General features: G+C 42.3%; 6 protein-coding genes across 16 annotated transcripts; 4 read left to right on the top strand and 2 right to left on the bottom strand.

Moving 5' to 3' along the window:
* The first annotated feature begins 1153 nt into the window (after positions 1-1153).
* LOC115622962 lies at positions 1154-4511 on the top strand. 2 transcript variants are annotated; one of them, XM_030517110.1, is made up of 3 exons: positions 1154-1444; positions 3646-3926; positions 3995-4511. In XM_030517110.1, exons 1-2 carry the CDS (start codon positions 1238-1240, stop codon positions 3910-3912), a joined length of 474 nt encoding a protein of 157 aa, XP_030372970.1. In that variant the 5' UTR covers positions 1154-1237; the 3' UTR covers positions 3913-3926; positions 3995-4511. The 2 variants fall into 2 exon arrangements, with proteins under 2 accessions (XP_030372970.1, XP_030372969.1); XM_030517109.1 differs by having other exon boundaries at positions 3646-4511.
* A 5606-nt stretch (positions 4512-10117) lies between these two features.
* Positions 10118-14112, top strand: LOC115622554. Its single transcript, XM_030516523.1, has 2 exons — positions 10118-10146; positions 10194-14112. Exons 1-2 carry the CDS (start codon positions 10118-10120, stop codon positions 14110-14112), a joined length of 3948 nt encoding a protein of 1315 aa, XP_030372383.1.
* A 342-nt stretch (positions 14113-14454) lies between these two features.
* On the bottom strand, positions 14455-18037 carry LOC115622650 (probable leucine--tRNA ligase, mitochondrial). The gene is made up of 4 exons (XM_030516658.1): positions 17898-18037; positions 16058-17843; positions 15439-15680; positions 14455-15376 (listed from the first exon to the last, which is right to left on the bottom strand). The coding sequence occupies exons 1-4, from the start codon at positions 17985-17987 to the stop codon at positions 14891-14893; spliced, it is 2604 nt and encodes an 867-aa protein (XP_030372518.1). The 5' UTR covers positions 17988-18037; the 3' UTR covers positions 14455-14890.
* A 269-nt stretch (positions 18038-18306) lies between these two features.
* On the top strand, positions 18307-36661 carry LOC115622519 (dynein heavy chain, cytoplasmic). 9 transcript variants are annotated; one of them, XM_030516475.1, is made up of 18 exons: positions 18307-18599; positions 19388-19959; positions 20027-20861; positions 21371-21974; positions 22036-22141; positions 22453-22491; positions 22653-22808; positions 22871-25750; positions 25816-26133; positions 26206-27063; positions 27153-27179; positions 27244-28396; positions 28463-30571; positions 31760-31958; positions 32402-32519; positions 32587-35919; positions 35978-36246; positions 36308-36661. In XM_030516475.1, the coding sequence occupies exons 1-18, from the start codon at positions 18356-18358 to the stop codon at positions 36471-36473; spliced, it is 13986 nt and encodes a 4661-aa protein (XP_030372335.1). In that variant the 5' UTR covers positions 18307-18355; the 3' UTR covers positions 36474-36661. The 9 variants fall into 9 exon arrangements, with proteins under 9 accessions (XP_030372335.1, XP_030372334.1, XP_030372336.1 ...); XM_030516474.1 differs by having other exon boundaries at positions 19385-19959; XM_030516476.1 differs by lacking the exon at positions 31760-31958 and adding an exon at positions 30765-30960 and having other exon boundaries at positions 19385-19959.
* A 38-nt stretch (positions 36662-36699) lies between these two features.
* On the top strand, positions 36700-37917 carry LOC115622748 (uncharacterized oxidoreductase YjmC). Its single transcript, XM_030516799.1, has one exon. The coding sequence runs from the start codon at positions 36717-36719 to the stop codon at positions 37899-37901; it is 1185 nt and encodes a 394-aa protein (XP_030372659.1). The 5' UTR covers positions 36700-36716; the 3' UTR covers positions 37902-37917.
* Positions 37918-37949: 32 nt separating this feature from the next.
* LOC115622749 (TAR DNA-binding protein 43-like) lies at positions 37950-39865 on the bottom strand. 2 transcript variants are annotated; one of them, XM_030516802.1, is made up of 5 exons: positions 39638-39865; positions 39153-39575; positions 38779-39089; positions 38524-38722; positions 37950-38468 (listed from the first exon to the last, which is right to left on the bottom strand). In XM_030516802.1, exons 2-5 carry the CDS (start codon positions 39559-39561, stop codon positions 38371-38373), a joined length of 1017 nt encoding a protein of 338 aa, XP_030372662.1. In that variant the 5' UTR covers positions 39562-39575; positions 39638-39865; the 3' UTR covers positions 37950-38370. The 2 variants fall into 2 exon arrangements, with proteins under 2 accessions (XP_030372662.1, XP_030372660.1); XM_030516800.1 differs by having other exon boundaries at positions 39642-39865.
* Between the last annotated feature and the right edge of the window lie 15278 nt (positions 39866-55143).

Here is a 55143-nt window from a genome sequence, read left to right as displayed (position 1 = left end):
CAAGGCAGCAGCACAAATGGTGCACAAAATTAAAATTTTAATGGCCAGCAGCTGACGTTGGTCCATCAATGGCAAAACAAAAGCCCTTCTCGTCTAAAGCCCGAGGCTTTGCACATTGAAGGTGCATTTAAGGAAGGGCGCGAGCGTCGCCCAAAAAACGTTGCATGCTTTTAGGATGCACGAGCTAATTGAAAGAACCCTGCGAGAATGTTGAAAGAAAATTGAAGTTATAGTTTCAATTATGTCTTATATGTTAAATATACTTTTGTATTCCCAAAACATTGCAGATTTATAATGACACAAAATTTAACAAATTTAATTTCGAATGTATTTTGTAGGGAGACAGAATGTGGAAAAGAGCGGGCAGGAGATCGTTCAAAGTTTTTATTCTATTTATAATAACACTGATCAACAACTAAAAGGTAAAGGGTAAGGGTTGGCAACTGCTTACGTATATTAACTAAATAATTTCATATGCATTGAAAAAACTATTCTAATAACCCAAAGCATAAAATTATTTTAGAAATATTATTAACTTTGTTGCAGTTGTAGTGAGGTCTAATAGCCTTTCAGTCAAATTGATTTCCATAAAATTTCATATATCTGTATCAGGATAGACTCGTGTGATATGAAAAAATTTAAAACTTTTTTTTACGTTAAATGGTTGTCTAATGATAGACGTCTATAAATAAATTGCAATAAATATGTTTGGTGAGTAAAAAAACAAAAATTCTTCTACACAAACTGATTTCCTATTATTTTACTTATTTAAAAACATTTTTGAAAATTTATTTACTGAAATATTGAAGATAATTGTGTCTCTTTATTTACGTACATTACTAAATTAATTGTGGATCCAATTATTTGGATTCTCTTTGTTGTATACTATTATACATATGTACAAGTATGTAGAACCGGCTTGCAAATACTTGTTTAATTTTGTAGACCAGTGTAAGTAGGGGGACTGGGCTCTCGTCGCGTGAGTCTACTACTGACGCACGTAAACAAAACGTCCGCTAAGTGCCGTAAACTTGCATACATATGAGTATAGAGACGGACTGTCAGTCGACGCTGAGCGCTGCGCTTGAGCAGCCGCGAAAACGAATCGACGACAAAGAATATAAAACAAGGCCGGGCCGTTGTATACTATACTATAGTATTAAAAGAAACAAAAACTGTAATAATCAGCGCTATGTAAGACGTCAGTGTCAAATATTTAGAAAAGTGTTGCCAATGGATGGTCCACTATAAAAATATACTCGACGCCATGACATCACAAACGAGAGCAGTCCCGCCCCCTCCTATAGCGGCACCGACACCATCGCCCACAGTAATTAGTGCGGCCATGGAAAGGCGTCGACGTCTGCTGTGCACAGTCGAAAATTTGCGCGGTCGCGTGCGTCAAGTGCTAAAATGTGTTATTAATTTGCATATTGAGTTTTTGGTAATTGAACCAACAAGTTGAAATAATTATGTGTTTCAAAGCTCTGGTAAAATGATTTAACACCGCAATCGAGTGCAAAACAATTTAGGTCTCAAGAGTGAGGCGATAGAGATAAACAGAAATAGAGAAAGAGAGAGAGAGAGAGAGAGTCAGTAGACAGTCGGTCAACAATAATTGACATTTCCAGTTGTCGTTGAAAGTCCGCGCTCAAACACAGAAATATGACAAACGTTGCTCACTCGTCACATTCTCGCTGTGGGGACATCACCCATACGCCATGTGTATACGAGTATGTAGTTAAACCTTTTGGGCAATTGCATTGTTTGCTCTACACCACATATTATTTTGAACAATACATATTGGCGTCCCTAGCTAACAATGAATAAGTTTCTTTGTCTACGATTTTATAGTGATATAAACATGATTACAAAAAACTGTCAAAGTCAAGATACAAATTGTTTCTTGATCTCAGTCTTTTTAAAATCACTATCACTTTTAAAGGTGTGGAATAAATGAATGAATTCAACAAAACATCGAACATTTATCACTATAAACCAATGAAGAAGCTATATTTTTTTGCGTCTATGCTAGATACCCTTCACCGTGCCTTATAGCCTTATTCTTTCATGGTCATAGGCCGCAAACAAATGTGTCTATATCATCTAATTTATGTCTTTCTTTTAAATCTTAAATTTTTTTAAGATCTGTCGCAAGTAGACTTGGCTATTATTAAATTTTATCATAACTTTGAGATTTGTTAATTATGCTTCTGTCATAATGGTGCGACGTGGTTCGAACCGAGTGCCAACTCAGGAACAAACCCACGTTGTGGTATTGCTGGTATATTTAAAAAGCAAAACAGAGTGTAGAAGTAGGAATAGACAAGCAGGCGCTATGATTGACATCGCAATTCGGATGCGTCTCGTCATGCTTATCATATATGTATGTACATGGGGTCTACCATTCTTCTTTCTGTGTATTACAAACTTGGAAAAAATCATTCACTTGTTGCTTCCTCAACGAGAGCTCTTAACATCACGTCTGTTTACGTTTGTGGCACAAATTTTTACATTTTAATGCAATTATAGCCTTCTATTGAGGACATGCGTGCAAACAATCTATACAGCGGTGCAGTGGCTACTTCTTGGGCCACTAATTAGTGCAGTCGGGTGCGCTTTCATTTTGTACGCTATACTTATTTACATGGCTTAGCATGCGCGGTTCAGGGCATATTTCAGACTTGAACGGCTAATTGACCAGCCACTGTTCATATACTATACATTATGACGACAATAGCGACGTACGGGTACGTGTTTGAAATCTGAGCCTGCAGCGCCGTCAACGCTTGCTGAACATATCAACCTCAAACGGAAAGACAATGACTGAATAACTGACAGTCGCCTATCAATAACTGATACATCGCCTCTGTCGCAGCTTTGGCCATCCGACACCTGTCGCACAAATCGAGCAAAATAAGCTATTTTCAGTAAGCTATGCTAATGTGCGCTTAATCTATTTCCACCTTCGCACTACGTTTTACCCTGCAGTAAAAGGGAATATTGATTTTGGCAAGCTGTCAGGTAATGACACCAAACTATTTTCGATATTACGAATTTTTAGAATTTTGTTGATTTCTCTACTGATTTAAAAAATCAACTACTTCATAAAGAAATAACTTTTAATATTCGTATAGTATTATAGCGTTTCTGTTCGTTATTTTCTGTTTACTTTGGATGGATATGATCTTATTCTGAAGGACATTTTACTGAGCAAATAATAGTTTATTCAACAAACAAATAAACATCACAATCACAACATCACCATTTAATGTACAATATACATGTATATACCTAATAAGATTAAGAGGCGATTTCTGATACCTACCAAAAACTAATCGCTGATCCTTAAAGCGTTTTCTCACAAATTAATTTTTATATTTACTTTATTATGTTGCGAATCGGACTGCAGTTTTGGCCCTAGCACGACAGTTTTGATATTTCTTTATATGAGACCACTAAAACAGAATATTTTATGACTTAAATAATTTTTTAAATCATGCTTTTATGCGATAATGGTAGCGCTATGATTCGAACTGAATCATACTCAGGAAAAGATTTCACACTATGGGATTCCCTTTAGCTCGCTGACCTATGCCAGGCCCCTTTTCACACCTTTACTATTCTCACATTTGCATTTTTCAGGTTCTCGAGTCCAATGTCGCCGCATTGCTGGATGATGTGAGAGCTCTCAATGCGGACTGTATTGAAAGGGAGCGCCTGGACAGACTAATAGAGACATTACGTAACTACAATGGTCCCACAATATGCCATGAATGGCCATACCCCTTGATATTCAAGGGCACAATTGACGAAGCACATGTAGCACAAGTTCTCAATGCCGCGGAGCCGGTGGCGGGGGTCCTGCTCAGTGGATCGGAGCTGATGCTGCCAGAAGAACCAGCGTCATAATTACAAATGTATATGTATGTGTGTGAACAAATGTTTCTAGGTATAGTATCATAAAACTGCACTTTCTTGTCATGTCGTGTAGTCCTAACCCTCAATCCAAACCAAAAATATGTTTAAACCTCAAGACGTCTGGTGTGAGCCATGTGCAACCAAACAAATAGCTCCCCAGACAAATTTGCTGCGGTCGGGTGCCTTTGTCGCCATTGCCAAGGTATTAGCAGCGACCGCAGTTGCATTCGCAATCTTTGTGGTCACTTGCCGCTACGGACATTGATTTTGACATGCCGCCTCAATGGGTCTGCTCTGAATGTGAGTACTGCCTGCACATAATGACTGACAAAATGGCTGAAAGTGACAGAAGAGTAGGCCGCGGTTGCCACAAGTTACTCGCCACTCAACCAAGCAGGCCCAGTTAATCCTCAATAAGTGTACGATTGGGGTTATTTTTGACCCCCCTCCTTCAGGAAAATGTTACTAAATAATAATAAATAGTGCATATTCGCAAAACGCTTCCAACGAATACAAATACAAATTATTTAGAACCATTATGCTAAATGTAATTAAATATGTTTTTATGTTTTTAATTAACGATCAATTTTTAATGCAAGTAATAAATATCTCTGATGGTTTCTAAGTATTTTTATTTTAATAATAATACTAAGTAGATTGGCTTTGAACACAAGATGTACAAGAATGTTGGGCAATATTGCATGGGATCTCCTTCATCAGTAAGTTTTATTCTTGATATGTCTCATAACTGACACTCTGAGAAGATGTGTCAAAGATACATGCCATTTTCTTTTATACTAGTATGTACATATATAAAGAGATATAGGGGGAAAAATTGGTTATACGAAGAATCCAGTGTACTTGAGTTATGAAAAATAGTAAGCGCACCTATTACTGAGTGTTTATTATAAAAAAAAAAGCTTTTATTGTTGATGAAGATGCTTCTTCTAAGAGCAATTTTGATAACAAAATGTTCAATTTTACTTTATTGCGTAAAAAAAATACAAATAACACACAATAGAAGAAGACAAATCTACTGATAACATGAAGTTGATAAACAGAAAATTTTTGAATATTTACATATTTCATAGTAATACGTGTTTGTTGATATTTTACCTCCGACTTTAATACATACATACTTAAAAAAAATTTATTTTGAGTTCCTATTACACTTTTTACATACTAATGTGGATCAATTTTTTGGGAGGATAATTTTTCGATCGGCAAGCTTACCTTTTTTCCAATACACCCACACTCTTTGAATTTCTCAAAATATGTCAGGTTAATCAATTATATACATACATATGTATATGTATAAATTATAGAAACTGTAAAATTGAATAAACTGGTATTTTTAATTTGGAAGATGTATGTTTATTATTTAACGCAAACGGCTGACGAAAATGTTCATTAATTTAGCAAACACACAAACAAGTTTTTCGCTTTCTAAATTATTTAAATCATTTTCAGCTTATGGGCCAGATAATTAAAAAAGTAGTTAGAATAATTTGTTTTTCGTCTTCGAAGAAAATTGACTTCCGACTCTAAGCTCGGTGCCACAAATAGTCGTCAGAATAGCACGTAACATGTTCTCCAGCCGAAATAAAAAGGCTAACAGGATCACATGCAGACTTCCAAAAGGGCGTAAAGAGCAACAACAACCACAAATACCGATGCCAAAAGTGAAAACAATAAAAGCGCAAATATATTCTTCTTGTTAATGGTGCTGCCACTGCGATATTAATTATAAATAAAGCCAGAAACAGAAAAAAAACAAACAGCGACAACAATGCGCGCTTTATGTGTGTGCTGTAAATTATTCATAACGGTATTATCAGCTTGTCTGCGCACTGCCAGGCTGATTAAATTGCTGTATGGGGGGTGGAGGCCAAGGCGGCCAGCAAAAGCTAATGATGACACATGCACACTTGTGTGCACCATCATCGCAGAGTTGTTGTTGTTGTTGCTGTTGTGTGGGTGGGGTGGGGTGGGGAAGGGGAGTGGATGCTTCTGGGCGCGTAATAAGCGCGTTTTTCTGCTATGCGCGCAATTTATCAACGTGTCTCTCTGTCTGTCTCTCTGTCTGCCCGTCTGTCTGTCGGCTTTTGTAAACGCCTTTGTATGTATTTGTACGTCTGTGTGTGTGTGTGTGTGTTGCGGTCAGGGACAATTGCAGGCACTATGCAATTATTTAAAAGTAAACAACAACAACCACCGACAATCGGCCAGCAGCTAGCAACAACAATTGAGATAATGAGCACAAGCTCAAGAGCAACAACAAAAGCGAAAGTGTTGCGAATGAATGTTCGCAATCGCAGACTCATGTGTGAGCTACATAGCTCGCGATTGCTTAACGCTGACGTCGCCTCATCACAGCGACTGTTAAAAGTGGCCTATAAATAAAAGACCAGCCCATGCAAATTTCCGCAAAATTAATGGCCCACAATACCAATATCAGTAGCAACAACCACAGCCACAGCCACAAGAATATCGGAGCCATTCATCATCAATGCATAAAATGCATGACGAACGCGAGCTGCATTTTAAACGCTTTTGACTTTAAACTTGAAACTCTTCATGAACTTTAAGTGGCTCTGCTGGGGGCGCTGCCTGTTGGCATTCTGTTGTTGTTGGTTGTTAGTGGTGTTTGAATTGGGCAGAATTGCGTAAGGTTGCGGCCCGTTCGGGCTGCCATGGCAACCACAACGAAGCTTTACTTTGGCCACACTTGTTGAAGACGACAAGTTCATTGAACGCAGCAATAAATGTGTCCAGGCCATAGGGATGAGATGCACCTCTGCTGAGCCGCATTGCCGGTTGCCAATCAAGAGCTGAGTTATTGGCCTGTCAGACGAGCCTGGCATAAAACTGGCAATTAAAAGCTCAGGCCGGGCTACTCGAGCTGCCCCTTTCAAAAAGACAGTAGCAGTGGAACCTCATGCAGCAACCTCGTTCAGAAAATCAGTTAAAGGAACCAAGGGAATATCAAAAAATACAGATTTAATCAGTTTTTTCTATTTTATATTGTACATCATAACGCAGGTTCAAGGTTTCATTTTAATTCTATTTCTTATTAATAATTTTGTTAAAAATATTGAGTTTTTGTTTACATACATATATAATAATTTATGTATAATAATTTACGTCATTATTTTAAGTGCTTTTTTGTTTCTAGTGTTTATTGATATATTTGGTCAAATAATAATAATTTTGTCATTGTTTATGGTGGATAACGGCTTAAATTAACAATTTAAAAATTTTTCAACATAATCTCCATCATAGTCAACACACTTGACTATGTTTGTCTACTAGAAAGTCTGCCCCCCAAGCGCAATTTTGAGCTTAGGATATCTCACAAACTTTGAATCGGCGGTCGTCAAAAAACATTTGAAGATTTTGGACAGCCTTCGTATACTTTATTGAAATACAAATATTTGCACAGAAGTAGGATTGTCTAATCCCTCAAAATATATGTATATATTATTGATTAGTATGACAAATCGAGGACCTCCCGGTTCGTGAACACAAGTCCAAATGCAAATTGATAAAAGGGTATGTCAATAAATGCATGTATGAGTATGTATGTATGTACATATGAGCATTATTTGTTTAACTTTGTGCAATTTAATGTCAACAAATTAAATACAAATTCAAAATTGCTTAGTGGATTTTTAGGAACACATCTATTATTCTTCAAATTTCAAAGTGTGGTTTGAAAGAGTTCCCAAAGAATATTTCAATTTGCATTTAAATTTATTACTTGCCGATTCGAATTTTGCCTGTACTGACGTGCAAAAAATACCGACGAAGGTTTTTTTTCTGTGTGGGGACAATTAAATTTGAATTGTTGCATTGGCTTTGATTTGCATGCTGTCTTGACGCAACCAACACCCACATACATATGTACAATATACATACATATGTATATACAATTCCACTCACTACACAGTTCCAGACATGCCACAGACAGTTGGTAAGTCGATGAGCAGAGGCGTTTTCATGTTCTCGCTTCGTAGACTTGACTACGCTGTGGCGTGTGCTAATTGTTTAGGCGTGTATGAGTTTGTCCTGATGGTGTTTGTGACTTTTGCAACAACCTTACAACCACACTCACTCAAAGTCGGCGTCACCTGCAACCGTTATGACAGCAGACAATTTTGTGCGTGTCTTGCACTGCGTGCGATTATCAAATTGTTTCGACCAACAACAACACCATCAACAACAACAACTAAGTAGTAGTGGAACAGGCAGCCACGGAATGTATTTCCAATGTAAATGACTTTTGTTATAGTTGGACGGCCAAGGTGAACGCTGAGCTCACTTACCCAAAAGGGTTTAAAGTCGAATGAAAACAAGTTAACAGATAACAATTGTTATATATACGTTTATGAGCATTTTAATGAGGCCGAGCTATGAAATCTTGTTTATACTCCTCAAAATAATGATATAATCTGTGCTAAAAAGCGCACTTTGAGGAATTCGCATTACATTTTGATAATCTCTTTAGAATAAATTCTAATTACAAAAAATGTATAAAATATATAATTACAATAAATGTATATAACCACAATTCAGAAAGTTTATGCATTATAATTTCAACTAACGAGCTCAGTTATAATAACATTTAAAAACAAATGCCCTCATTTACAGGAAAAATAATTAAATACAAATTTATTAAGGTATTGTTTACATCTGGACTATTTTCGAATAGTTCCCAGTTGATCGCCAAGTTACATAACAGTCCATATGACCAGAGAGGGCACAACTTTTTAAATTTTTTCTGGGTTTTTTTTTGATACATTTTTATTTTAATGTTTATTTTAAATTTAATACATATTTTAAAACCCCGATATAAACAACGTATTTTTATTTCACATGATTTAATTCAAATTTCAAATTATTCCATAAGGCCTACCGAACCCATTGAAGTGCTCTACAGGAGGTCGATCTATCAATGTTTTGTTTGGTATGTTTAGTAACACAACGAATAGACAACAACAATAATAACAATGGGAGCTAAATGTGTAGAAGAAGGTGGATTGTCTGCTTACTGAGAGGCTTTAAATAAACAAACTAATAACAAAAAATTGCTCTGAGTACAGCCAAGGGAAAATCGTAATTGGTGGGAGCGGGATGGACGCAAAGAAGGGAACGAGATAGCAGCTAGTGAGCCAGCTAGTCAGTCGGTTAGCTGTCTGAACTGAACGTCTATAGCAACGGCCCATGCATGCATATATACATATGCATAACCCGAATAAACAAACTAATAAAACATGCCCGTAGACCAAACAGCCAATAACGTACGAAATATTCGAAAAATACCTCAAAAGACTGAAAACCACGAGCGACACGGACACGGACACGGACTGGAACAAGTGTTTTTTATACCGTAACATATGAGCTCTTCAAGTGGAGGTGCAGTCGTGCTGAGCCCGAATTGACTAATCCATAATCCATAAGGCCAGGCAAGGTTGTCGCAGTTCCTGCTTCCGTTGTTTTTGTTGTTGGGATGGTTGCCGCTGCTGGCACAGCTCGCAATGCCAAATTAGATAACCAAACAAAGCGCAAATCGAGTAAGCAACATTCCTCGGCAAGGTGGTAAAAGGTTGTGGGTGAGTATTAAATGTGTCGCCAATGACAAATGCGAATTGAAATGCATTTGCAGGCAAGAGGCACAAGGACGCCAACACACCAATCCGATATTATGCAATGCTAAGCACCTTGATTTGAAGAGCCACCATTATTTGGAGTTGCATTTGGAAAGCTTTATACGGTGTTTAAGAAGAGTGAGTTCCTATTGTTCGTAAAGGGCAAAAAAAAAAAAACTCAGTCCAGCTCGGACTTATCAATAACCAAGAAAATACTTACAAATAACATCCATTTAGAATTGGAGTAAAATGAGTTTGAATTGAGAAAATTCGGTAAACAATTAATGTGCCTAACACTTGCATTTCAGGTTCCTTTAAGCACAGAATGTGTCCCGCTTGCAAAATGTGTAAGAGCCCCGCTGAGTTGTGTTCGGATTTATTATTACTATGAAACATAAAAGTGGAAGAAATACAGGCAGAAAGCCAAGTCAAGGAAGCAGCGGCAGGGGCTACATTAGCAACAACAACACCATCAGTAGCAACAACAAATGCAACGCGCCGCCCTCACATGTCCATGGCAAAATGTCGCGACAAGTCGATGCTAAACAATGAGCACGAGGCAACTAATACAAAAACAGTAACAACAACAGCAACACCAACTACAACAACAACAGCCACAACTAGCACTGCGCTACAACAACAGACCTATTTACCTCAAACATCTTTGCTGAAAATCGAACCATTTGTTCCTAGTTTTAATCAAAGGTTACGCCGGCGTCCTATTGGTCGCTCTTACAGCACCCTAAGCCACAATGTCATACACAAGCGTAGCGCCAGTCCAGCCCCGACTCCAGGTCTGGCCCAGGAGCTGGTGGTGGGCTCTGTGCTGGAATGTTCGCCCACTCCTCAGCCACAGCAGCAGCAGCAGCAGCAACAACAACAACAACAGCAACTGAGGCGAAGTTATGCTGCAGCCGCCCAGTTACGACAGCAACGTCTACCTCCGCGCACCCGCCCTGCCATCATCACACGTCAGCGCTCAAAATCCACAAGTTCGTCGGCTACATCCAATTCCTGTCGCCCACAAACTGCTGCAGCTGTCACATCCAATGGGGGGCCGCCCACGCCGGCCACTTGTGTGGGAAGTACAGGTGGGACGTTGGTAAGTGGGGCGATTGTCACGCCCCAAGCAAACGGGATTTGTCGCATACAACGTCTGATCAAGGAACGCGAGGAGCTTCCTGATCGCATTAATTACGACCGGAGGGGACTAACAGCCATTCCCATATTCGAGCAGGAGCCAAATTTACGTCTCTTATCTCTACAACATAATCTCATTAATATCTTTCACATACCCAAGGAGTTGCCACCGCCACCGGCGCCACCACCACAGCGTCCAGTTTCCACGAACAGCAATATTGAGAGCAACAGCAACAGTAATGGCAGAAATCATGCGGATCACAATGACCACCAGCGAGGATCGACTTCGAATGGCCGCCTGACACGTGCCACCTCCCAATGTCACAACAACAACAATGGCAGTCGACTCTCACCCAAGTCCAACAGCCCCATTGCTAGTCCCTTCACCACTCAATCCCTGGCCATTAATGGTGGCAGTTCCAGTCGTCCCAAGCTGATGAAACGTAGTAGCCTGCTGCAGAGAGGCTATAACTTTACCCAAGCACAGCTGACGCCTTCTGCCCCGAATCAGCTACGCATGCGCATTGGCCTCGAGAAATCCAGGAGCTTCGTTTCCAATTACGGCCCGGCCCCTCGTAGCCTCATGGCCATGAAGCAACAGCATCAGTTAATGCAACGACGCGCCCTTCTAAAGGCCACCGCTGGAGTGGCGGCCATCAACTTACAGAGCTGCGATTCCAGTGCCGATTCCGTGGCCAGTCATATGTACAATGAAATGGGCGGGGGAGGCGAGGAGGAGGAGGAGCCACCATCTGTGGGAAGTCAACTTGAACAGCTAAGCATTAAGAACAAGCAGCTGAGCCTAAGTGCTTGCTATGGCAACATTTTCCAGCACCTCGTCTTTCTCGATCTCTACGACAATCAGATTGAACGAATTGCCAACCTGGATGGATTGCCTTCACTGACAGTTTTGCTGCTCGGAAAGAACCGTATAACAGATATTGGTGGTCTGAACTCGTTGCGGGGCACATTACGTGTCCTCGATCTCCATGGGAACAAGCTGACCAGTATTAGCAATCGCATCAATTGCCTGCATCAGCTTAAGTCCCTCAATCTAGCGGGCAATCAAATACGGCAAATCAATCAGCAGGACTTCAACGGATTGCGCTGCCTCAAGGAACTGAATCTCAAGCGCAACAAAATCAAGCGCATCAATGGCTTTCAGCACTTGGTTGCACTGGAGCGTCTCTGGCTGTGTCATAACGAGCTGCACAAGGTCGACGACATGGCAAGCATTGCTAGGGCCAGCAAGTTGCTTGAGGTGACTATCGAGAACAACCCGGTCTCGCTGGCCGGCGACTGCGTGTCCTTTCTGGTTAGTTACCTGCCGCTTCTGCAGTCGCTCAGTCAGATGCCGATTACGGATCAAGTGCGTCGAGCGGCTTTAAGTTGGCGACAGCATAAGGAGCACGCCGAAGCACAGTCGGTGCATGGGACATCAGAGGCGTATCACAGCATTCGGCGTGAGGAGGTCATCTCGAACGCGCGCACCAATTGGGAGCTGCTAAGATCACAGCAGTCGGTGCAGTCAGCGATACAACGTGGCACAATGCGCAGTCCAAAGAAACTAAAAAGCGAACTGGCCAAGATTAACGAGTCTAATGAGGGAGCAGGCAGCAACAGCGATGAGCAAACAACGACGAGCGCGACGGTAGAGCAATCGCACAATGGTGAACTCCATGCCTTCACCAAACTCCCACCCATAGCCACCAAGAAACCTGATGAAGATGCCTCTTCCGACGCATCAAGTTTGGGGCCCAATGTGGACTCTTGTTCCAGCTGTTACAGCACAGACAACGAAGACGCCTCCGTCAGCATAGCAGGCAAGCGTAGCTCAGCCAAGCAGTCGCCGCACATAGATGAGAATTCCAACAAATTGATGGCAGAGGCAACACCGGAGGCTCAATTGGATCCACAGCTAACAGTTGCAATTCCTAGCCCTTCACCACCCGCCTTAACACTGACGCCTCCAGCAGCTGGGCAGCAACTCGAGCAGCCGAGCACGCCAACGAAACCAATTACGACATCGCCAACGTCGCCTGCAGTGACGCCCACGGCTACTCTGATGCTGCCCCTGCCCTCTGCCCCGGGCAGTGCACGGCCATCGAGCAGCAAAAATCGCGGTGCCCGGTCTGGCTCGAATGCACCTATCACACAAATGGGATTGCACTTGAATAGCGGGAGCAAGACCGGTACCGTCTGCAGGCGCTATATGCCGGGCAGTTTGGTGCGCTCACAAACAGTTGTGGGAGGCGGCGGCGGGAGCAGCAATAACAGCAACAGCAGCTCCAATAGTGGACGGGGCAACAAACAAGCCTCCAATCACTCCTCAAATAATGTTGTTTCGCAAGCGACGCCGCAAACTGTCTCTACTAATAATGGGCCATCTACGAACTCAAGTTCCTCCAATGGCGTGCAAGCTAAGACGTCAGCTGGAGGGAGTGCGGGCGTAGGTAGTGCAGGCTCCGCGCAGTCCACAGCCAGTGCCGCCATCAGTGTGACCAAAAGCAGTGCAGCTGAACGTGAGCGGGAACAGGGAGGTGATTATCTCATTGAGATCTGTGGCCGCTACCTGAACATCTATGGTCAAGGCGCCCTGCGCTTTATTGATAAGCAATGGAATCCCGCCAAGGCCAATGATGTACACACACTGAACTTCAGTTACATTAACTTCAACAACATTGTGGGTGTCCTGGGGAGGATAAAGGTCCGTTTTCCGCATGCTGAAAATTTTGTTTTTCGCGAGACAAACATCAGTTGTCTGGGCCAGTTAAATGCGTTCGCAGAACTGCAAGGGATTAGCACACTACTGATCGATAAGGAGGGGAATGCCATTACCACAAAAGAACTTTGGCGTCCCTATGCTATCTATCGCCTTTCACACTGGGGTCTCAAGCAGCTCAATGGTCAAGACGTTGCAGAGGCGGAAGTGGAGGCTGCCAATACCATGTACGCCGGGCTTTCGGACCTGGTACTCTGGTCCATGCCGGAAGTAATGTTGCAGCCGCTGCTGGCACGTCTGCGTCTGGATGAAACCTGCACAGCCAGCAAGATGTCACCGAAGGAGTGGCTTCAACGGCCAGACAACAAATCGCTGCGCCTTGTCGTGGGCAAAGAAGCTTTGCAATGGAAGAAAACAACGGCCACCAACCAGCAGCAATTACACTTAGCTCCTGATGGCGGTGCCACATCCCTAGCGCCTAGTGCAGCGCTCAGCGCACGTGATCGTGGTCGCCAACATTTCTCATTGATGCTAGAGAACACTTGCAATGCCGTCGAAAAGCTTCACAAGCTGGAGACTTTGTGGCCCAGCATGCTGTTGGATATTGTGCGGAATACGCTACTGGATTATACCCAACTGGAAGTCTACTTGCGTAACCTGATGTGTGAGCTTATGAATTGATTTAAACTAAATGAGTTGGAGGAAGGAAGATACTATGGGAAACAGTCGCTATTTTTTAGACTTCATCGCTTTTAGCTGACCAACATACTGCACCAAGCAAACCGTTTTTCGTGCGATTCTAGGCATTTACATTTAACGAACCCTAATGGTAACCTCTCTTGTAAAGCAACATGTATAAGCAACTAAGTAGTTCAATTTTTATATATATTTAACATTAACATACAAAATAAATAGCATTTTAAAACTAATGAACATTTTAATCCCGATTTTAAACAAGTCCGCCTTCTTCTTACTGAAAGAAATGCTATTCGCAAAGAGCATAATGAAATAGCGTTTGACCCGTAATTTAAACGACTTTTTATCTTTTAACCCAGGATATGTTTTAGCTATACAACATTAAAACCGTGAGCACAAAAATATGAAAAATGTCCGATTTAAAATGCATCCAATCCAGTTGGGTCATTCATCATACAAGTACGTTTGTTAGGGCGTCATAACTAATTCACAATATTATGGCTTACATAAATTTATTTAACATTAGGCTTATAGTACAAATACAATTAAACTAATAAATAAATTGCCATAAGTTCCTTTTTACCAATGACTTTTCAGACATTTTTTTATGGAGTTAGTCTAAAATTTTTAAAATTTCAATAGCACTAATTTGAACGATTAATTATTAAAATCATTCATAGTCTGAAAGTATAACAATTAAGTGGAGTTCCTAATATACCAATGTATGTTTGTTCATTGTCAGGTATAATGATTTTCAAAACCCCTACTCTACCAACAATTTGTCTGCATCATTGCTATTTACTGGCTTTTGCGACTTCTTCACTTTCTCAACGTATATATTGAGAATGGCCTCTATACCGGGATAGAGCACAAAATTGGTAGTGCGAATCTTCTTGTCTATCAGATATGAGGTGACAGATTGTGTATTAAAGGCTATGTCCAGAGCATCACTGTGGCTAACTTTGTCCAGCTGAGTGCGCGACACTTTGATCACACAATTCTCGAATCCGTTCACCTTTATGCTCAGATCTAGCTGGTAAGCAGCGTCTATGTCAGGCCAACGCTGGGCCAGCACATCCTGTTCCCACTGCAACTCGCTACTAGAGGCGTTCAGGCGACCAGGTACGGCCACAAACTTCGACCAAAGTTCGGAAGCAAAATGGGGTGCCATGGGTGCCAGCATTATAATTTGAGCAGCCAGCGCCCGTTCGAATTGCTTTCCGTAGCGTTGCACATGTTTTGGTGTCCGCTAGAAAAAAAAAAGACGAGTAATCAAAATATCGTCTATAGTGAAAAATTAGGAATGCTTACCCGCAAAGAATTGGTTAGACCCTGCATCTTCGATATGGCTACGCTCAATTGATGTGCATGGCGATAATTAAACGTCGTTCCCTTAATGTAGAAATTGCGCGCATCGAAAAGTTTCGCATCTTCCGCCAAAAAAGCCTCACTGCCAATGTCCACAGTTTCCTGCAAAGTTTCTGACCGCGCTGCATGAAAGTCCTGCAGCGTTAACCACAGCCGTTTTTGCCAGTTGAGAATTCCCGGGAAGGCTGCAAGAAATGTAATGTTTTAATTCAGAAATTAATTAAAACCTAAGACAATTTAAAGTCGTTAATGCTAAATTGAAGAATGCTATCCAATATAAATAACCACTCAGAGAAAAGATATTGTTAAAATTAGTACAAAGTATATACATTCTTGTACGGTTGGAACTACCAGAGTTAGAATGGCTCCGATGGAGCTAGAATAGGTTTCTTGAATCCCTAGTCATCAAGAAGGTTTGTTTTTCTGATGCTGGGGTCGCATAATAATTGTGATTTTCCGTAGCTCCTGTAATTCTTGCATATTTTTTGTAATCAAATTTAGTATTTAGGATTGGTTAGTGCTTTGTATGCAGTCACATTACCTCATAAAAGACAATACTTACTTGCACTGGACCAATTGCGATGCGAAGTGGGCGCCACATCTCCAAGAATGATCAAGCGGGTCGTATCTGTGCCGTACTCGTTGAACATGTCGTCAGGTTCCACGCCATTTAACTTAGATTTCGACATCTTTTCCCAACTTATCACCACTGATTCTTTGGTATCCTTAAGCAGTGCCTGGTTTTTCTTGGCATTCACAATTTCCACTTCGTGCTCGCGCACATAGCGACCGCTGCCTTTAACACGATATGAGCGTCCCATGACCATGCCCTGAACCAGTAACCGAGAGAATGGTTCGCTCGTGGGCGACAATCCACAGCTATGCAGAAAGTGATTTATAAAGCGGGCATAATACAAATGCAGCACGGCATGTTCTTTGCCACCTATGTAGAGATCTACGGGCATGCATTCAGCAACCAGATTTTTGTCAAAAATGCGTTCGTCATTGTGTGCGTCCAAGAAACGCAAATAATACCATGAGCTATCCACAAAAGTGTCCATGGTATCTGTTTCTCGCTTTGCCTGCGCATGTCCACACTTCGGACACGCGCAATTAAGGGCATCCTTTCCAGCTTGGCGAGGCGGCAATTGAACAGGCAAGTGATCCTCAGGCACGGGAACAGCCCCACACTTAGGGCAATGCACTATAGGTATGGGAGTGCCCCAGTAGCGTTGACGCGATATCAGCCAATCCTGCAGCTTCGAAGAGACACGGTAGCCGCCAATATTGAGGCGTGCCGCTGACTGAACAACATCCCTGCGCATCTCCTCCCAGTTTCCGGGATTAAAAGCCGTCTCCGAGTTATTCAAGAATGACAAACAAAACATATCCCATAGCTCCTTGTCCTGGGTACGAAAACTGGGAGCTGCGAGGTAAACATCACAGTTTGAAGGAAAAGAAGGTTCGTTACTAAACACAACAGGCAATGCGGTGCCGGAAAAAGGATTCTCAACACTTAGAACATCTGCATTGGGCACCTTTGAAAGATAGTGATTGCTACGTAGCACAATAAACGCGTCCGGATCTTTTAAATGTTCCGGATTTGTTGTCCAAACTCGCAGCAAATTTCCTGCAGATGTTAACAATGTGAAGGCATAACCATCGCAGTCGCCAATCCAGTGACGCTGTAGATTTATAATGTCGCGCCAGTCACGCAGCGTTGGATCTTCAAGCCCGTCGAGCAGCTGCTTGGCAAAGGCGCTTGTTCGTATGAACCACTGCTTCAGCAACTTTTTCTCCACTTTGGCGCCGGAACGCCACGAACAGCCATTGTCATCGACCTGTTCATCGGCCAATACAGTCTTATCTACCGGATCCCAGTTTACCAGCGCTTCATTCTGATACGCCAGCCCTTGCTTGTAAAGCATAAGGAACAAATACTGCGTCCACTTGTAGTACTTGGGACTACAAGTCGACAGCTCGTGCTTCCAGTCGAAGGAACAGCCCAGACGTTGCAGTTGCTTTTTCATTTGGGCAATATTTTGTTCCGTCCAGGCGGCGGGCTCTACACCGCGTTGATTGGCCGCATTTTCTGCAGGCAAGCCAAACGAATCCCACCCAATGGGCTGAAATACATTCTTGCCACACATACGTTGGAAACGCGCCACTGCATCACTTATGGTGTAAACACGCACGTGGCCCATGTGCAGATTTCCCGACGGATATGGAAACATGGAAAGCACGTAGTATTTATTCGACGGCTGCGTTACACTGAACTGTCCACCACTCAGGCTATCCCGCCAATGGGCCTCTATGCGATGTTTTACATCGTTTGTCAGCTCCGTGACCTACAAAAAAAACCTTTACTTTATAATGGATCTACAACTGTATTTTCCACCTACCTCTTGGCCTGTGCAGCTTTGCGTCAGCAGCCGGCTGCTGATGCTAAAACGATACGCCCGCAAATGGAGCGTCTGCCTCAGCACATGCATTTCAATTATTTTGATTGACTAATTAAATGGACCGCGCATCTATTAAATAACAAACACGAAACAAAATGTGCAGTCGTAATAGCAGTGCTGCCACAGCGACGGCAGCACAGCTGATTGCCGGTAAAATTTTTGGCGGGAAGCACTTTCCATCAACTGGCAGCGCTATCAAAATGTAAACACAGAGCTGCGTTCTAAATATCTATCGCCGTGTGGCATCATTTTGCTTCTTTTGCCACTTTTCGACCGAAATGGCATCACCGCCGATGCATTTTCGCGAAAACTGCAGACGTAATCACATCTGCATTTTGAGAAAAACTCTAATTGGAAACTATTGATTGTGTATTTTTGTGCGAAAATCGTGCAAAAGCATGGGAGATTCACTGGAGAACGCCGATACGTCGGTGGATCCGGTGGTGAATGTATCCATCGTCAACTACGACTCTTTTGCTAATTATATTCGCAAGGCAGTGACCATTCTACTGCCCGAGGAGGATGTTGTCCCACCTTCCTTAAACAGGGCGCTGGACGATCCTATAAACCAGGAGACAGTGAAGAAGTTTCTGTCTGACCCGCAGGTGCAGGCTCTCTATATCCAACGCAACTGCATTAAAGGTAAGCAGCGACTAGGGCGACGCCCCAAATGCCAAATTGGGCCCATCTGCACAAGATGGCGGCCCAATTAGTGCAGAAAAAGAGGAAAATTGGGGAAACAACTTTAAAAAAATGAAAGCCATTGCTGTAACAGATTAAATTCTAAAGAAAAGTCCAAATTTTTAATTGAACAACATTTTTGTTAAAAATCAATAGAGTTTTAACTTTGCTTTTTTGCCTCTGCCTTTTCTTTAAAACTGGTTGTGCGCATGACGTCATGCCAGCTGACTCACCCAGTCACCAGTTGCTTTCGACGCTGGCAGCGCTTGCGTCGTTTCGCGTCTGTCCGCATGTAAACAAACATCGGAGCAGCCAATACCTCCAACCACTTGTTGATAAACGCAGCAGCTGTTGCCGCACGCCACGCCGGCTCGTTTGTTTACGGAAGCGACCTTGAGTTGCTTTACAGTTGCCGACTTGCCTTGCGACTTTGAACGTGACATTGCCCTGACGTGCGCGTCCAAGGCAAAGGCAGGCAGCCAGCCTCGCCTCAGGGTCGCGTGGGAGCAATGTACCGCACTCAAGGTTCAGCCTTGAATGAACGAAATTCGAAGGTTTTCACCTTGGCTGGCTAAAATTTCGAAGGCTGTTGCCTTGATAATGAAATGATGTCAGTGCCATTTGGCAGTGCGTTATTGAGTGCGCGATAATTTTCGTACAAGAGCGAAATGAGAGAGTGGTGGTGGGTGGGGGAGGTTCTGTAAACTTAATGGGAATTGACTCACTCCCGTTTCATTTGGTTTCAGAAGATGACAGCGAGCAACCAGCTGAGGGCGAGGAGGAAAAGGAGCAGGTGACCTACCAAATCAGCAATGATGTCCATTTCACTAACAGCCGCATGGCGTCGCTGGCCTGCATCAAACGCGGCGCTGTCGTTGAGGCAGACAAATCCATACATTCGCAGTTGCGGTTGATTAACTTCTCGGACGGTTCGCCATATGAGACGTTGCATGCATTCATTAGCAAGTCGTTGGCGCCGTACTTCAAATCGTACGTCAAGGAGTCAGGTCGCGCTGATCGCGATGGCGACAAGATGGCACCATCGGTTGAGAAGAAACTGGCGGAGCTGGAAATGGGTCTTTTGCATTTGCAGCAGAACATCGATATACCCGAGATTACACTGACAGCTCATCAGACTGTCAACACTGTCATACGGACATGCAATGCAGAAGGCCGCAAAGCTAAAGTAGCTGATTTCGGTGACAAAGTGCAAGACTCTTCATTCCTAAATCAGCTTCAAAATGGCGTAAATCGTTGGATTACCGAAATCAAGAAGGTAACCAAATTGAATCGTGACCCCGGATCGGGCACAGCCTTGCAGGTGAGTTAGACAAGTCCTTATTATTAGATTAAATTAATATACTATAAGTATCGGTTTGTATTTTTAGGAAATATCTTTCTGGCTCAACTTAGAGCGTGCTCTTTATCGCATTCAAGAAAAACGCGAGTCGCCAGAGGTAGCCCTTACCTTGGACATACTAAAGCATGGAAAACGCTTCCATGCCACTGTTTCCTTCGATACGGATACTGGCCTCAAGCAGGCGCTGGCCACAGTGGCCGACTACAATCCGCTTATGAAGGACTTCCCCATCAATGATTTACTTTCAGCCACAGAACTGGAGAAAATTCGGCCAGCAGTTCAGCAGATTTTTTCGCATTTGCGTAAGGTGCGCAATACAAAGTATCCCATTCAGCGCTGCCTGAAGCTCATTGAAGCCATCTCTAGGGACTTGTCCCAGCAGCTGCTGAAGGTGTTGGGCACACGACGCCTCATGCACATTCCTTTCGATGAATTCGAACGCGTGATGAGCCAGTGCTTTGAGATCTTTAGCTGCTGGGATGATGAATATGACAAGTTGCAAGGCTTATTGCGAGACATTGTCAAAAAGAAGCGTGATGAGCATCTGAAGATGGTCTGGCGTGTGTCACCCGCGCACAAAAAGCTGCAGACGCGCATGGAGCATATGAGAAAGTTTAGACGTCAGCACGAGCAGTTGCGGACTGTCATCTTGCGTGTGCTGCGGCCCACCAAGCAAGCGGTCACTGTCGACGGCAGTGTCGTGGAAACAAAGCAACCGTACAGCTTGGATGCTGCTGATGCTAATGCCATCGAGGAGGTCAATTTGGCGTATGAGAATGTCAAGGAGGTCGACTGTCTTGACATAACAAAGGAGGGGTCCGAGGCTTGGGAAGCTGCTGTCAAGCGATATGAAGAAAAAATTGGTAGGTCTCAATATCCACTCAAAAATGTTCATTTATATTCAAGAACTACAAATAGAAGCTTTTCTTACATTTTGTACTAGTCATAAAAAAGACTGAAAATAGACAAAATTCAAGTAACATTTAGTAATTCAAACAATATTTTACAAGTCCAAAATTTATAACAAAAATGGAACACATAAATCTACGAAGATGTTCACCCATTCTAATATCATTTTTAAAGGCATTTTTTAATCATTTTGTTTACATTAAAGTGCCGTCTGATATTGGTGGTAATAAATGATAAAGAAATCAATAAATCTATGTACAGGATAAAATAGTTAGGCATTAAATAGCATTAAAACGCTAAAAAAAACAAATCTTAGAAAATTAAGAATGACATTCGTACAACAAATCGCTAAGGGGTTACCCAAGTAATACATTTTAGATAAACATTTTTCATTCAAATATCTTTAATTGCCTTTACTTCACAATTAATTAATTTAATAATGTATCACTCCATTTATTCGTAGATCGTGTCGAGACTCGAATCACTGCACATTTGCGTGACCAACTCGGCACGGCAAAGAACGCTAACGAGATGTTCCGCATCTTCTCGCGATTCAATGCGTTGTTTGTACGTCCACATATTCGTGGGGCCATACGCGAGTACCAAACACAATTGATTCAGCGCGTCAAGGACGATATTGAGGCGCTGCACGAAAAGTTCAAGGTGCAGTATCCGCAGAGCAAAAGCTGCCGCTTGTCCTCAGTGCGTGATTTGCCGCCAGTAGCGGGTTCCATTATATGGGCACGACAAATCGACAATCAACTTACGATGTATCTGAAGCGTGTTGAGGATGTGCTGGGCAAAGGCTGGGAGACACACATTGAGGGCCAAAAACTGAAGGCCGATGGCGATAGCTTTCGGGCTAAGCTCTCCATATCAGACGTGTTCCATGAGTGGGCACGAAAGGTGCAGGAGCGCAACTTTGGCAGCACTGGGCGAATTTTCACCATTGAATCGACACGGTCGCGCATCGGGCGCGGCAATGTGCTACGTTTGAGGGTTAACTTTTTGCCTGAGATCATTACGCTAGCCAAGGAAGTTCGAAACATCAAGAACTTGGGCTTCAGGTAAGAGAAAGACCAACGCAGACTAAGCCGGGTGTAAACCATTCTATTTTATTTACTGCAGAGTTCCTCTGACTATTGTGAACAAGGCCCATCAGGCCAATCAGATCTATCCTTATGCTATTTCATTAATTGAAAGCGTTCGCACCTACGAACGCACATTGGAAAAGGTGAGTTACCGTGTCGGCTAAGTATTTTTGTCTACAATATTTTGCAAACACTCTAAAACTCACATACACCCAAAATCCACTATCGAAATCACAATTTTAAAGCAGTCGCTCCTGCTTTTATATATTTGCTGTGTTCTTTATATTGATAAGGCGTACAGCTTCAATTTATTAATTGTACTTGGCCCACACCATAAACCACTTGAATACATCCACATCCACACCGAGTATCAGCTTCAGAGAACACTCTTCATATGCTTATAATAAACAACCTTTAAATCAAACAACCAACCAACAAACTTTCTTTCATGCAGCTTAATAATAGGAGTCTAGCACAAAATTCAGTATTCAAGGTAGTGTCTTTGTTGTTTTCCTGTAACAGTTTTATTGCAACCTCTTTTGTTCGTGTTTTCTAGAGAATAGTTCATATCCTGCATGCATTACAATGTCCCTAAATATTGTTGTTCGAATCAAAGTGTTACTAATTGGTTTTGTTGATATATTTTTCATATAGATCGAAGATCGTGCCAGCATTGTGCCTCTGGTTGCAGGATTACGCAAGGAGGTCTTGAACTTAGTCTCGGAGGGTATTGGCTTGATCTGGGAATCATATAAACTCGATCCCTATGTCTTGCGCTTGTCGGAGTGCGTTACTCAGTTCCAAGAAAAGGTAACAGTAAAACATATAAATTGTATATTTTATTTTGTTATCTTTTGCAAACTTTTTTGCAGGTTGATGACTTACTGGTCGTCGAGGAGCAGCTGGATGTCGACGTACGTTCACTGGAAACCTGTCCCTATAGCGCTGCTACTTTTGTGGAAATCCTGTCAAAAATACAGCACGCTGTTGATGATTTGTCTCTGCGTCAATACTCCAACTTAAGCGTTTGGGTCTCACGTCTTGATGAAGAAGTTGAAAAGAAACTGGCTTTGCGACTGCAGGCCGGCATTCAGGCTTGGACTGAGGCCCTTACCGGCAATAAGAAGGAAGTGGACACCTCAATGGACACGGACGCGCCAGCTCAGCCAACTCACAAGCTTGGGGGAGAACCTCAAATACAGAACGCCGTACACGAGATACGCATTACCAACCAGCAAATGTATCTGTATCCCTCAATCGAAGAGGCACGTTTTCAAATAATGCAGCAATTCTTTGCCTGGCAGGCAATTGTCACCTCGCAAGTGCGTCTGCAGAGCACACGTTATCAAGTAGGCCTGGAAAAGCCAGTTTCGCAAACGTATCGCAATTTGTTGACGAAGCTACCAGAGGGCAAAATTTTGGAGAATGCTTACGGCGCCATCGAGCATAAAGTTAGCGAAGTGCGCAACTATGTGGATGAATGGCTGCGCTACCAAAGTCTGTGGGACTTGCAGGCAGATACGCTATACGGTCGTCTTGGCGAAGATGTAAATTTGTGGATAAAATGTCTTAACGATATCAAACAATCACGCACAACTTTCGACACCTCGGACACTCGTCGCGCCTTTGGCCCTCTTATAATTGACTATGCCAAGGTGCAAGCCAAGGTCACATTGAAGTATGATTCATGGCACAAGGAAGCGCTTGGAAAGTTTGGCACTTTGCTAGGAACCGAGATGACCACATTCCATTCAAAAGTTTCTAAATCGCGCACTGATCTGGAAATGCAAAGCATTGAGGCCGCCAGCACTTCGGATGCTGTCAGCTTCATTACTTATGTGCAGTCGCTGAAGAAGGACATGATTGCCTGGGACAAGCAAGTTGAGGTGTTCCGTGAGGCGCAGCGAATCTTGGAGCGACAGCGCTTCCAATTCCCCAACAATTGGCTACATGTCGACAATATCGAAGGTGAATGGTCTGCCTTCAATGAGATCATTAAGCGTAAGGACACCGCTATACAAACCCAAGTTGCCAGCTTGCAGGCCAAGATCGTGGCAGAGGACAAAGCCGTTGAGACTCGCACTGTCGACTTCCTAAATGATTGGGAGAAAACCAAACCAACTGGTGGCAAGATTCGTCCTGATGATGCATTGCAACAATTGCAGATTTTCGAAAGCAAATATTCACGTCTTAAAGAAGAACGCGATAATGTAGCAAAGGCAAAGGAAGCGCTCGAGCTGCAGGAGTCGGCGGTGCCCAACAACAGTGCAGAGCGCATGAATGTGGCTCTAGAGGAACTGCAGGATCTTCGTGGCGTTTGGAGCGAATTGTCCAAGGTGTGGACTCAGATCGATGAGACGCGTGAGAAGCCTTGGTTGTCGGTGCAGCCGCGTAAATTACGTCAGCAGCTGGAAGCTATGATGGCACAACTAAAGGAGTTGCCGGCCCGTCTGCGAATGTACGAATCCTACGAGTATGTTAAGAAGCTCATTCAAAGCTACATTAAGGTTAACATGCTAATTGTTGAGTTGAAATCGGACGCGCTGAAGGAACGCCATTGGAAACAGTTGACCAAGCAGCTGCGAGTAAATTGGGTTATATCCGATTTAACTTTGGGCCAGGTTTGGGATGTTAATTTGCAAAAGAACGAGGGCATTGTCAAGGATATTATACTGGTGGCTCAAGGTGAGATGGCTCTGGAAGAGTTCCTTAAGCAGGTTCGAGAGTCCTGGCAAAATTACGAGCTGGACTTAATCAACTACCAGAACAAATGCCGCATTATTCGTGGCTGGGACGATCTATTTAATAAAGTAAAGGAACATATCAACTCAGTGGCCGCCATGAAACTGTCGCCATACTACAAGGTATTTGAGGAAGAGGCCCTAACTTGGGAGGAGAAGCTCAACCGTATTAACGCCCTTTTCGATGTTTGGATTGATGTGCAACGTCGTTGGGTATATCTTGAAGGAATCTTCTCGGGAAGTGCCGATATTAAAACATTGTTGCCCGTGGAGACTTCGCGTTTTCAGAGCATTAGCTCAGAATTTTTAGGCCTAATGAAGAAAGTAACGAAATCCCCCAAGGTCATGGATGTCTTGAACATTCCAGCAGTACAGAGGTCATTGGAACGTCTTGCCGATTTGCTGGGCAAAATTCAAAAGGCTCTTGGCGAATATTTAGAACGTGAACGTACGTCTTTCCCGCGCTTCTACTTCGTGGGTGATGAGGATCTGCTGGAGATTATTGGTAACAGCAAAAATATTGCGCGCTTGCAAAAACATTTCAAGAAAATGTTCGCCGGTGTGGCGGCCATTCTGCTGAATGAGGAGAACAATGTCATTCTGGGAATATCGTCACGTGAAGGCGAAGAGGTGCACTTTATAAATCCCGTATCTACTGTGGACCATCCCAAGATAAATGAATGGCTTTCGCTCGTGGAGAAGCAAATGCGTTTTACACTTGCCTCCCTGTTGGCCCAAGCAGTGCAGGATATTAAACAGTTTCGCGATGGCAAAATTGATCCGCAAAAGTACATGGAATGGTGTGATAAATACCAGGCTCAAATTGTGGTGCTTGCTGCTCAAATTTTATGGTCCGAAGATGTTGAGGCGGCTTTACAACAGGCTTCAGAAAGTAATAACTCCAAACCCATGCAACGGGTTTTGGGCAATGTAGAGAGCACACTTAATGTTCTGGCTGATTCCGTACTTCAGGAGCAGCCGCCACTGCGCCGCCGCAAGCTGGAACATTTGGTAAGTTTACATATTTTTATTTACTTGCTTATAAATAATGGTATTAATCATTAATTTTTGTTCAGATTAATGAATTTGTGCACAAGCGGACTGTTACACGTCGTTTAATCACCAACGGCGTCACTTCGCCAAAATCTTTCTTGTGGCTGTGCGAGATGCGGTTCTACTTCGATCCCCGCCAGACGGAGGTGCTGCAGCAACTGACGATTCACATGGCTAATGCACGTTTCTTCTACGGCTTTGAATATCTGGGTGTACAGGACCGTCTTGTGCAAACACCCCTGACCGATCGTTGCTATCTGACCATGACACAGGCCCTGGAATCACGTTTGGGCGGATCGCCTTTCGGACCCGCTGGTACCGGCAAAACAGAGTCGGTGAAGGTCAGTCGATCAAATAACCCTTCTATTTAACATTTTAAATAATTGTTTATTAATATTTTTCTGCACATTTAGGCTCTAGGTAATCAGCTGGGTCGCTTCGTTCTGGTCTTCAATTGCGACGAAACCTTCGACTTCCAGGCCATGGGCCGCATCTTTGTGGGCCTGTGCCAAGTGGGCGCTTGGGGCTGCTTCGATGAGTTCAATCGCTTAGAGGAGCGTATGCTGTCCGCTTGTTCGCAACAAATTCAGACCATACAAGAGGCGCTCAAGTACGAAATGGATAGCAACAAAGAAAGCATTACTGTTGAGCTTGTTGGCAAGCAAGTACGCGTTTCGCCTGATATGGCAATTTTCATAACTATGAATCCGGGATATGCTGGTCGCTCCAATTTGCCCGACAATTTGAAGAAGCTTTTCCGCTCACTGGCCATGACAACACCAGATCGTCAGTTGATTGCAGAAGTAATGCTTTTCTCACAGGGCTTTCGCTCTGCCGAAAAACTTGCCTGCAAAATTGTGCCGTTCTTCAAGCTGTGCGATGAACAGCTCTCCAATCAAAGCCACTACGACTTCGGCTTGCGTGCTCTGAAATCTGTGCTCATCTCAGCTGGAAACGTAAAACGTGATCGCATTATGAAGATTAAGGAACAGATGCGTCAGCGTGGTGAAGAAAACATCGATGAGGCTTCGGTGGCAGAGAATTTGCCTGAACAGGAAATTCTTATTCAGTCGGTGTGCGAGACAATGGTGCCCAAGTTGGTAGCTGAGGATATTCCTCTGTTGTTCTCACTGCTAAGCGATGTGTTCCCGAATGTGGGTTACACACGCGCCGAAATGAAAGGCCTCAAGGAGGAGATACGCAAGGTGTGCCAGGAGGACTATCTGGTGTGCGGGGAAGGTGATGAGCAGGGCGCTGCTTGGATGGAAAAGGTTAGTGGGGAAAACGATTATTGGTAATTTCAAAATACATTTGTGCTGTGACTATTTATATTACACATGCTCACTACTTTTAAAAAAAGGGACTCGGATCTACTTGGGTCGACAAAGTAACAACAATTTTACTGTGAATTCCACGAAATTCTAAATAACGCAATTTTGCTTTCCGTTTAGGTGCTTCAACTATACCAAATTTCCAATCTCAATCATGGTCTCATGATGGTGGGACCCTCCGGTTCGGGAAAATCCACCGCATGGCGTACTCTGCTCAAGGCATTAGAACGCTTCGAAGGCGTCGAAGGTGTCGCTCATGTAATTGATCCAAAGGCCATCTCCAAAGAGGCTCTATATGGTGTGCTGGATCCAAATACTCGCGAATGGACTGACGGTCTTTTCACCCATATTTTGCGCAAGATCATTGACAACGTGCGTGGTGAAATCAACAAGCGGCAATGGATTATATTCGATGGCGACGTGGATCCTGAGTGGGTGGAGAATTTGAATTCAGTGCTTGATGACAACAAATTGCTGACCTTGCCAAATGGCGAGCGTCTCTCGTTGCCGCCCAACGTACGTGTTATGTTCGAAGTGCAAGATCTTAAGTTTGCCACTTTGGCAACGGTATCTCGTTGCGGAATGGTCTGGTTCTCTGAGGATGTTCTCTCCACCGAGATGATCTTTGAGAATTACTTGTCACGTTTGCGCAGCATTCCCTTGGAGGATGGTGACGATGACTTTGTGGGGGTTGTGAAACCAGCCAAGGATAAAGAAGAGGAGGTTTCGCCATCGTTGCAGGTGCAGCGCGATATTGCGCTGCTTTTGCAGCCATTCTTCTCGGCCGATGGCATTGTAGTGCGAACTCTCGAGTATGCCATGGATCAAGAGCACATCATGGACTTTACGCGCCTGCGGGCACTCAGTTCGCTCTTCTCAATGTTGAACCAGGCAGCCCGAAATGTTCTAAACTTTAATGCGCAACATCCGGACTTCCCCTGCTCGGCTGATCAGCTCGAGCACTATATACCTAAGGCTTTGGTTTATTGCGTGCTCTGGTCATTTGCTGGGGACGCTAAGCTCAAGGTGCGTACTGATCTGGGCGACTTTGTGCGCAGTGTGACGACCATTCCGCTGCCAGGAGCCGCTGGCGCTCCCATTATCGACTACGAGGTGAGCATGAATGGAGAATGGGTGCCGTGGTCAAACAAAGTGCCCGTTATTGAGGTGGAAACGCATAAGGTGGCGTCGCCTGATATTGTAGTGCCTACGTTGGACACAGTACGTCATGAATCGCTGCTCTACACATGGCTAGCTGAGCACAAGCCATTAGGTAAGTTCGACTAGCTGGACCTTTAATAAAATCTTTCCTGATAACAACGTCCTATTTTCTTTTCAGTGCTGTGCGGCCCACCAGGCTCTGGTAAGACAATGACACTATTTTCCGCTTTGCGTGCCCTGCCTGATATGGAGGTTGTGGGCTTGAACTTCTCTTCTGCAACCACTCCCGAGCTGTTGTTGAAAACATTCGATCATTATTGTGAGTACCGCAAGACCCCCAATGGTGTTGTGCTGTCACCTGTGCAGATTGGCAAATGGCTGGTGTTGTTCTGTGATGAAATTAACTTGCCTGATATGGACACCTATGGAACACAGCGTGTTATATCGTTCTTGCGTCAGCTCGTTGAGCACAAGGGATTCTTTAGAGCCAGTGATCAGGCTTGGGTATCGCTGGAGCGCATTCAGTTTGTTGGAGCGTGTAATCCACCTACGGATCCTGGCCGCAAACCACTCTCGCATCGTTTCCTGCGCCATGTGCCTATCATTTATGTGGACTATCCTGGAGAGACATCGCTTAAGCAAATCTATGGCACATTCTCGCGTGCTATGCTGCGGTTGATGCCGGCTTTGCGCGGCTATGCGGAACCGTTGACCAACGCCATGGTTGAATTCTACTTAGCATCACAGGATCGCTTCACCCAGGATATGCAGCCGCATTACGTTTACTCGCCGCGTGAAATGACTCGTTGGGTTCGTGGTATTTGCGAAGCCATTCGTCCCTTGGATTCGCTTCCAGTTGAAGGCTTGGTGCGTCTCTGGGCTCATGAGGCGCTTCGCCTTTTCCAAGATCGTTTGGTTGATGACACGGAGCGTCGTTGGACCAACGAGAACATTGATTTAGTCGCCCAAAAACACTTCCCAGGCATTCATCAGGAGGAGGCCCTTATGCGGCCAATTCTCTACAGCAATTGGCTGTCCAAGGATTATATGCCAGTAAATCGCGAAGAACTCCGCGACTACGTTCGAGCGCGCCTCAAGGTCTTCTATGAAGAAGAACTCGATGTGCCTCTCGTACTTTTCGATGAAGTGTTGGATCATGTGTTGCGCATTGATCGAATCTTCCGTCAACCGCAGGGTCATCTGCTGCTCATCGGTGTTTCAGGCGCTGGCAAGACCACACTTTCACGTTTTGTGGCCTGGATGAATGGGCTTTCGATTTTCCAAATCAAGGTGCACAACAAATACACAAGCGAGGACTTCGATGAAGATTTGCGCTGCGTTTTGCGTCGTTCAGGCTGTAAGGATGAGAAGATTGCCTTCATTCTGGACGAGTCCAATGTGCTAGACTCGGGCTTTTTAGAGCGCATGAACACGCTTTTGGCCAACGGCGAAGTACCCGGCCTCTTTGAGGGCGACGAATACACCACGTTGATGACACAATGCAAGGAGGGCGCACAGCGCGAGGGTCTTATGTTAGACTCTAGTGACGAACTATACAAGTGGTTTACTCAACAAGTCATGCGCAATCTGCACGTGGTCTTCACAATGAATCCATCGACGGATGGTCTTAAGGATCGGGCGGCCACATCGCCAGCATTGTTCAATCGTTGTGTGCTCAATTGGTTCGGCGACTGGTCGGATTCAGCACTGTTCCAGGTGGGCAAGGAGTTCACCACCCGTGTGGATCTGGAAAGGCCAAACTGGTCACCACCTGACTTCTTTCCCTCTGTGTGCCCGCTGGTACCTGCTAATCCCACGCATCGTGACGCTGTCATCAATTCGTGTGTCTACGTTCATCAGACGCTTCATCAAGCCAATGCTCGTCTGGCCAAACGGGGTGGTCGCACTATGGCTGTGACTCCCCGTCATTATCTCGATTTCATCCACCACTTTGTCAAGCTGTACAATGAGAAACGCAGTGATCTGGAAGAGCAACAGTTGCATTTGAATGTAGGCCTCAACAAAATTGCTGAGACTGTCGAACAGGTCGAGGAGATGCAAAAGTCGCTGGCCGTGAAGAAGCAGGAGCTGCAGGCTAAGAACGAGGCTGCCAATGCCAAGCTCAAGCAGATGTTCCAAGATCAGCAGGAGGCTGAGAAGAAGAAGATACAATCGCAGGAGATACAAATTCGATTGGCGGATCAGACAGTGAAAATCGAGGAGAAGCGCAAATATGTTATGGCTGATCTGGCACAAGTGGAACCGGCTGTTATTGAAGCACAACAAGGTGAGTTTCTCGGGCACCAGTTCAAAAGCGGGCGGGTATGCTTAAAGAGTTAGTTAGGAGCATAGCTATAAGTTGACAATTACCAACTATGAAAATGTACGATTTGATACGATATTTTTATGTAATTTCGACTACTACTATTTACACACGACACCCACACTACCTACCAACAACTATCAACCGCACCGAGCAGCCGTTAGCTCCATTAAAAAGAAACACTTGGCCGAGGTACGCTCTATGGCAAATCCACCGGCTGTGGTAAAATTAGCCCTGGAATCGGTCTGTGAGCTGCTCAATGAGAGTGCTACCGATTGGAAGGCCATACGCGGCATACTTGTCAAAGATAGTTTCATTTCGTCGATTGTTAATTTGGAAACTGATAAGATCACGTATGCAAATCTTTCTTTAAACAATATGATATATCATCATGCACTTCTAATACTCCACCACTCCATTCGTAACATGCCATTCATCAAACAATTCCATCACGTTCCGAATTGTGAACTAACTGGCTTCCACATATAATTGGAATCATCATGCATACATATATACTCGTAATTTATAACTCAGCAAGTCAAAGTATATTATTCACTGCTCGTATATAGAAAAACACACACCAAGAACACAACTGCATACGCAATGCACTGGCAAAGCTCAATCTACTTACGATAACTCAACTTATATCTACCTGTATACATATTTACGTACTATCTAGTATGTACTTGTATGTAACTACTGCTCTACATAACATGTGAATAGCTGTAAAAAGCCATATTGATCTCGGATAGAAAGGGCGATCAATAAACTGATTTCACATCCTTCCATAGATATTTAACATAATTTAAAGATCTCTTAATTTACTGATCCCTTTCCCTTTCTTTCCGAGACCTAAAAACCTATATGTATGTGTAATTAAAACGACGTAGGTCGGAATTGTAATTGTAATCAGTAACAAGGGGTCCAAAGCATTGAGAGGGAATATATACAATATACATATATATTTATTTATACTGCCCTAATAGACGTGAACGAGGTCGAAAATGTTCGTTTAGTTATTAACTCTAGCTGTTAAGATTAATCTAACTAATGTTACTAGTGTACACAAATATACGTAAGTACGTCGTTGTACTGTATAATAATTTTGATCCTTCATGTTAACCCACCAACGAACACCACAAACTTGCGCAGCTGTCAAGTCCATACGCAAGCAACAGCTCGTTGAGGTGCGCACCATGGCTAATCCACCATCGGTGGTCAAATTGGCTCTCGAATCGATCTGCCTGCTGCTGGGCGAGAATGCAACCGATTGGAAATCGATACGCGCTGTTATAATGCGCGAAAATTTCATAAATTCAATTGTATCTAACTTCGGTACCGAGCATATAACGTAAGCATGACCCAAATTTTTATCCACATCTTGTTCTCGAGTTGTTGAAAGTTTCTAGTAGCAATTATGATTCGATATGATTTTATTGGATATCTACATTGTTTTAATTAGTGAATCTTATTTTCCTATTTGTAGTTTTGAATGAATGTTGCGTTGAAATTTTGTAAATATTCTCAGTTTTCTTTCTTTCTTTGTTCGTTGATTTTTCCACCTACTACGTAATGGTGAAAACATTCCAAAAACATGCATTTTTCTTTAACAATTTTGGTAATTGGCATAACTTCTAAAATATATTTATTTGGTTTTGGTAAAATTTTGCGTTGTCCATACTTAATAGTAATTGATTGCTTTGCTTGCTTAATTCATGCCAATAACTCATTTCGCTTATTATTCACAAAGAAAACAGTTTACTAAAATAAACATCTGCCTTTCACACGAAACAGCGATGAAGTACGCGAGAAAATGAAGTCCAAGTATCTCAGCAATCCAGACTATAACTTTGAGAAGGTCAATCGTGCCAGTATGGCTTGCGGTCCCATGGTGAAATGGGCCATTGCTCAGGTAAGCATATAATTTTGCCAATTTACTTAATGCATTTAGATAAATCGATCTTACATTTTAACCGTAGATCGAATACGCCGATATGTTAAAGAGAGTGGAGCCTTTGCGCGAGGAGCTACGTTCGTTGGAGGAACAGGCTGAGGTTAATAAGCAAAGCGCCAAGGAGACAAAAGATCTTGTGGAGCAACTGGAGCGCAGCATTGCTGCTTATAAGGAGGAGTACGCACAGCTAATCTCACAGGCGCAAGCAATCAAGACGGATCTGGAGAATGTGCAGGCCAAGGTCGATCGTTCGATAGCTTTACTCAAGAGCTTGAACATTGAGCGTGAACGTTGGGAATCTACCAGCGAAACCTTCAAGTCACAAATGTCCACCATTGTGGGAGATGTTCTGCTATCGGCGGCATTTATAGCTTATGGCGGCTACTTTGATCAGCACTATCGGTTGAATTTATTCACCACATGGTCGCAACATCTTCAATCCGCCAGCATTCAATACCGCGCCGATATTGCACGCACGGAGTATCTGTCCAACCCGGATGAGCGATTGCGCTGGCAGGCTAATGCTTTGCCGACTGACGATCTGTGTACGGAGAATGCAATTATGTTGAAACGCTTCAACCGATATCCACTTATCATCGATCCGTCTGGACAGGCAACCACTTTCCTGTTGAATGAATATGCGGGCAAGAAGATTACAAAGACCTCATTCTTGGACGATTCGTTCCGTAAGAATTTGGAATCGGCATTGCGTTTCGGCAACCCGCTCTTGGTGCAGGATGTTGAAAACTACGATCCCATATTAAACCCCGTGTTGAATCGCGAATTGCGTCGAACTGGCGGCCGCGTGTTGATCACGCTCGGCGATCAGGATATCGATTTGTCGCCCTCGTTCGTTATTTTCCTATCCACGCGCGATCCCACCGTGGAGTTCCCGCCCGACATTTGTTCTCGCGTCACCTTTGTCAACTTCACAGTAACGCGGAGCTCACTGCAATCGCAGTGTCTCAACCAAGTACTGAAGGCCGAACGCCCAGATATTGACGAGAAGCGCTCTGACCTACTTAAACTGCAAGGCGAGTTCCGTTTGCGCTTGCGCCAGCTGGAGAAGAGTCTTCTGCAGGCTCTGAACGATGCTAAGGGCAAGATTTTGGACGATGATTCCGTCATCACAACGCTTGAAACTCTGAAGAAAGAGGCCTACGATATTAATCAAAAGGTAGACGAAACCGATAAGGTTATTGCAGAAATTGAAACCGTCTCGCAACAGTACCTGCCCCTTTCGGTGGCATGCAGTAATCTCTATTTCACCATGGACAGCCTCAATCAGGTGCACTTCCTGTATCAGTACTCGTTGAAAATGTTTTTGGACATTTTCTCTACGGTTCTGTACAACAATGCGCGTCTGGAGGGCAAGAGCGATCATGCCGAGCGACTAGGCATTGTTACCAAGGATCTGTTCCAAGTGTGCTACGAGCGTGTGGCACGGGGCATGTTGCACAATGATCGCCTGACCTTTGCACTACTCATGTGTAAGATTCATCTGAAGGGCACATCGGAGTCAAATCTGGACACCGAGTTTAATTTCTTCTTACGAAGCCGAGAGGGCCTATTGGCCAATCCTACACTGGTCGATGGTCTGAGTGCCGAGCAGATAGAGGGCGTCAATCGCCTGGCCACTCGTTTGCCCATTTTCCGCAAACTGGTCGAGAAAGTCAGGTCTATGCCAGAGCTGGGAGCCTGGTTGCAGCAGAGTTCGCCGGAACAATGCGTTCCACAGTTGTGGGACGAATCCAAGGCCCTCAGTGCAATTGCCAGTTCCGTACATCAGTTACTGTTAATTCAGGCGTTCCGACCAGATCGGGTTATTGCTGCGGCGCACAATGTTGTGAACACTGTGCTTGGCGTAGACTTCATGCCGAACGCCGAACAGGAGCTGGACTTTACGGCTGTTGTGGAGAAGCAGTTGAACTGCAACACACCAGCTTTGCTGTGCTCCGTACCCGGTTTCGATGCTTCCGGTCGTGTGGATGACTTGGCCGCGGAACAGAATAAGCAAATTTCCAGCATTGCTATTGGATCGGCGGAGGGCTTTAATCAGGCTGAGCGTGTCATCAACATGGCATGTAAGAGCGGTCGCTGGGTGCTCTTGAAGAACGTTCATTTGGCGCCACAGTGGTTAGTTCAGCTCGAGAAGAAGTTGCACTCGCTGCAGCCGCACTCTGGCTTCCGACTTTTCCTCACAATGGAGATCAATCCGAAAGTTCCAGTGAATCTCCTACGAGCTGGCCGCATCTTTGTGTTTGAGCCTCCACCAGGCATACGCGCTAACCTATTGCGAACCTTCTCGACGGTGCCAGCGGCACGAATGATGAAGACACCAAGCGAACGCGCACGTCTATATTTCCTGCTTGCATGGTTCCATGCCATCGTGCAGGAGCGTCTGCGTTATGTTCCCCTGGGTTGGGCCAAAAAGTACGAGTTCAATGAATCCGATTTGCGTGTCGCCTGCGATACTCTAGACACATGGATCGACACCACTGCTATGGGCCGTACAAATTTGCCGCCGGAGAAGGTACCATGGGATGCATTAGTCACCTTGCTGTCCCAGTCGATTTACGGCGGCAAGATCGACAATGATTTTGATCAGCGTCTACTCACCTCGTTCTTGAAGAAACTGTTTACGGCACGAAGCTTTGAAGCAGACTTTGCATTGGTAGCTAATGTAGATGGGGCCTCGGGAGGCTTGCGCCACATTACGATGCCGGATGGCACGCGTCGTGATCACTTTTTGAAGTGGATCGAAAATCTAACCGATCGGCAGACACCATCCTGGCTGGGATTGCCCAACAATGCGGAAAAGGTGCTGCTAACAACACGAGGAACCGACTTGGTCAGCAAGCTACTCAAGATGCAGCAGCTGGAGGATGATGACGAGCTGGCCTACAGCGTAGAGGATCATGCCGAAAGCGCAGCCGCGGTCGTACGCAGCGAAGATGGCCGCCCTTCGTGGATGAAGACATTGCACAACTCGGCCACAGCTTGGCTTGAATTGCTGCCCAAGAATCTGCAAGTGCTTAAGCGTACAGTTGAGAACATTAAGGATCCACTGTATCGCTACTTTGAACGAGAGGTTCTGGCGGGAGCGAAGCTGTTGCAGACGGTCATCTCCGACTTACAGGATGTTGTGCTTATCTGTCAAGGCGAGAAGAAGCAGACTAATCATCACCGTTCCATGCTCTCGGAACTTGTTCGTGGCATTATACCGAAGGGATGGAAGCGCTACACTGTACCCGCCGGCTGCACTGTCATCCAATGGATCACCGACTTCAGCAACCGTGTTCAGCAGTTACAAAAGGTGTCGCAGTTGGTGTCGCAGGCAGGCGCGAAGGAGCTACAGGTAAGCAATACACTGCAATGAAATGATGTTGCTAATCTCACATTTTCTCCCATTAAAGGGATTCCCCGTTTGGCTGGGTGGCCTTCTCAACCCCGAGGCATATATCACCGCCACCCGACAGTGTGTGGCCCAGGCCAATAGCTGGTCTCTGGAAGAACTTGCACTGGAAGTGACCATTACCGATGCAGCGCTAAAGACCGATCAAAAGGACAGCAGTTTTGGGGTATCTGGTTTGAAATTGCAGGGCGCTCAGTGCAAGAACAACGAGCTGTTGCTAGCTTCTACAATTATGATGGATTTGCCGCTGACCATCTTGAAATGGGTGAAGTAAGTAGCCATGTCCCTTCGATCAAGAGAATCAAGGTTTATCTAATGCACGCTTTTGCAGGATCTCAACGGAGACACGACTCAGCAAGCTTACATTGCCAGTATATTTGAACTCGACGCGGACCGAGTTACTCTTCACCGTCGACCTGGCTGTTGCCGCTGGACAGGATTCGCACAGCTTCTACGAACGTGGTGTTGCTGTCTTGACTTCGACCGCTTTGAATTAAATGTTTGGCATAATTGTCCACTTATCCTTATCGTATGAGCCCCTTAGACTTTTGAAACTTTCCTGCTCCCATTATAAATTTAAAAGTGCTTGGCACAATATACTCTACTCTATATCCTACATATTAAATCAATATAACCTGAAAATAAATTCACTTTAAAATCAAACCACAACAACTTAGCAACCCCAGACATAATTTTGTACTTCTTATTGAACACACTGGGAATCTATAGCAACACCTGGCATGTTTACACTGGGCAGAAGGTTTCCTTTATCGAATGTCCAGAATATACGTAACATCTTCACCTGGTTCTCGCGCAAGTTTCCTGTCGAAGCGCCGCAAACCACTCTGGTCTTTGTCGAGGAGGTGCGCCGATTCATACAAGAATGCGTTTGCCGTGTCGGTGTGTCTCAAAAAAAGTCGCGCAGCATAGCCGACTTTCTGTTGGCCGCAGATTATCGCGGTGTAAATGGTTCCGGCCTCAATCGTCTCGAGATGTATCTGAACGACATCCACAAACGCAACGTAAACATCGAAGCCGAGCCTTCAGTGATCAAGGAGACGGCCTCGTTTGCACATGTCAATGGAAACAGTGCCTTAGGCGTCACCGTTGGAAACTTTTGCATTGATTTGGCCGTGGAGAAGGCGCGTAACGCGGGCATTGGCTTGGTGGTCGCCAAGCAGTCCCATCACTTTGGCATGGCTGCTTGGTATGTGTCACGGGCTATGGCCCATGGCTATATCGGGTTAGTTCTGTCTAACGGGCCGCCCCAACTAATGTCCCCAGGCGTGCAAACGTCCAGCTTGGGCGCCAATTGCATTGCATTCGGAGCCAAAGGTCTGCATACGCATTTTCTTCTGGATATTGCCATGAGCGTCAAGGACATTGGAGCTATTGAGTGGGCCTATCTGCTGGGGGAGGGTATACCTGATAGTTGGGCGGCTGACAAGAGGGGACTACCCACGTCCGTGGCTGACGTGGCCATTTGTGCCCAGCGCTTGTTTCCAGCTGGCGAACACAAGGGCTATTGTATGGCCGCCATGATCGACCTGTTGTGTGGAGTCATGTCTGGCGCCGGGTACTCCACACACATACCATCTTCGTGGTCCGACAGCAAGAGCACCAATTCGAATTTGGGTCAAATTTATATTGCCATTGATCCGCAGTTCTTTTTGCCAGACTTCGAGGAGCGTTTGGAGGACTTCAACCAAACCATTAAGTACAGCTGTCCAATCGACGAACTGGATCCAGTAAAGATACCCGGCGACATAGAGAAGCAGCATATGCAATATGTTCGAGATCTGCGTGCGCTGCCATATCCGAACGCCCTGCTTATGAAGTATCAGGTTATAGCGGACTTATTGTGTGTAAAACCCATTCAGGTAGCATTCAACTACCCCGAAAAGACGAAGCATTATTCGGAGTAAACCAATACGTATAACAGTTTTCATTCTGTTCTTATACGAAGTCTGTGAGGGGGTGGGGGTAACAAAAGCGCCATCTATTTCTCGTATTTTTCCTTGCAGGATAATAGTGGGTTCAGTTTATTGAGGACAACAGCGCTCAGTTGGGAAATTTCGGTCCGTTTGAAAATGTTAATAGGTGGCGCGTGGTTCAAATGGCATAGAGCGCGTTATTTCAAAATTTAAAACTAGGTTTAATGCTGATTGTGAGCATTATATTGGAAGTCGAATTGTAATTCACAATATTGATGTGCTATATGTATGTACTACATACATAATTATGCGTCGCTTTGTTCGTTTGTGAATACATATCTATCAGATAAACTTAAAATTAACTTCAACTTCTTGTTTACTCTCGAGTGTGCTGGTGTGTTGAAATATTTGTACTCTATAGCAGATCATTTTTAGATTTACGGATAGACCCATCAGCTATTTAATAGTTGAAGGATTGCTCAACTGGGCTTCGGGAGCCTCTGTATTGATTGTATTGATCATGTTTAGGGATGGCATTAGAAACATTTACCGAAACACCTATTAGAAGAGAGTCAGATGAATTCGTTTCACTTGGATATGTTGCCTACTTTACCTTTTATTATGTGGTCTTCCCCGCAAAGAGACTGGGCGACATCGGCATCGAAAAAGGTGACAAAGCTAAAGGCTCTGAATGGCTGAGGAATATAGATATCACTGACTTCTCCGAATTTGGAGAAGTATTCACGAAGATCATTGGAACTTATATTCTCGGTACAGCGACCAACAAACACCTTATTGGAAGTGTTGTTTCCCTAAAATATTGGAATGTTATCATTAATTATCGTTGAATTGCCGATTTTATATATACCTTTGCATTTGGAACTTTTATTTCACACCAGCGCCCATCAATGAGGTGTCGAGAAGTGGAAAGAACTAGCTTTTGAGTTTCATACGAGGCAAATCGAATAAACCCGAATCCCCTTGAATGTCCGGACCTATAATCCGTCTTTATATTAGCCATAGTCACTTCACCATATTTCTGAAAATATTTCCTCAGGCGATTCTCAGTGGTTTCCCAAGACAGTCCCAAAACAATCAAGTCAATGCAGCGTCCACTTTCGATGCGTTTTGCTTTCACTGCCGTGGATACCAGATCGTCGTCTCTTTTCCGCTTAATTTCTACAGAAGACATGAGAATGATAATTATACTGGGCATAAAATCACTATCCGAATGGGCAATACCTTTGGGAAATACACAGAAATATACATTTTCTCCCCAGGAGGACGCCCCGTTTGGCGGAAACAGTCTATCCTGGTTCGATCGAATACCACGCACAGCCTTCGTATCCATATTCCGGTACTGAAGACCGCAGCTGCCAGAAAATTGTGCCTGGAGTGTCGATAATAACAGTGTACCGTCTTCTTCAGCCGGCAACTCGATTGGATTATCACCCTCTTGCTCGGCCACTTGAACGAAGTCCTCATTGGCTATTGTTATTATTTTGCGACGATCAATATGCCCTATTTCGACCGATTCATCGCTGCTTTCCGCGGCCAAGTTCACGATGTCAACATCCATACTTTTGCCATTTTCGTCCTCTGCAAACTTCATTCCCACATTATCCTTCTTGTCTACCTCAACTGGATCCATATTGCTTTACGATTCTTCAAACACAAGAAATGAAATCAATCAACCTTTTTGAAGTAGCTATGCCATTACAACTCACTCACAAGCAGAACCAGAATCACTCTTAACAGCTGTTCAATAATTTCAAAAATGTCACAAGTTCTCTCTTCAACCTACGATTTTCGACACAGCGCAGATTTCCTCGATTTAATGCAATTAGATTTCAAATGAGTCTGAAGTTGACAAATACACCATGGCTTTCTTGGGTTTGTAAGCGGTACACCTATTTCCTCTCCATTCCTAATTTGATTAGAAAGTCGGCGTTTTTTTGGCGCTAAGAGTCCGCTCTTGTATTTCAACTACAGCATGGTTGAAAAATAAACATAGGAAATACGTGAAAATACAACCCTGCAGTAATAAAATCGAAAAGGGTAAGATATATCGAAACACGATATATACTTGAAATGGGCGTTAGGTGAACAGAGATTCAGTAAATATGTTGCATGTGTTTCTTTTTAGCAGACTTCAAAATAAAGGAGGTTATCAATTCGTCTGTAAAAAAATGTTTAGTTAAGTTTGCTATGTTTGGACTAGGTGAACCGATTTTGATGATTCTTTTGGTATTTGAAAGCAGATCTTTCCCGAATAATCCCATTTTAATGTAGTCCAGTTCTGACAATGGCATTCATGGGACAACCATATGAGTATTAGATATTCGTTAAGTATGTGAACTGTATTAAAAAGTTGATCCCGCTCAACGCTAGCATTCCTTTCTCGCCTTGATTGCGATGCATCGTCGATCCATCCATGTTTGTCCAAACATCGAACATTTTTCATATTTTTTTGGTCTACCGCAGAAGTTACATATATTTGTATTTTATTTTTGTAATGTGATTCTAAAAATGTATATTTTGTTATATTGATTGATTGTTATTCGTTTGCGTTCTTTGCACTATGATCATTATCACACAACTGATCCATCTTTGATTTTTATAGTATTTCTTACAAGTATCGATACAATGTGTTTCTTAAGCTTGTTGCTTACATTGTTGTATTTTCGATTATTAGTTAATTACCTACAATAATCACTTTCTATTCACTATAGTTTCGTTAATTAGCAATGATATGTGAACCCGAACGTAAATAAAAATAATGAAAAATATAAAATATTGGAGCGCAGATAACATCAAATTTCTGTATATTCCATATAATCAACTGAAAATTTAAATATTAGATGTAAAACAAATTTGAAAAAAAATTCAAAAAAACAAAAAAAACGACCTGAACTGAAGACAGCTCAACAAATGATGCGCCGGCTGCTGTTTAACAGCAGCTGTTTTAATCGTGTTTATATAGTATACGACCGATTCGATTATTGATACATACATATTTCGATTGGAAGCTGTAGATGTAGGGATGCTGGGACTAGGGATGTAAGTAGGGATGTAAAAAAACATCGATGTATCGAGCATCGACGATGTTTTTACCACTATACATCGATGTTTTCCGATGTTTTTTTGCTAACGATGCATCGTCGATCCATCGATGTTTGTCCAAATATCGAACATTATTCATGTTTTGTTTGACGGTCACATTTATTTTTATGTTTGTATGTATGTATGTATCATAAATTATTTGATGTTTTCGTTAAAATGTGTATTTTATAATATAAATTTTAGATTGTTAAGTATTTGATCTTCTTTTTTTCGTATGTAATGTCACACTTAATATGCCTAAGAGGTATAGCTGCAACGCGTCGTTGTTTTAAAAACTGTTATAATAAGTTTTTTTAAGTAAGCCATACAAGTTCATCAAAAGTCAATATTACGAGAACTATTGTGATTAACAACATTAAGTAAAATGCTATGACAGTCTCTTTTGATATATAAACACTTTTTATTTCAAGCTTCTCTGCTGATTAGCTCCCTAATAATAGCTATGGAAAATTAATTTTTTAAAACATCGATGCATCGATGTTTTTTTGCGATGCATCGACCATGCATCGATTTTTTATAACGAGACATCGATGTACATCAACATCGATGTCCATCGATGTCTCTTTAAGAAAAACCGATGCATCGCATTAAACATCAATGTTTTAAAAAATTATCCTTTGATCGTGTTGTGACGGGGGAAAAAGTCGACACATGCCCATATCTAGCTTTTTTGCAGATGCTGGCTTTTTAGCGGGCTTTTACCGTTTTAGTGCTAAACGGTTACCTCTAGAGCTGGGGAAACATCGATGTTTACCAACATCGATGTTTCGATTTTTTTGGGGGAAGAACATCGATGTATCGATGCATCGAAATTCCACTAACAAATTTTCAAACAAAAATTAATATACAACATAGGGCACTTCGTTTTGATTTGTCTTATTTATAAAGGTACAAAAGGGTTTAAAACAAACGATATTTTTATAACTTCAAATAATAAACTAAAAACAAGAGAAAGTATAACATAAAAAATTATAGTTAATGACTAATTTCAGATAAAACAACAAAACAATATTTTCATAAATTGAAAGAATACAAGTATAACAAAATGAAAAGCATAACATAAAAAATATAATTCATGACTAATTATTTGAGATCCACTCATTTTTGTTAATGTAAATGAGCATGTCTACATTCTTTGATTTAAGCGAACTCCTTTTTTCGCTAACTATAAGTCCAGCTTTGCTGAACATGCGCTCACTTTCAGTGGACGTTGCAGGAACGCAGAGGTACTTGCATATACATGCCTTAAGGGACTTATCATTATACTCTGTACATGAAATGTACAGAAGTATATTTTGAGATCTGTAAATAAAATGCTTCGTATTTTTTGTCTATAAACGACAAAATAGAGCTTGAGGTCGTTGGTAGTTCTTCAATTGGTGGTATTGCCACATGTTTGATACACTTTACCACATTTAAGGCATTTAGCAGACTTGCCATCCTTAGACTTAAAGAAGAAATTCCACACAGTTGACTTTCCATATTTTGCCCGTTTATTAGGACCACCTTCCTCAAGTTCCTTATCCATTTCAGTTGAGTTTGCATTACATAGAACAACATATTAATATATGTACAAATAATGAAAATACACATACACAAATAAGACTGCAGCTGCAAGATAAAAATTACCTTTGCTATTAGATTCTTTTAAAAACTTCTCCATTTCCAAGCACTGCCAACACCAATATCCATCTATAATATTAGTAATTTGTTCTGTATTATATTAGGGGATTTATTAAAAAAATGCAAATTTTAGCTTTTACTTACCTAGCTTTTCCCGCGATTTTTTTTCAAGTAGTAAAAAACATCGAAAATCGGAAATAAAACATCGATGTTTGGAAAAAATTGCAAAACATCGATGTATCGATTTTACATCGATGTTTCGCACAGCACTAGTTACCTCAGCTAGAAGCGCGACAAATGTATTCTGCAGAATTCTAAGCCTCATTTAGCATTAAGTTTATTCTGTGAATTCAAGCAGGAGAAACATCGATGTTTTAAGGGGAAGAACTTAGATTTTTCTTTTCATCAAACTTATACTTAACGAATTTTCAAAAAGCTTTTATTGACGTTTAAACATTGGGAACTTTATTTTGATTTGTCATATTATTTAAAAAGCTAAGGATTTTCGATGTTACATCGATGTGTTGTCCACCACTGTACTGTACTGAATGTACTTTTGCAATTTACTAATGCAGAAACACGCTTTTAACACTCAAAACATTCATATTTTGAATTGAAAACACATAATATTGTTGATTTACGCATATACACATACATATGTATGTAGGTAGATAGCGCTTGCACGAGAAAAATATTTACATTTAATGTACCCTTCAGTTCGGCTTGTGGCGACTGTCCGTTTTGGCCAACCAGTGTCACCACCAGTCCCTTTAGGAAGGCGGCGCCATACCGGTAGGACAGAATTGCGAAAAACTGTTGCCTCACCTTTCGTTGGCCAAACGAAAGACAGTACAACAGTGGTTAAAAAAACGATTTGATGCTCGTGCGCTTTGTTCTTTCGTCAAGGAACAAAAACAAATATTAGGCAAGTCCCGCTACTTTGTTCGCTCGTCAAATTATACAAATATTCAGCAAGTCTCGTTAATTTTTTTGATTGCTTTTACTCCTGTGACGAAACTTGCTTAGTTTGCGGCAAAGTGTTGCCTTTGACGCGTGTGTTAATTGTTCAGTGGGAAATTTGAATGTGTTTTGAAAATAATAAAAAGGTAAGAGTATTTATTTATATAATGCTAGCTTAAGATTAAAATCTTAAAAGTAAGAGAATTATGTTGGCAATGGCTACTAGGGCCTTCAGCTAACTTTGTATGTACATTTTACAATGTTAAAAAAAAAAGTAGGAATAGATACTTGCATGTATGGGGATTGGGTTTAGATTTTGTGGTAAATGTTTGTGGCTTTTAAATATTTAAATATGAGTTTGGAGTTATGTATTGATGGGTTTGCAATTGAGGTGATGGGATTAATGTTTGGGAAAATAGATAATCTATATGGTAGGAGTGTGGTGTGAGTGAGGATATGTGCAACGTTTATTAGCGCGTTATTGCAGAAAGGGCAGTGTTTAGATAGAGTTTGGTCCATGAAATGTGTGTGTGTTAATGCGGTATGTCCAAGGCGAATTCTATTAAGTTTTATTTGTTCTGTTCTTGATAGGAGGTTTTGCGTATTGTTATTGTACAGGTCAAGGAGAGATAAATTATCGCCGTTGCTTTGCTGATACCAATAGGATGTTTGGTTCAATCGAGACGCTTGCTTTAGAGTAAAATAATTTTTTAGAGCTAGGGTTATGTCGGCGAAATTGTAGTTGGGGGTGTAAATAAGAGGAAGCGCTGTGGCCAGTTTTGCAAAAGAATCTGCTACCCAAATAAGTTTTATTTTAGGGAAGTTGTGTTGTAATATTGATCTGATTGTGGTAGGATAGTAATGGTGGTTGTCGAAGTTGGCTATGGCAGTAAGGGAAGAAAGTGAGTCTGAACATATTGCATGTTTCCCGGGTTTTAATAAACAGATTGCGATTGCTTTTTGGATTGCTATGATTTCGGCTGAAAATACGGAGGAGTAATAGGGTAGAATCCCATAGTGGATTAATTCTGTTTCTGATGAGATTGCATAACCTGTAACATCTTTGGTTTTAGAACCGTCTGTGTATGTGAAATTATAATTAGCGTATGAAGCTTTAAGGGCAATAAAGTGTTGTTGAAATATTACTGGGGGTGTCGAATTTTTATTGAATGCTGTGAGAGATAGGTCTATTGAATCTTTAACTTGATGATGAATTTTGATTTTAATGTTTTTATTGGTGATGGGGGTAGTTCAAGGGCATTGCAGATATTCAGGGCTCTGTCAATAACTCTGGAGTATGCTTTAATCTTTTTTGGCTTTTTAATAATTAATTTAAGCGGGCTGTTGTGGGACTATAAGAAAGTCTTAAATAATTTTCCTGTAAGGAGGTCGCGTCGTTCTTCTAAAGAAGAAATATTGGCTTCAAAAAGCATGTTGTTTATGGGCGTTGTACGAAAGGCGCCCAAAGATGTTCTGATAGCTGCGTTGCGAATCGTTTTTCTTTTACTAAGTTGCGATGGGAAAGGTAACGTTATTTGTATGAAGGGTGCATATACAGTTGTGTTTGTGGCAAATGTGGATATTTTATATATATATATATGTTATTATTTAAATTTTCAGCAATTTCACAATTTAATTATTGATTTCCCAGGGCTTAGGTACTTGGTTTGACAATCGCAGACGAGGGTGCCAAAAATATTTTGATTAAATTGATCAGAAATCTCACAATTTAATGCCACAATATTATTATTTAATTTTGCAGAAGTTTCACAATTTAATTGATTGGCCAGTGCTTAGGTACTTGGTTTGAGAATCGCAGAGGAGGGCGTCAAAAATATTTTTTTTTAATTTATCAGAAATTTCACAATTTAATTCCACAATATTATTATTTAATTTTTCAGAAATTGCACAATTTAATTCTCGATTTGCCAGCGCTTAGTTACTTGATTTGAGAATCGCAGAGGAGGGCGCAAAACATATTTTTTTTTTAATTTATCAGAAAGTTCACAATTTAATTTCGAATCATAATTTTAATATTCAAAAATGTACATACATTCGTACAATATACATACATATGCATGTATGTATGTACAAGTATATGCATAGCACGTGCATGGTCACAGTATGTATTTTAATTAGTTATTTATTTAAGAAAGAAAAGAGAAAAAAGAAATCAATACGATAGAGAACTTAAACTAAATAAAACTAAAGAAATATAGAAGCCTATAAAAATGACAATAATAACAAACAACGAATCCGACACGGTGGTGAATTTTATTTGCCGAACGGCCAGCTATGTCCCGATTCACAGAACCGAGTAGTCAGATATGTTATTAGACCTAACAAATAATAAGTAGAGATGAAAAAATTGCAATAAAACATAAAATAAAACAAATTAAAATACTTAAATAATAAAAGATAAACTATAATTTAAAGCTAAAGGTGAAGAATCAGCCCTTGCTTTTGGAACGAACCAAAGTAATTTGCTATTGGCAGCGCGCTTAGAAACTTTAGAGAGTGTCGGAAGAAAAAAAATAGCGTATTGTAAATGAAGTTATAATTGTAAGCAAAAATACTGAGCCCATCAAAGACGGGGAAGACAGGCTAGTTATAAAATAAAAATCCAAACTTCAAAAATAATGCTGCTTAAAAGCTACCTAATTGGAATTGGCAATATCTAGCGAGGAGCATAGCTGTTATTTGCATCCTCATCTGCATTCGCCCGACCATGGCAATAGAAGTTAATTATTTATAGCACCATAGGAACCTTATAAGAATAGGTTAATTATTTGGGAGAAGCATCATTTAAATTTTAGGCGACGGACCGAACAAAAAGAGTTAGGTAGATGCGGCAGCCATGGTGCAGAACCTAGATATTTGGCTGAGCTGCTGAAGGACACTGTCCATTTTATAACTTAGCCAAAGCCGCTGCTACACGTTTTAATGCGATCATCCTAGAGACGTAAACTAGATTACAAAAATATCTCTTCACATATTTTAATAGCTATTTTGACTCAAATAAATTACTCTCGACTCCATCTGGACATGGTTGTATAATAAATAAATAATATGTATAACAATCGAATAATCGAAGCAAAACTGTAAAGACATGACCTAAATGATAATTAGTTTATTATGTGTTGTTTAGTCCTAGAGATGTCAATTCGAATATAAATATGAATATGTATACATAAAAAGTACATATAACTGTTCAAGAATTGATTTATTGCTGTGAATCAATAAACAAATATAATAAATATTTATTTAATATTTATGCACATATGTATGTATGTTTATTCCAGCATACATACATACATACAAGTATGTATGTATTCAGTTGTTCAGGATGTGTAAAATGCAACATCGTCTCTCGCTTCCTCACAAATTATTTGAACCGCAGCGACTAGAGTCGCGTCTGCGACTATCTTTTCTCTCCAACCAATTTATTGCTTCCGTCTCCATGCCCTCTGACCCGGCTCACTAGCTAACTGGTTCGTTGTTTTATGCATGTACTTTTTCCAATTTTCCTCTTCCTTTTTTTCGTCGTCGCATGTTGTCCTTGCAATTTTCATGTGTTGACATTGCCATGCTCCATTCACTTTCCACTTTTGTCGGCGTTGCTTCCTTCCGGTTACCAGTTTTGGCTTTCGCTGTGGACCTGGTAGATAGTGTGGCTGTCAACATCTTCCCCCCGACACCAACACCCTCACTTCATCTCATCATTTGGGGGGCGAGCGCCGTTGTTGCTGTGGTTAGGACAGTTTTTATTGTTGTTGTTGTGTTGCTGTGGCTGTTTGCACATTGTCTGCAGCGGCGCTGACGTTGGCGCTGATTGCCTTAAAAGTGGCTCGACGCGCTGCTTTGTGCCACGGACTAAAATGTCAACCCTTTTTCTTTTTTTCCGCCTTATGGCTTCTTACAATATGTAATAATATTTTATGTCGTACGCACGACGCACTTCAAGGGGCCTCTGTGGTACTGAGCCAATGGGGAATGATGGATGGGGGGGGGGGGAGGGGAGCTGGGACGGGGGTCATGTTTTAGCTTCATAAGGTGGCAGTGTGAATATTTTTTATCAGCAGCATCTGTATTTTGCGTCTTTGTGCGCCGGCAACCTCTGAGGCGTTGTGTTGTTGCGCTTCATTTTCTTAAAGCGGAAGTAAAAGGATTTGAATCGCTTGCAGGAATCCTTCACACACACACCCCCACACACACACACACACCGGCGCCCTTACGAAACACCCCTAATGTATGTAAATTCCCTTAAGTTTAAAATCCTTGCCAGCTAAACAAATATTTTTGAGGCATTTAGCGTTATGCACTCGCTTAGTGGTGAAAAGCACCTTCAACGCTGGGGGGGTGGTTAGTGGAGTTGCGAACCGTTTTGAGTTTCTAGCGACGGCCGTTGGACGTAAAACAGGCGCTGCTGTCACTTTGAGTTTTGCTCAAATTCTGCACTCAAGGCTCACTCATCGCCTGCTTACCACCCCACAAGTCACACTCAGTTACTCTTGAGATAATCGAAGTGCACTCAAATCACTGCTCAAGCGCGCCCTTTACTCAGCACGTCGCTCTGTTGTTGAGCTTCGGCCAGAGCCGAACTCATTGACACACTGAACTCATTGGCGCGCGATAGTAAGGCCACAGGAGCAGTCAACGGCTGGGCAAGTGAACGCGCCGGTCTGTCGGGCTGCTTGGATGCTCACATTTTCGCCACAAAAATTTGGTGATTTATTAAAAATTTGTAATAATTTGGTTTTATTGTGTGTGAGAGTAAACTGTTTGAATGGGCGGGCGATACGCAAATTAATGTAAATTTCATTCAGCTCGCACGCACTCACACACCCACACCCCCATCCACAGAAACACACTCACATCAATGCCTGACCTAAGGCAATGAAAGCCACAGAAAATTTGACTACGGAAAATTCACTTAGACGTTGGTTGTTGGCCTTTCCACCACTTGTGCACAAAGTTTTCGCCACTTCTTTTTTTTATTTTATTTTATATTTAGCACATGGTGCATGGTCCGTGGGCGAGGTGTGAGGTGTGGGGTTTGAGGTGGGGGTCGTGTAAGTGTGTTTGCCTGCCACTTTAGACTTGCTACAACGCATTTTTATGCGAGTGGTTATATGTGTGTGTGTGTATTAGTGTGTGTGTGGCTGGCTTCTGCGGCTATGAGTCCGTTTTAGCCATTGCTGCCTGGTTGGCAAACGCGGCGTATACTTAATTCGGTTTATGCTCGAACGTGTCGCACATTATTCTTATGTGCGACTCTCGCCGCTCTGTTGGCTACGATGTGTGAAATATGTTGCATGTGTGTGCACAGCAATTTTGATTAGACACACTGAGTTGACACTTGGGCCAAGTAAACGCCATGTAAAATAGCTAAGTGGGCTCCATGGGGGCTGGTTGGGAGGGGGAGGGTGGTTGCCAAGGGAGTATAACTGTTTAGGCAATTCATTTTGCCTGACTGCGGCCGCAAAACAATTAAATTTAGTTGCAATTTGTTTGATTTGCACTTCAGTTTAATGAAAACGAAAACCAGCGCCTGCCCATTGACCTTATTGAGCAGCCAGCCGGTATGGATACTATGTACAAACAAATGTCAAACGAAGACGGTAAGCAGGCAGATGTTACACTCAACCGAAATACTAGTTTCATATGCAACCAAAACAGCTTCAATTGTGGAATATATGTTTTGGGAAAATTCATTTTTTATATGAAGAGCCTGAGTTCAATCTTTATAATCATATACTGATGCCCTTTGCTTTAGCTACTTGTAGAACCTCAAATTATCAACATGCTTCTTTGCTCATCGTTGTCAAGTCTTCAGTTTAGTAACTTTTATACTATTTTTTTTAAATAGATATAAGGTAAAATAAAGTTGCAATTACAACTACACTGTGTTTGTTACGGATTTGAGAGTTAGCAAAATAATTATAAGTAATTTTACAGTCATCTCTAATTTCACAGTTTAAGTTCAGTCCAATACAAATATATTTAAGGAACATTCTCTGCTCCAGCAGACAGATGTTGTTCATAGCACAAATACTTAAATTCGAGCAGACCCGAAAACTATTTGCATAAATAATTGGTTTCTCATCAGTTTGACAAATACAAGTATTGGGGCTCTATACCTTAACAATACAATTAGCAAAAGCACATGAAAAGTAAGAGTTTTCAGACATACAAGTAGGAAGGTAGGTATCCTGTAAGCTCTACTTTAACAAAGTTACTTAATATCCATTTTCTACAGCTATTAATAACTATTACCATTTCTTTAAATTTCCATGCAAATATTAATTTCAATATGAATACCTTTAAATATATTCACAATCCGTCGTTTAAGCGCATCTCTGCCATCTCTTCGAATTTTCTTCAAAAAGAATGAACTAGTTAGATGATTATTATTAATTGATGCATGTAAGCTAAATGCCTATATTTTAAAGTACGGTTTCGAAAAAAAGAACTACAAGTATGTCTGTAAAATAAATAAAAAAATGAAAGCCAAAACTTAGACCAGTATCCATTTAGACATTGGATTGCAAGCAAAAGGCAAAAAGATAACCGAATTCTAAATAACCTATATAAGTCTAAAATACTTTTGCTCGCAAAAATGGTTCTATAATTTACCAGTCCAGTATTCGATACTGTATTTCCACCTAATTTATTTATTTATAAATAATACTTTAAAGCTAAAGGTGGAGATTCACTGACCCGTTGGGACCTTCCCCCAATTAAGTCAGTCCGGCAAGCTATGCCCCTACACTACTGCTAGTAGCCCTGGTGATCAGTGATTCTGCCGGAGGTAGCTGAAAATAGAAGATTTTAATGACCGGAACAATTTTCTTCAGTGTAATGGTGCGGCTTTATGCAAAGCTCAACGTGGCTGACAACGAGCATTTTGGCTAAAACGCTAAGCGCCATTGTTACGCTACTTGAACTTTTGTGCCGGCCCAGCCGGCGAGCTCCTGACCATCCACTCAGCCAGCATTGTCAGCGTTCATAATTTTTACGACCTATTTCGTGGGAGGACAACCGAAAACCAACCAACGCCCAACTGCGGTTGCCCGCTAGATGATGAAGTCGACGGGGGCCCCCTCCCTGGACGGAGGCGGTCAACTTTTAATTTCAATTTTTATTACTTCAAATCTGTTTAGGGCGGCCAACAACCTGTGCTACCGAGGCAATGTTTTGCACGAAGTTTCGCAGTAGTTTCAATGTAGCAATGAAAAAGCTTGTTGGTTTATTTTCGGGTGGCTGCAAAACTCTGTCCCTCTCTCCAACTCTCCGCACCCGACCTGCTGTTTGTGGTCGTTCTGGCTCGCGCCGCCTACATTTATTGGCTTGGCGACAAATTTTTATTGCCTAGTTTAGATGCCGAACGGCTGTGACTGAGGCTGAGGCTGAGGCTGCGACTACGACTGGGCCTGTGACTCCGACTTTAGCTGCATATGGCGTGCTTAGCTTGGACATGATTTTCTTGTTGCCGCCTCTTTGTGTGCGCGTGTGTGTGACGGCTTTTGTGTGTGGGTTTCTTATAAAGCCTTTCTCCCTCTGGTCCTCGGCGCAAAGTTTCAAACGGCATTTGGCGCTTGGGGTCTAATCACATTGCCAACCGCCAATCGGCGGTATACGTGATGCATTTTTACACGACGCGTCGTTTGCTCTGCCAGACATGGGCCGTGATATAGTCGTGCCGTATAGTTATACGAGAATGTAGTTGGACTTGCTCGACTGCCTTCTATTTCTCTCGTGTGTGTTTATATTCTGAGGTACTGTGGGCTACAAGCGATACCTTTGGCCCAAACAAATTGCAAAATTTCATTCGAGCAACTAAGTAACTATGGCCATAAATGACTTTTAATATGGATATCAAGTTGGGAAGGGTTGTTTGATTTTAATTTTATTTTTTATAAATATTATGATAAAGTATTAGTATATGGGGAAGATTTTTGCAAGGTGAATTGTTAAAGACATATCAATCCGTTCACTTTAAATATTAATCCTGACAAAAATAAATAAAAAAGTGTGTTCCTAATTAATAAACGTTCGTATTAAACTAGATAGCCAACTATTTCTTTTTTCTGGCTTCAACTTTTGGAGCTATATTAGCTAGGGATTGGTGATTGGGTTTGCTGTTCTATTCGCCTACCCTAAATATTTTATTAGCTGCCATATATCGGAGCAAAAAACAAAATTAGTGAAATATTTAATTTGTTATGATATCGTTATCAGTTAAAGTTGTCATAGCACCGATTGATATAGTTGAGTTTATTTATCTTCAAAGGCCTGACACTGGCTTGACTAAAAAAAAAAAAAACAATTATTTATAGGCTTTTAGCTTGATTCCATTCACCTAAAGTATACTTTACAACTGATCGGTCTATACATATATCATACGGAAATCATAATTTTGTAAACTAAGGTATTATTTTTGTGTCAGTATTTTTCAATTGCGGCGTGTTGTGCGCATTCGACATGTCAGAATTTGTGGATATTCTGTTTAAATACTGTAATGAAGTCTGCTTATACAATATAATGTACCTTGTTTGTGCTACGTGCCTTGGTTATGTTATTGCACGCTGATCCGCACTTCCGCTTAACCCGCCGCCAGCGTCTCACACATACACACATACACACACACTCACACACTCACACACACATACTTACAACAACACAGACACAAACATTGCTCTGCCGGCTTACACACTGTTTTTATTTGCGCCGGCAAATCTTAAACTTGTTTTACTGCTCGTTAGTGTTAGTCGCATGCTAGTCAGGACGCTGCCGTTGCAGCCACCACCACCGTTACACCCTATTGTTATAACACGTTCACGACCCAGTCAACATCAACGTCGCCGGCGTCGCCAACATGGCTCTGTGTTTGGCAAGCAGGCACCAAAGTACACTAAAAGTAGTGGCGTCAAGTAGCACCCGAACCCGCACAGTCCCTCCCTGAGAGTGTAGTGTGTGTGAGTGCGTCTGCTTGTGTGTGTGTGTGTGTGTGTGTTTGTTTGTATGTGTATATGTGTGCTTGTGTACGTATGTCAGTCAAGGTGCATGCTAAGTGCTCCACACCCAGCCTAAGCTTAGTTTTTTTTTTTGATAGTAGAGATGAACGCGTGACGTGATTGGAGGCGAGTAAAAAAATATTGTTATTAAAAAATAACGCCTTTTTACAAATGACCCGTGACCCCCAATTATTAGCTTTCAATTTGTAAATAATTAATTAAAACATAATAAAAAGCTTATACAGAAATCATTGTGCATGTGGAATGTCAAAAGGAAACTAACACTTCCTCCTTTTCTCAATTCCTCCTCCACCCCCTCGCTACTATTGATTGATTGATTTATTCATTTATTTTGATATATTTTGATTGGGGGATAGCTAGCTGCTGTGGTGTAAAGATTCTGCAGATTCTAAATCTTTTTGCGTTATTGTTGGCGATCAAATTTAATAATTTTCCAACTCAGTATATTTATTTATTTTTTTATTTATTTATGTAAAATCTTAGAATTACTTAAAAGCTAATTTTAAAAAGAAAAATGTGAAAAAAATGTGGAATCTCAGAGCCTATCCTGGTCAGAGATTCCGGAGATGGCTGAAAAGGAAATTAAAGGAAGAGACAGTTCGGTTGAGAGCAGTTGAAAATACTCATTATAAGATGAGCATACAACCCGAAAGAAACTGTGTGATGCATAATAAGCTGTAAGGAACAGGGGAAGATAATTTCTTGTCGTTCTGGAAGGAACTGAGAAATTAAGACGACCTAATAGGAAAGGAGAATCAACACTACCGGCAATCAGCTTGTGGAGAAATACAGCTCCGAGGACAGTCCTCCAATTAGCCAAAAAAGAAAGATTAATAAGCAGAAGTCTGCTCGAGGAAGGCGGCAAACGAAGGTTGGGCCGCGAAGAGCAAAAAGGAGGAACAATATAAAGAAATATGTGATGCATAAACGGACGCAGGTGTAGATCAATTTTTTGAAAAGTTCCCTACCACGCTTCCATCTCTAGATGGTAGTTTGCTTACGTATTCCTTGGCTCGGTAACTGCCGTAGCTGCTGCATGGCAAATGTTTGTCCAGCATAATTGCGCTCAGCATGCAGTTTCCTTTTGCTGCTTCTGCTACTTTGGACACGTTTTCCATACTACTACCAAGTTTCGTTTTTTTTTGCTGCCATTTTGTTTTCGATTCAATTTTCCATATTTTGCCATGTTTCTGCCTTCTTGTTGCCGCTTTAAAGGATCCCGTCTTGTTTACGTGGCATATTAGTATAATTTAGAGCGGAAGCCATCAAAGGCTCAGAGCGCCGCAGGCGTTCGTGGAAATTATTTTCGGCCAACTAAATTTGTATGAATACGAACACACAGCCACAAAATTGTTGTCTCTCAATCAAGTGATTGTTTATTGTGGTGCGGCAGCTGTTCGACCATTTCGACCGCAATGAAAACACTACGTCACGAATTGTACAATCATACTCTCACACGCACAGCCACACACACGCACACACACACACACACACACACACACACACACACACACACACACACACACACACACATGCACTCGTGAAGTCGTATTATTCAGATACGATTGTCGCTACAATTGCTCGCCCTGGTCATTACAATTACAATTTCGTGTTTAACCATAATAATCTGCTCAGTTATTTGTGTAATTAAACAAACAATAAACATTTTGCCATAGACCCTAAACTTTACAAACATTTGTGCTTATGTGTTCAGTAATTATTGTTGTTGTTTTTGTCCCACATTTGAGTGATGTTGTGTTTGTGTTTTAAAATGGTTTAATATACTAATACGTATGTATATACTATACTTACGTATATAAGCATTATATGGCTCGTACAAAGAGAGAGAGAGAGAGAGCTGTGGAAATGCGAGCTTGAGTATGTGTTTATGCAAGCGTTGAAAACTTTTGGCAACACATTCTTTTGGCCCAAAAAGAATAACATAAACCATGCTCCGGTCGTCGCCATATTGCCAACTTCACTCGATAATCGTGCGTGCTTGCTGCGATTTTGCTTCCCCATTTTATTGTTGTTGCTGTTGTTGTTGCAGATCCAAGTGCCGCACATTGGACGCCGCCTAATTTCCGTAGCCAGGGCGCGCAGCTATAAATCTATGCCGAATTTAAAAATAATATAGCGTCATAAGATTTATAAGCATTTTTATGGGCAGCCAGCAGCAGTGGCAGTGGCAGTGGCAGCAGTCTGCGCAACACGCGATGAAGCGCAGCGGTCCTGCCCCTGCGCCCAGCCCCAAGCCCCCATGCCCTTTGACTTGATCCTGTTGAGCAGCCAGGCAGCCAGGCAGGCTGGCAGCTAAAATTTGCGTGGGCGCTTTTTGATGGATTGCGACGGCAACGGTCTGGCACTTGAGCACGCGTATTGCCTTTAAAGCGGCCACAAGTGAAGGAATAGACTATAACCTCGGTCAATAGTCGTTCCTCTCACTCTATTAATGTGGTCATGAGGTTTAATTAATGGGCTGCCAATTC

The sequence above is a fragment of the Scaptodrosophila lebanonensis genome, unplaced genomic scaffold, assembly GCF_003285725.1.
Source record: "Scaptodrosophila lebanonensis strain 11010-0011.00,11010-0021.00 unplaced genomic scaffold, SlebRS2 tig00000043-arrow-pilon, whole genome shotgun sequence".
NCBI classification, from domain to species: domain Eukaryota; kingdom Metazoa; phylum Arthropoda; class Insecta; order Diptera; family Drosophilidae; genus Scaptodrosophila; species Scaptodrosophila lebanonensis.
The sequence above is the reverse complement of the archived record's forward strand: the minus strand, read 5'-3'. Positions and strand labels throughout refer to the sequence as shown.

What these genes read in the sequence shown, in the direction of transcription:
- LOC115622650 (XM_030516658.1), bottom strand. Translation starts at nt 17,987, where the DNA reads ATGCATGTGCTGAGGCAGACGCTCCATTTGCGGGCGTATCGTTTTAGC. An exon ending in AAAGCTGCACAGGCCAAGAG is followed by an intron (nt 17,844 to 17,897) that starts GTAGGTGGAAAA and finishes TTTTTTTTGTAG; the next exon opens with GTCACGGAGCTGACAAACGA. An exon ending in GTCTAACCAATTCTTTGCGG is followed by an intron (nt 15,377 to 15,438) that starts GTAAGCATTCCT and finishes TTTTTTTTCTAG; the next exon opens with CGGACACCAAAACATGTGCA.
- LOC115622962 (XM_030517110.1), top strand. Translation starts at nt 1,238, where the DNA reads ATGGTCCACTATAAAAATATACTCGACGCCATGACATCACAAACGAGA. An exon ending in ATTTGCATATTGAGTTTTTG is followed by an intron (nt 1,445 to 3,645) that starts GTAATTGAACCA and finishes TGCATTTTTCAG; the next exon opens with GTTCTCGAGTCCAATGTCGC.
- LOC115622748 (XM_030516799.1), top strand. Translation starts at nt 36,717, where the DNA reads ATGTTTACACTGGGCAGAAGGTTTCCTTTATCGAATGTCCAGAATATA.
- LOC115622519 (XM_030516474.1), top strand. Translation starts at nt 18,356, where the DNA reads ATGGGAGATTCACTGGAGAACGCCGATACGTCGGTGGATCCGGTGGTG. An exon ending in GATCTACTTGGGTCGACAAA is followed by an intron (nt 27,180 to 27,243) that starts GTAACAACAATT and finishes CTTTCCGTTTAG; the next exon opens with GTGCTTCAACTATACCAAAT. An exon ending in TTCGGTACCGAGCATATAAC is followed by an intron (nt 31,959 to 32,401) that starts GTAAGCATGACC and finishes CACACGAAACAG; the next exon opens with CGATGAAGTACGCGAGAAAA.
- LOC115622554 (XM_030516523.1), top strand. Translation starts at nt 10,118, where the DNA reads ATGAGCACGAGGCAACTAATACAAAAACA. An exon ending in AGGCAACTAATACAAAAACA is followed by an intron (nt 10,147 to 10,193) that starts GTAACAACAACA and finishes AGCCACAACTAG; the next exon opens with CACTGCGCTACAACAACAGA.
- LOC115622749 (XM_030516802.1), bottom strand. Translation starts at nt 39,561, where the DNA reads ATGGATCCAGTTGAGGTAGACAAGAAGGATAATGTGGGAATGAAGTTT. An exon ending in TTTCTGTGTATTTCCCAAAG is followed by an intron (nt 39,090 to 39,152) that starts GTATTGCCCATT and finishes TGTCTTCTGTAG; the next exon opens with AAATTAAGCGGAAAAGAGAC. An exon ending in TAAAAGTTCCAAATGCAAAG is followed by an intron (nt 38,723 to 38,778) that starts GTATATATAAAA and finishes CCAATATTTTAG; the next exon opens with GGAAACAACACTTCCAATAA.